Source organism: Simochromis diagramma, unplaced genomic scaffold (assembly GCF_900408965.1).
Source record: "Simochromis diagramma unplaced genomic scaffold, fSimDia1.1 OVJJ01000753.1, whole genome shotgun sequence".
Taxonomy (NCBI): Eukaryota; Metazoa; Chordata; class Actinopteri; order Cichliformes; family Cichlidae; genus Simochromis; species Simochromis diagramma.
The window spans coordinates 23926897-23998456 of NW_024387523.1; the positions used below are offsets into that span (position 1 = coordinate 23926897).

At 41.9% G+C, this 71560-nt stretch overlaps 3 protein-coding genes and 2 long non-coding RNA genes across 5 annotated transcripts; 2 read left to right on the top strand and 3 right to left on the bottom strand.

Moving 5' to 3' along the window:
* Positions 1-14044: 14044 nt before the first annotated feature.
* lpcat1 (lysophosphatidylcholine acyltransferase 1) lies at positions 14045-43341 on the bottom strand. Its single transcript, XM_040020943.1, has 14 exons — positions 43059-43341; positions 37242-37381; positions 26338-26552; positions 25962-26074; positions 25769-25829; positions 22054-22112; positions 20916-20950; positions 20491-20545; positions 20288-20370; positions 20090-20215; positions 19565-19718; positions 17130-17228; positions 16439-16577; positions 14045-15916 (listed from the first exon to the last, which is right to left on the bottom strand). The coding sequence occupies exons 1-14, from the start codon at positions 43143-43145 to the stop codon at positions 15783-15785; spliced, it is 1500 nt and encodes a 499-aa protein (XP_039876877.1). The 5' UTR covers positions 43146-43341; the 3' UTR covers positions 14045-15782.
* LOC120726912 lies at positions 28064-36130 on the top strand. The gene is made up of 2 exons (XR_005694399.1): positions 28064-28517; positions 35698-36130. It is a non-coding gene; the product is annotated as an uncharacterized LOC120726912 (long non-coding RNA).
* LOC120726913 lies at positions 41886-43049 on the bottom strand. The gene is made up of 2 exons (XR_005694400.1): positions 42407-43049; positions 41886-42314 (listed from the first exon to the last, which is right to left on the bottom strand). It is a non-coding gene; the product is annotated as an uncharacterized LOC120726913 (long non-coding RNA).
* A 6119-nt stretch (positions 43342-49460) lies between the features above and the next one.
* On the top strand, positions 49461-52498 carry ndufs6 (NADH:ubiquinone oxidoreductase subunit S6). The gene is made up of 4 exons (XM_040021287.1): positions 49461-49723; positions 50030-50083; positions 50781-50903; positions 52333-52498. The coding sequence occupies exons 1-4, from the start codon at positions 49580-49582 to the stop codon at positions 52399-52401; spliced, it is 390 nt and encodes a 129-aa protein (XP_039877221.1). The 5' UTR covers positions 49461-49579; the 3' UTR covers positions 52402-52498.
* Positions 52499-58882: 6384 nt separating this feature from the next.
* Positions 58883-63487, bottom strand: irx4b (iroquois homeobox 4b). Its single transcript, XM_040020086.1, has 6 exons — positions 62630-63487; positions 62123-62308; positions 61819-61931; positions 61350-61506; positions 61014-61167; positions 58883-60898 (listed from the first exon to the last, which is right to left on the bottom strand). The coding sequence occupies exons 1-6, from the start codon at positions 62672-62674 to the stop codon at positions 60312-60314; spliced, it is 1242 nt and encodes a 413-aa protein (XP_039876020.1). The 5' UTR covers positions 62675-63487; the 3' UTR covers positions 58883-60311.
* Between the last annotated feature and the right edge of the window lie 8073 nt (positions 63488-71560).

A 71560-nucleotide genomic window follows, 5' to 3' on the forward strand; every position in this document is an offset into this window, starting at 1 on the left:
CTATATTGGGTTCATATCCCTGTCGGCTGGCGAGGGCCTTCTGACGGAAGTGTCTAAATTTATGAGTAGCCCGTATGTGTGAGGTGCATGTATGAATAGGCTGCTGTGTGCGTGCGTGCCCGTTTGTGTAACGTGTGTATCCCACATTAAGGCTTTTATATGTAAATACTGTGTATGTGTGTGTGTGTGCTTGCTTGTGGGTTTGTGTGCAAAAAGCAGCTCCATTCATATGTAAATAGGCAGTGTATGCGTGCCTGTATGTGCAGCGGCGACCCATATCATGGCGTAATGAGATCCGCCACTGTTGGTTACCCTCAGACAGTGGTAATTATGGCTGCAGTGAAAAGGAGTGATGCTGAAGGCAGGATGGACGCTTACACACTAACAGATTGAACCACACACAGGGCCTTGGTTCACACACTGACAGCCTGGCTCCAGGCAAAATGACGACCCGTCCCGTTTGGCACCGAGATGGCAATATGACTCGGTTAACCACGTATGATAAATTAGACGTGCGTCCGCTTTCTAATCAGCTTTCCAAAACCTGCATACCTGGTCGAATATTCAATTCCAGCGAGACAGAGGACATTCGCAGACATGTCGTGTCAGTAAAGAGTGGATAAGAGGAGACAGCGTGACGCAAAGAGCTGCCAATAAAAGACAAACAAGCAATACAAAAAAGAGAAAAGGCATTTGTCTTTCATCTGAACTCGTTCAGTTTGAAAGTGCGTCCAGGAACGCCAAATTGAACATTACACCTTTCTAACGGCGAGTGAAGTGCTCTATAGGTTTGGTGAAATGGGCCAAAAAAGCGCATTCTTTGTTGTAATGGGTGAAAACCTGGTTTGTAAAACAATGAACGGAGCATTCCACAAAAAACATCATCGTTTCCATGGAGCTATTATACTCTACAATAAAATGTTAAAAATAATAACAGCAAGAGAGCGCAAACCTGCTCCGAGCAGCTCTCTGGGCAGCATTTACTTTTAAGGGAACAGCATTATATTTTGAATATATTCATGTTGGTTTCTTTCACATCATGACGGACGTTTACTTTGATTACACAAACATTATGTAGAAGTACGTCGTGGACAATATGTGTAGATTTCTAAATAAATGGACGTGAATAACTTGAGCTTATTATTTAATATCATACTGGAGGAAATTTCTGACTGACTGAGCAGCTCTCTCTTTCTCTTGACAGTACTTTGTTAAAAGATGAAACACGTTTTGGGGTCAACTTGAAAGAAAGGCAGATTTGAAAAGTGAGGTCAGAGGTCAAATGTGACACGATATTTGCAAACTATAATGCAGCATTTAGAATCCCCATATACCAGAATCATTTCCTAAATGCTGCAGATATAAACAAAGGCAACATAAATGTAAGCATAATTTTAAAGTAAAAGACATTTTATGAAATTTGACCTTACTTGACCTTAATAATGCGATATTTAGAATCCCCTTATATCTATATGTTGTCAATACAAACAAGACAATACAAACTGATATCATTGTGTTGGTGTTGTTCTTGGATCACCAAGAATGTTGGTTCAGGTTCAACACTGCAAGTGACCAACCACAATATAGTGATGTCATAGTTTTGTGACATGGAAGCACCATCACACCCTGGTCGACTGCAATGGTGATCTTGGAAAAATATTACTATGTTGATCCAAAAACAACAACAAAACAAGGATATCAGGTAGACCATCACCACATATAGTTTCATGCTTTACATTTTAGAATTTGACTGGTTTGGGAGCACTTTAGAATTAGATGGTTCAGATGGGAATTAACTTGGGTGGTGACTATCGTTTTTAAAGGCAATTTACAGGCTATATATTTCCCCTATGCTATATACTACTGCCAACAATCATCAACACACTGTTCAGATTTATGATTTGTCCAGCTTCTAAAAAAAAGAACTCCAGTAAAAACCTAATTCTTAACTAAAGGTTTATTTAATTCAGGATAGCATTAATGCAGGCAAGCTAGAAAGCCAAGCTTAGCAGCAATCCTTGCAGATCAGCTGATCTTTATACCAGATCACATCAGCTCATGCACATGGCTCAGCTGATGTCCTTTCACACATTCAATTGGTAAATGTCATATAGGGTATGCCATTTAAGCTGCTTTAGCATGCTTGCAGTTGCTGCACATCTGCAAACTGCTGACTTAAAGTCTGATCAACTGTTGTTGATGCCTGCTTTGCTCTGCTCTGTGTTGGGTGTTTTCATGGTGGGCTCCCTGCTTCTTTCCTGCATGCACATGGAAGGAGCAGGCAGTCCCACATGGAATCATGCTGCTAGATATAAACTACATCTTCTTTTGACCGCAGTGGGCCTGACTGAAAGAGCTTTTTTTCCAGTTCTCACAACAGCATTATGCTGTAAAAACTTTCAGCAAAAACTCCATAACTCACTTTGTAACATAAAACTATCAATCACTGGTCTTTTCACAAAGAAAGCTTTTCATCTTGCTGTTCTACAAATATAGATGCACATCCATCCAGTGTCATAAAACCCACAGGAAAGGTTTCTGTGTTGTGCTGTAACACTGCAAAGGAAATCCAAAACAAAAGATATATATATATATATATATATATATATATATATATATATATATATATATATATATATATATATATAAATGAAAGTTGTTAAAACTTATCTAACAAACAGCACAAAAAGGAGTTAAAAGAGCATGAACAGCTCTAACAGACATTACATACTGCAACCTCCTTTAGTTAAAGGAGTACACATGTAGTATATGGGTATATTTTACACAGCCAGCATTCTTCTCCTAACCGCACAGACGTGATAGAGCAGATGTTGAATATTGCTGATGCTCAGACCTGTTAATGACTGCAGCTGTGGCCATTCAAAATGCATATGCCCCTGGTCTTTGTGTGGGAGAGGCAGAGATGGGGGGGGTCTGTCCCTGACGCCATGGTTAAAAGTAAATTTGCCTTTCTATTATAACTGTTTATGCTGTGCAGATAAAATCCCAGTTAAAGCAAAATGATTATTTACTGGATACATTTTTAATAATGAAATCAACAATTGGAGATTAAATGTGATGGGTCATCAAAGCTTATAGGAAATAAACCTGAAAACACTTTTCAGTGCAGTCAGCAGTAATGGAAAGAACTCATGATTGATGGTAACACTATAGAGAAAAAGGCGTGCTTCTCAAACAGCCTCACTCAAAGCTCCACAATGTCCCATCTTCCATTTGTAACATTTGTCATCACTGTAAATGTCCTTGTCCATAGAGCCCCGGCTCCGTGCTCCGATGCTGCTGACAGGCTGTTCTACCTGATAGGTGCTACATCCTGTTTACACATTGACAATCACGCTAGGCGAGCCCTGATTTATTCTCTTGGTACTTGCCTTGAACCTTTCAGCCACAGTCTCGCTCTCGTTGCATCTCTCCATCTCGTAATGCTTGTGTTTTGTCCCTGCTTGTCTAAATGCCTAATGGGCTCCATACAGACATGCGGTGTCTTTTATGGCGAGGGTCCCTCGATCAAGTGCACGTTTCCATGGCTCATATATGCAACACAGAGGGGGAAACATAAAGGATGTGGCAATATTCTATGGATGCAACCCATCGGCCATCAATATGTAGCACTCAGAGTAGCACAGGCACATTATCCATTTTCTACAGCTTTTTACTTCCATACTTCTTTAAATGGCAGATATATAAAAGGCTTTTTTTCCCTCCAAATTGCAAAAGCTTGTCAATACAGCTAGCTTAGCGGTCTGGAATCAAAAATAGATCTAATCACTGTAATGTAATGTAAACCGAAAATGAAAAAGCAACGCAAAGTTCTTTAAAAAGCAGCACTGCCTGTGGTGCTCGCTTCTTGGCATGATGTGAATGTAACAGAATCACTGTGACTCAAACAGCAGGGTGCCTGTTCCTTTTTCTAAGAAATACATTTTATTCTTTTTTTAGCAGTTTGCTTCTGACATTTGACGTGTTAAAAACACACACACACACTCACACACACCTTTGGATATAACATAGAGGATGGATGTTCAAAAGTGAGAAATTTGGACCATGAAAACATGAAAAGTGACTCAGAAGAATTTGCTGCATGCATCACTACTTCAACACCTACATCACTTTGTTTTTTTGGGAGCAGCCACTGCATGAAGCCCTCACGAGGCAGAAGAGGAGAGCACGAACTGTGGATGCCAAACAGCCCAAACGAGGAGAAGAGTGTTAAACCTCCACAGGCAGCCCACAGATGTCGTGCCGCTCCTTACACCCAACCGGCATGAGTGGATCGAACTGGCAGCCAATCAAATAAAGCTGCAATGCTGCCTACTTTTATTAAATCCACAGTGCACCATTGACAAAACAATAGATAAAGAGAAATATGACACAAGGAGCGGAGGCATCCCAGCTCTGCAGCAGGCATAAGGTGTTTACACTGGAGATGCTGATTCACTATTTTCAATCAGCAGTAACTATCGAGTGATAGTTTTATTACATTCATAGTCCCCAGAAGACACTGTGCGCTCTATATTGTACAAGTAATTGTTTGATATCTTCTATGTATTTCAACAGCTGCTGTCTGTCTCAGAAGACACTCCCAATTAGCTTGCAGTGTATGCTTTACTTAAGGGAAACCTATGCGAAGAGGTTGCTCCATATTATTAAGCACACCCACTTCTTGTGCAATAGAGAGAGAAAGATCTTCAGAAGATGAAAAGCGTGGAAAAGATCAGTGTCTCACAAGAGGTATGAAAGCTGAAGAGAAGATAACAGGGCCGTGAAAACATTTGCGAGATAAATTTGGTGAGATAAAGGCTAATTAAGGAAAATCAACAGATGATAGTCCTGTGCACAGATGTTAGTTCATTTATCATCCTGGGCGCCAAGATAAAGCAGGAATAATGTAGCTTCACGAGGTTCACTCATTACACAAATGTTGCACCATGAGACTGGTTCGCTCACAGATTTGTAACCATGTATGACTTTTAATAAATGAAAGCCATCTAGACACTCTTGGGATGTCCTTGGATTTCTGTTGAACGCCTCTGTCTCTGACCTACTAAAGAAAGTTTCCATCAAGCAAATTAATCGACAGCTTTAAAAAAAGAAGAGAAAAGAAAAGCAGCAACTTGTTGTTTGAGACTGCTGGTCTCAATCTCAACAACCTCTTCATGCACAATCCCCTAAAGCCTGGTAGCCACTGCTAACCAAAGCTTACAAAGATGTTTTCAGTATTGTGATGCTGTGCTTGGTGTTCCAGGTGGATGGACTTTGACTTGGTAAGTGAGCATAGACTGTATATGTATGCAGCCAACCTCATACATGCTATTTTGACTCCTAATTTTAAAGCCTTAATGCTAATCTCACAGCGTTGGCTTTTTAAAGCTGTAATTGGAAGAAGAGGGTGACGTGCTATCAGCTAATAATGCTAACAAGTTTGGTCATGCACTAGCATTCATTTACAGGCATAAACTTGCTCATTTGTGCTAATTAGCAGGTGTGATCACCAAAACTTGAGCACAGACTTCACAAACATGGGCTGTAAGTCATAATATTTGTCAGGTACATTCACAGAGATGCTCTAAAAGATACCAACGCCTTATTCCTAGTGTTGAGAATCTTGAGCAGTGGGAAAGCTGAGCAGATGGTGAGGCTACTGTCACCTGTGTCATTAAACAAATAAACTTTAGTTTTTGGAACAAAGACAGAATAAAACATGGATGCAACCTCAGGGATGGAAATATGAAGCCAATTCAGAAGTACCTGGAATCTGCATTCTATGTGAAGGTCACCAGATGGCGATAGTTACAGTTAACTTCTATTAGTCCAGTAGAAGGAAGATGGCTTCTGTTTTGACCTCTTTAAACACCTTCCAGGTGAGGTTTTGTGTTCATTTTACATCATAGTGATTAAAAAACTTGAGTCTGTTTTGTAAATCTTGGTTATGCCATATTTCAGAATAGAAGATTATCTGTGGTATGAAACCACAAGGTCTTGAATAATCAGGCCTCATCATATCTTAATGACCTTAAAGTACCATATCGCCCCAATACAGCATTCAGCTCTCAGACTGCAGGCTGACGTATGGCTCCAAAGGAATTTAAAAGCAGAACAAGAAGCAGAGTCTTCAGGTTTCAGGTCCCTCTTCTAGAACCAGCTTCCAGTTTGGATTCAGGAGACAGACACTACCTCTACTTTTAAGATTAGGCTCAAAACTTTTCTTTGTGATCAGGTGAGCCTGAATCTTCCCTTAGTTACGCTGCAGTAGGTGAGGGATCCTGGGAGATTCCAATGATGGATTGAGTATTTCCTCTTCTTCACGCTCTTTTTCACTCTCTGCATTTAATTAATTAATAATTATTATTAATCTCTGGCTCTCTTCCACAGGATGTTTTTGTCCTGTCTTCCTCCCCACTCCTCCCAACTGGTCGTGGCAGATGGACTGAGCCTGGTTCTGCTGGAGGTTTCTTCCTGTTTAAAGGGAGTTTTTCCTTCCGACTGTCGCCAAATCGTTTGGTCATAGGGGCTTGCATTATTGTTATTGGGGTTTTCTCAGTTTTCTTTTTATTATTGTAGCATCTTTACTTTACAACATAAAGCACATTGAGGCAACTACTGTCACAGTAATTGCCTCAATATGTTGCCTTTTTTTTCTGCATTTAAGGCTTCAAAATACACTACCAGTCAAAAGTCTGGACACACCTTCTCATTTAATGGCTTTTCTTTATTTTCATGACTATTTACATTGTAGACTCTCACTGAAGGCATCAAAACTATGAATGAACACATATGGAATTATTTTGTAAACAAAGTGTGAAATAACTCAAAACATGTTTAATATTTTAGATTCCTCAAAATAGTCCCTTCGCTTTGATTACTGCTTTGCACACTCTTGGCGTTCTCTCCATGAGCTTCATGAGGGAGTCATCTGAAATGGTTTTCCAACAGTCTTGAAGGATTTGCCAGAGATGCTGAGCACTTGTTGGCCCCTTTACCATCACTCTGTGCTCCATCTCATCCCAAACCATCTCGACTGGGTTTAGGTCAGGTGACCGTGGAGGCCATCTGGTGCAGCACTCCATCACTCTCCTTCTTGGTTAAATAGACCTTACTCAGCCTGGAGGTGTGTTTGGGGTCATTGTCCTGTTGAAAGATAAGTGGTGGTCCAACTCAGCACAAACTGGATGGGATGGCATGGATGCTGTGGTAGCCATGCTGCTTCAGTGTGCCTTCAATTTTGAATAAATCCCACAACACTGTCAGCAGCAAAGTACCCCCACACCATCACACCTCCTCCTCCATGCTTCACATGGTGGGAACCTTTCATGTAGAGACCATCCATTCACCTTTTCTGCGTTGCACAAAGACACTGCAGTTGGAACCAAAGATCTCAAAGTTGGACTCATCAGACCAAAACACAGATTTCCACTGGTCTAATGTGTTTCTCGACTCAAACAAACTCTTCTGCTTCTTTTCCTTAGTCGTGGTTTCTTAGCAGCTATTTGACCATAAAGGCCTGATTCGCACAGTCTCCTCTGAACAGTTGACATACAGACTACATCTTGAAGGCCAAGGGTTTGCAACACATATTTATATTTATTTATGAAGTTAGAGTTATTCATGCGTTATACATTTCAGAGATTCAGGGAGACTTTATTATTCCCAGAAGGAAATTTAGTTGTCATAGCAGCATACATACAATAGACGTCAAGCACTCATATAAAATGAAGTGTAGGAACAGAGATATTAATAGATAAATAAAGATAAATATATAGCTAATATAAAGATATAGGTATAAATATAAACATAAATATAAAAGGAGACAACTATATGTCATGGCATATAAAAGTAACAGAGTGCAGCGAGGTGTGTTTAATCCTGTTCTGCATGTGTGGATCTGACCCAAGTGGATGAATTCCATCAGACAGTGAGGTTGAAGAAATCTGTTGCTGAATCTGCTCTTCGGATTGTCGAGTGTGTTACGGAGGGGGTGGGAATCATGAGTCATTGCCCATGAACATTTGATAGTTGATGTCTTCAGTAAAAATAGTAGTAAAAATAAAGAAAAACCATTAAATGAGAAGGTGCGTCCAAAAATTTGTGTTGTAGGTCTTCAGAAACCAGTGGGCGAGGCCCATCTTTTATACTGCCCCAAATGGTCATCAGATGAACTGCAGTTATTGACTCTTCTGCACTGGCTTCAATTTTCAGCCCTTGAGGTTTCCACTTAGTGTACCTTGCTCTACCAAGGTCAGGTGGGGGGGCAGAGTGGGGATGTGTGCAGAAATAATGGGGACCAAGATGGTCAGTCCCTTTAGGATCCTCAAGGGTCTCAAAATGACCTCTACGAGGTATGTGGAGTTCTTAACTGACCATTTCCTGAGAAATGAGCCATGTGGAAGGAAATCATTTCCATTCCGGGCAAAGCACCATCCCATGTTACACAGAAAGCCACTGACTCATAGGTTGCTATGGGAATAAATTGCCACTATACTCTGACCTTAAACCTATGAGAACCCGTGGAGACTCCCTAAAACAGAAACTATGAGGGTGGGCAGCAGTAGACCTCAAAACAGCAGGTCTGGGAGGCAGTACTGACAACTGTACATGAACCAAAACGTCCCGGGATATTAGGAGGTGAGACAGACATTCAGAAACAATTAAGAGGAACTAGTCTTGCTAAAAAAAATAATCCTTTCATCTCAGTTTTTAACAACTTAGATATGTTTAAAAATGAGTCAACACTATAATGCTTTTTTCCCTGACAGGCCATTGTGTTTCTTTCTGTCGCTGCCAGCTAAGGCTACGGACTGAACTCTGTGCGAACAATTGAAAATGGGCAAACAATTGTGTAATTACTTGTGACATACTCTGTGTTTACTTTGTATACTTACGACTTCTTTCTTGAGCAGAGGAGCCAAACTGTAAGCTGGTGACGCCTCGGCAGAAAGAAAATTTCACTGGTGATGATTTCATTTATTATTTTTGTCAGTGAACTCCGTGGGCAGATAAGCATGATGAAACCAGCACACGAAGCTGAGTGGCAGAAGCAGCTGACATGTTTGCTCAGATGTGTCACTGCCCCAAAAAACACATTTCACTTTAGCAGTGAATAGTTAAGCAGAATGAGGTCACAACTAAACCCAGCTGAAATGCAGGGTATTTAAATAATGCCAACTGAAGAGGAGCTCAACAGTGAAATCAAAGCCAACACGTAGCTACAAATGCAGCTTCGATTATGAGAGTGGGAAAGACTGACTGACAGCAATAGAGATTATGCTACTTCTACTTGGACCTTAAGACAGAGATAACTATTTTTCAATGGCCTTCAGATGTGGCACATCAGTGGTTCCAAACAATTCTGTTTGATGCACCCCCACAGCTCATCAAGTATTTATCGAGTACATTTAACATGTACTCAATCCTTTTAGCTGCCATTTCGAGTAAGAGACTTTAGTTCAACTGGATTTGTCCAATTGTTTTTGCGCAATGAAAAAGTATTCAAGTGCCTCCTGATTCTTTTTTTTCCTCCAAACTACATTTTCAAGGGTCTACTGTCCAAAAATCCAGAGAAAGACAGAAAATCTATGAAGTACTTTGAACCTCAGCCAACCTTTCCCTTCATTTCGATTAGTTCAGTTTCATTTATATAGCTCGAAATCACAACGACCGTTGCCTCGAGGTGCTTTATATTGTAAGTAGTGCTGTCAGCGTTAATCTCGTTAAAATGACGTTAACACCACAACCGCATTAACGTAGCAAATCTCCGTTAGCGAGTTAGCACGGATCGCCCTGTGCGTGGGGCTGCACGGCGCTAGCACATTAACCAGCTAAACGTGCTAACGCGTTGACAATATCAGAGGAATCACTTGGCGACAGTGGGAAGGACAAACTCCTTTTTAACAGGAAAAAAAACTCCTGCAGAACCAGGCTGATCGCACAGCACGGCTGTCCTTTATATCTGTGTAATGTTAGCAAAGCTGGTGATGCTGAAAAACTCATTACTCCATGAAAACCTGCTCTTGAGAGCACTAACAGGGAGTTTCTCCCATATTAGCTTCTCTTCACTGTCTTCCTTTGAAATCCAGAATTACATTTAAAATCTTTATATACCTTCCTCTCGTGTACAAATGCTGAGTGATTAGACCCCATCTCATCTAACAGCCACTTTAACCTGGACCAAAAAAGAACCCCTATGTTAAGAGGGCCAACTCAGTACAAAGCAGGTTTTTAGCTTGATACCAAAAAAATATATGTTTCCGCCTTCATAGGCAATGTATAGTGGGTGATTTTTTTCCTCCCCCTAATTAACTCACTCATTTGAATGTTGTTAAAGCTTAGAAATTGGGTCATGATCGCATTCAATGCCAGGTGTGCCATTTCCTAAGCTTGACATCTGCTAAACCTGTGTTTGAGATGTTGATGGCTTTTAGTATCTAAGAAATATGATGTATATTATATGTTATTGGCTGAAAGTGCAGTAATTCATTACTCTTATTTAGCAGGTGTCCATGTCTGCACATTGGCCCTGTAAAAGCCCTAACCAAGCTTGCTAGCATTAGACCATAGCTTAGAACTACTGACAATCATCACTTCTGCCTTTAAAAAAAGAAAAACAAACAAACAAACAAAACAAAAAATGCTAACACTGATGTTTAAAAATTAACATGCAATTTTACATCTTTTATGTACAGGCTATGTCCTGAAGCATTTCCCAGCTTTCACATTGGCCTGGGACCTCTGATCGTGCAATGAGCAACTGTCTTTTTCCCCTCTTTCCCTAACCATGTATTTATACACTATTGGACGTCATTAACTTTGTGTTTCCTCTCTATAATTTGCCTTTTGCTCCATTTGTTATCTCTGTATACTTTTTTTCCTTCTTCTCTTTTCCCATTCTCCCATCCAGTGGTGGCACTGGGCTGCCCTCGTTGCACTTGATTTGCCAAAAGGGAGATTTTCCTCCCCACCCACACAGTTTATTCTCACAGATGATTGTTGGAACAGTGGGTTTCTGTCTCTATTTTGAGATAACCATTTCTATGACTCGTATAAAATAACTGGATTTAAGAATGAATGCAGGAAGTCACAAAAATCTAACCTCTTTTCAAATATTTGCAGTCACAACTCCACTGTGTGAAAGACACTGGAGGCTAACAAACCATTAAGGGCAAAAGTTACAGTTTTACTATTTTTATGTCCTCTGAGAGGCACAGAACACACATGTAAGGTAAAAAAAAAAAAAAATCTGTTAAATGTAAAGAAAAAAATCCAAATCATATATATCAGGCATCGGGGGTCCTGTTATATTCCACAAAAAGCAGCAGCACAATATTGTGGGGATGCTTTCCCGCTCCAGGGTTCAGGCAATAATTGAAGGAATCCCACTCTCTAACAGAGAGGTCTGGAGAGGAAAGCATCAGTATGTCAATTGAAGCTCAAGTGCCACTGCAGCATGACAATCATTCTCAAGCATATGAGTGAGTCCACCTGTGAACGGAATGAAAAATAAAAATGGAAACTGGCAGAGAATAAAAAAAAAAAAAATTCAAAGTCTGGACCAGAACCCTGTTAAGATGCTGGGGAAGTGCCTGAGAAGAGGAGTTCACCCTCTGATGAGGCTGCAGTAAAGAACTTCTGAAAGAAGAATTGGATAAAATTTCATCACAGCGACGTCTGAACCACATCAAGATATTGGACGTGGCACTGTTTGCAGATGTTTTCAGAGGTGTGGGTAGCACAGCCAGGTTTGATTGATGATTCTCGTATTGGATAACCGCGTAGCTTCTTTAAATGCAAATACGATTTAAAATTTGTATTTTGTATTCGCTCAGGTTGCCTTTATGTTTCAGATAAAATGTAAAGAGAAACTTAATTTATCTCACATTTATCCATCACTTTATGCAAGTGGATAAATCGTGGCCTGTGATTGGTTTGGTTTGAATAGAGGAGCAGATAAATGCTTGTTTATTCAAATACAGATTCCAGAATCAAAAGATATCTGGGATATAGGAGTAAATTGGGCATTTTGCATCACAAAATCAAGCAATTAAAAAAAAATTAAATTAAATAAAAAAGTCAAGTTCAAGAAAATGTCAGAAATGAATCTGAATCTAAATATCTTCCTTTATCCAGGAGCCCAGTTCATCCATGGTTTGTGTGGAGGAATTTTTAACCTCTGCTCCATTAGCTGTACGTATCGCCAGAATAAGGTACAGCATCCTTCCAAAACTGCATTCATTTTTCACTTCAAAGTTCTAAACACAATATCCCACAATGACAAAGTGGAAAAACTTTTCTTGAAATTCATCAACTTTATTAAAAATAAAACCAAAACATGTACAAAAGTATTCACAGCCTTTTCCATGACACTAAAATTTAACTGGGGTATATCTTGTTTCCAGTGATCATCCGTCATCTGCTTCTACAACTTGAGTGGAGCCCATCTGTGGTAAATCAGTCTATTGGGCATGATTTGGAAAGGCCACCTGCCTACATCAGCTGTAGTTGACAGTGTATGTCAGAGCACCAAACCGTGAAGTCCAAAGAACTCTGGTCTGTAGACCTCCGAGACAGGATTGTATCGAAGCACATCATCCGTAAATGGAAGAAGTTTGGAACGTCTACCTTCTTATTGAAGCAAGTGACCAACCACCCAGTTTTCAGTCTGACAGAACAACAGTGTTGCTCTGGGGAGAGAGGAGAACCTTCCAGAAGGACAAGCACTTCTGCAGCTCTCCAACAATCAGGGTTGCATGGTAGTGGCCAGACTGAAGCCACTCCTCAGTAAAAGGCACATGACAGCCCAGCTGGAGTTTGTCAAAAGGCACCTGAGGGAATCTCAGACCATGAGGAAAAAAAAAAAAAATTACCAATCTGATGAAACAATGATTGAGCTCCTTGGCCTGAATGCAAAGTGTCACGTCTGGAGGAAACCAGGTACCGCTCATCACCTGGCCAATACTGTCCCTACAGTGAAGCATGGTGGTGGCAGCATCGTGCTGGGGGATGTTTTTTGGCAGTGGGACACTAGCTGGGATCAAGGGAAAGATGAATGCAGGAATGTACAGAGACATCCTGCTCCAGAACACTCAGACTGTACCTACAAACATGATATATATTTTTAATTTTTAAATACATTTGCAACAATTTCAAGCAAATGTTTTTCAAATTGTCAATACTTTCAAGATGAACTGTGGACTTTTATTTTATTTATAAGCCTTTGACTCTAAACATTATAGCTGGCAGTAGAGCCATCCACAACCCGAGTCAGAGGACCACGAGGATCATCCACTTTGTCTCTACGACAAAAATAAGTAAATGTTATGTGAGCTGCTTCTTTGGCCCTGCAAAGCAGAGGTACTACAAAGGATCTCCAGTGGATGCGCGGTGATGTTTCCCTAGTCACCTGGATTAAATCCAGGGTTGTGTTTACTGTAGGGGGGATTTTTGCTTGGCCAGGATGAGGGCTGGTGATGGATCCCCAAATACGGTGAACAGATTCCAGCCCTGCTATGTGGTCGGCTGCTGCTGCTGTTGTCTTTCATGGCATATTCCTTTGAGGCAGGAGTATCTGAAGGAGTCTGCAGTGAGGCGCTGCTCAATGAGCAATTTATATGTCCTCAACAAAGCTTCTTCTTTAGACCCCGAAGGCAGGTCTTAATTGTTAGACGTGATATCTCCACTCTCCCTCTCGGCTTTCTTTGACTGTTTTTTCTTCTCTCTCCTCCCACCCACCCTCCCTCCCTGCAGCTATTAGGAATTGGATTTGGAGCAGAACGATCCATTTACTTTCTCTCCTCCGTTTCTATCCCTCTCTCCCTGCTTCCACACCTCCTCTGTAGGTTTCTCTCATCAAAGCCCAGGCTTAATCTGTCTATTTTTACCTCAAGGAATGAAAGCAAGGGATGAGGTAATGCTTTTGCTGTCCATCAGGTGGGCAGTGGTGCATGAGCTCTCTGGTGTACATAGCATACGGAGCTAGTGCCACCACGTGGACCGAGATGAGAAGAGGTCTTACGAAAGCAATAGGATGAGCATGAACAGAACTGCCTTTTCATTAACTCGCTAATAATGATCAAAAGAAAAACACAGAGAACATGACAACAGATAAAGATGGACAAAAATCCACTGATGATAGCTTTAAGGTAAGTGTGACCCACTGCATTGATTCATACAAACACTGTCAGGCAGTTTTAGAGAACTCAAAGCATCTTAAGATACAACTATAAAAGCAGAGCTCCCCCTAGTGGGTAAACACAGTAAGTGACTATGACAAAACAGAAGGTTGTATTTGTAAAATAAAAAGCAGAAAACTTTGATTTCTGCTTTGAATTTTAAAACATAATGGAAACTAGGCATAAGGCATGAAATGTGACCATCACAGATCAACTTTCAAACTGCAGAGAAACAAACCAAAAAAAAAAGAGATAGATGCGTGAAAGCGAAGACGTGTTATTTATCAAGTTTTTAAAGATATGTTCATCCAAATACCGAGCAGTCATCCTTTGCAGTGTTTTACGAACTGTTTAACGCAGAGGTGGAGAAATTGTTTTGCTCATCATATAACTGTAGGTTCATGCACAAACGAAAGTATGAAGGTAGTCGCAGGCAGCAGTCTAACATCTGGGCCCACATTCATTAAGACTCTCGGAGCAGGAAATCAGACAGCTGTCACGCTGGCACCTCTTTAGTCGTGCTTTTGAAAATCAGGAGTGAAAGCACTGAGGGAGTGTTTTAACTTCAGTCTGGGTAAATGCAGACATTTCATCCAGATTTTCACTAATAACTAAAACTCCACATGAAAAATCATCTGAAATGTCATTTAAAGCTGAGAATTGTAAGTATTTTCAATCATGCTCTAATTTGTATATAGTTTTTCTCTTATGAGGAACCTTTTGGATTCTAATCTCTAAGAGCAGTTTTTGAACCCGAGAGTACTCTGAAAACTTTTTTATTGTGGAGGAAAAAAAGAAAAACAGATAATCCTGCTATTTACTAGTGGAACGCATCCAATCCTGCTGTCAGGAGAGCAGGCAAGAGCCGATGCATTGTGGAAGTTTCCATGTTATTTCTGCTGGGGAGAGAATCACTGAAGAGGCCCCTGCAATCTAAACACAGCACAAAAACCCCAGTGGTGAGGCCCAACGAGGAGGAGGAGGAGGAGAACGATGCTGGTGCTACAGCTCAGAAACCACAGCTGTTATCTCTGATTTTGCATAAAGCAGACACCTAAATGAACAAGCTTGTTGTTGAATGTGTGGTGAGATGCAGTAACACCCTCAAAGGTACTTGTACAGTAAGCAACACACAGTCTGGACATTGTAATGCAAATGGTTATGCAAATGTACTGCAATATGCTGGTGACGCGTGAAACTTTAATGGCAGTAATCTGGGAATATAAACACATAAATATGGGCCGAGATGCAAAGTCAACACGACAGCGGGTATTGTGCTAGTGTCCATTAGCCTGAGATAACAACAGTGCTAACCTTCCAATACATAAGGATAAATAAAATCCTCCTTTTTCAATCTGTTCTTTATAAACATATATATAAATATTTGTGGAGCACACAAAATGTATCTTAAAATTATAGTGGGCATTAAAAATAAAGGAAGGCAAAGAAAGAAATAAAAAAATAAAAACATTATCTGGATCAAGAATTCATACTCTTCCTAAAAGTTTTGTCCTTTCTCTACCTGCACTTGAAGGCACCGTTGTGACAGCATTGATGGGGTCTGATAGAGAAGGTAAAAAAGTGGCTTGAGTCTGTGAGTTAGTCGTCTTTGCTGCGGCTCTGGCCGTTGCAGCTCGGAGATCGGCCTGTGCAGAAATCCCGTGGATGGTCTTTAAAGTGGAGGCAGTCCAGAGCAAAGTGTGGAAACTGCTGGATGTAATGAAGAAGATCATCTGGCAGAGATGGAGTGTGAGATTAAAACAAATGTTAACTTTACATTCTTAATAATCAAAACACTAAACTTAAATATAACATGTAATATGTGGCATCTAAACAGCATATGTAATTAGCTCTTTTGTTTAGCAGCATTAGCATAATTACTCTGATCATTCTAGATCATTAGAGATCGGACTGAAAGTGGCTATTTTGTGCAGATGGGTTGTTTTATGGTAAAAATAAAAAGGTTCTTTTATTGGACAAGAAAAGAATGCTCACAGAGGCTTTGACAGTTTCTAGAAAAGGCAGATGGTGGATGTAAAATCTCGTCTAACAGATGGTATTTATTTTCTTCAGTAAAGCCGAGAAGAAATCAAATGTGACGGTGACAGCACAGACGAAGTGGGGGACACACTGACAGATGCTGTCAATCATCTCTAACGTGGGCTCATTAGTACAATGGTCCTATAAATAATTTGACATCTCTGTCAGTGTGTTAAAATGCTTAAAACATGTTACAAACAGAAACAGGGTCTTACCATAAGTGATCTTTCCTGTGTCGGGTCCGAGCGTTAAGCACACACTTGAAAGTCGCACTTCCTTCACTCCTAACATGATTTCCAAGATGCCGGCTAGCTCCTCCTCCAGGATTTCCCCGCTCTCCTCGCTCTCGTACATCTGCGAACCCGGCACGAAGCATTAGCACAATGCTAGGAAACCTACACTGGTACACCTGTTAAACTGGTTAATGAGCACAGGTTAATCATAGCGCACCAACTCCATGCATTTAGGCCTGTAGACACAGTCAAGGGGACCGGCTGGAATCAAACCAGCATGAGAATGAGGAAGAAGGGTGGCTGCTGGCTGCTGGTGCCACTCAGGCTGATCTGAGAATTTCAGATTAGCTTCCAGTCAAACCATCTCAAACTGGTTTCTTGAACTTGACAATGAGTTCTCTGTACTCAAATGGCCTCCACAGTCATCAGATCTCAATCCAATAGAAAACATGTTGTAATGTGGTGGAACAGGAGAGTGACACTGTGGATGTTCAGCTCACAAATCTGCATCATCATGTCACTATGGACCAAAGTGTCTGTGGAATGGTTCCAGCACCCTGTTAAATCTATGCTATAAGGCATCTCTCAGGGTGAAAGCTGATACTAGCAAGGTGTACTTGCTCAGCTGTTGGTCAGTGTATGTTAAACCGGAGTAAGCAGTATAAAAACTTACCTCAAAGGCCAGTTTGAGGGTTTCCATGGACTTTGTGGGTCGACGAACGGTCGACAGAGCGATAACGTAGCGCCTGACGTCTATCTGTCCATCTCCATGCTGGGAACAAAAACACCTCGGTGAACAAAAGGAGCAGGATAAGCCCAACACTTACAGCACAAGTATCCATTGATCTGACCATGTTATCGATTGAAATGGAGGACTGTGGTGTACATATGAAGTCTCTAGTATATTCACCTACTAAGCACTAACCCTGATTTTAACTTTGTGGCGGTGTCATAGCTCCTATATAGACAAGGTTTCAAACTAAACATAGACCACTTTTAGCCCAAGCACTTTAATTATTTAATTTATTTAAATATAACGTGTTTGTTGTGAGGCCATGGTCCTCAGCCGGAAAAGGGTGAAGTGCCCACTCCGGGTCAGGGACGAGACCCTGCCCCAAGTGGAGGAGTTTAAGTATCTCGGGGTCTTGTTCACGAGTGACGGGAGAAGGAAGCCGGAGATCGACAGACTTATTGGTGCGGTGGCCGCAGTGGTGCGGTGGCCGCAGTGATGCGGACGCTGCACCGGTCTGTTGTGGTGATGAGAGAGCTGAGTATAAAAGCGAAGCTCTCAATTTACCGGTCGATCTACGTCCCTACCCTCACCTATGGTCACGAGCTGTGGGTAGTGACCGAAAGAACGAGATCGCGAATACAAGCGGCGGAAATGGGCTTCCTCCGAAGGGTGGCTGGCCTCTCCCTTAGAGATAGGGTGAGAAGTTCAGCCATTCAGCCGCTGCTCCTCCACATCGACAGGAGTCAGTTGAGGTAGTTCAGACATCTGACAAGGATGACTCCTGGGCGCCTCCTGGGTGAGGTGTTCCGGGCATGTCCCGCCAGGAGGCGGCCCCGGGGCAGACCCAGGACACGCTGGAGAGATTATATCTCGCAACTGGCCTGGAAACGCTTTGATATTCCCCCGGACAAGCTGGAGGAGGTGGCTGGGGAGAGAGGGGTTTGGGCTTCTTTGTTTGGGCTGCTGCCCCCCGTGACCCGGCCCCGGATAAGCAGAAGAAGATGGATGGATGGATGGATGGATGGACGTTTGTTGAGAGGTCAGCATAGACAGAATCTACCCAGCTAACTATCAAGCCCAACCAATTAAAGTATTTTATCAATATCAAATTATTTTTATTATTTTAAAGAGGCTATGATGGTATTTGACTGCATTTAGGACTAGATAGCCACACAAAGTTCAGTCTACGTACAAAGACGCCCAATTTTTAAATTTAAAGTGGACTCATTACACTTTTCCAGCTGCATATTTTTATTCCTGAAGAATTTTACTAGAGAAGCTTTGGATGACTCATAGCTCATAATAATCCTTATTTAGCTTATACTGAGCCTGTGAAATAACACTGTTTCGGTTGCCTTTCCCCTTCCTTTAAATTAGCTTCTTTATGGTTGGCTGCTTCTTACAAACAGATGAAGCTGCTGAGCTCACAACTAGCAAGAAAAACATCTATTTGTTGATGCCTGTGGACCATCACAATGCCTAATGTTCATGCCTCCATATTAACGTCAGACTGTAACTGTGTGATTGTTCACACAGTACAGAGAAAACCATCTAGTCTTAATTTAAGGATTCAGCTCATGAAATTGTTTTTTTAATTTTTTTATTTTTTTAAGGAGTTTCTGAAAAATTGTCGCTCCTTTGAGCACCTTGTAAAACCCTCTGTTTATTATTAGATTTATGTATCAGGATGCCACAAAGAAAAGCACTGTTCAAACTGTGGCTCACTATTAAAAATGTATCTTTTACCTTTTTAGGATACATACAGGCAGAGTTAAACCACACAAACCCTGTGTTGTGTTACCGATAAAATGGAATGTTAAAGGCAGCAGATCTGGTTTTAAACTATGCTCATTTTAAATGGTCACAACACTAAAAACAGATTCAATGACAAAAATCTAAAACTCTACAACTAGTTTCTATCAAAAATGCAGGAGAAGAAAACTTTGCAATTTCTTCCAAAAGCCTCCAAACTTCCAAACATTCTCCTCATATCCTAAACATTCCTCTGTGGCCCGTCAGTCCTGCTCAAAATGCCTCGCCGCTTCCCTTCACCCTGCAAACACATTAACTCTGAAGTAAAATTCATTGACTTTACCTTTTTTTATTCTCTGCTATGAGAACTTTATTTTATTTTATTGTGACTTTCGTGAATTTCGAAACAAATTTTAAGAATTTTATCGTTTTTATATTTTGCAGAAAGAAACAAAAGAACAGATTTTTATGTATTTTTCTGTGGAGCTCATTTTATAACTTTGTGTGATTATTTGAGCATAGCTGGATCTTTTTAAAAAAAATTATTTTATCAACTTTTCTTAACATTAAATCCACGTTTATACATTTCCCTTTGCTATATCTTGTGCTTCCTTAATGTTTACCTCATCAAAGAAGCTGTGAACTTCTTTAAGTGTGTCTGTAACAGGGAGGTTGAGGAACTGGGCAAAGTCCTCCAAACCCAGTTTGTCTCCCTGGAGCTTCCTGGCTCTCCTGGCCTGCTCTTCAAGCACCCTGTCTGTTGTTGCTGCTCTCAGTCTGTTAGGACGAAGCAAAAAAAGGAAAAACCTCAAAGAAGCCAGATTAAATAAGAGTAAGTCATACTGGAAACAACACTAAAAAAGACAGTACAAAGTGTGGAGTTTCCTCAGCCTTTTTTAAAACAAATCCAGGGGGAAGGAAAAAAAAAAAAAAAAAAAAAAAAAAAAAAAAAAAGGAGGTCCAACATAGTTATAATTATACTCGTAAATTGAAGTTCATTGGGGTTTTTTATTTTGGCTTTTGGTTTTGGTGTGTGTTTCTGCTCAGCCACCAATAGGTGGCAGTGTTTACACACTTTTCCCAAAGTGTTGACTCAGCACCCATCAACCAAGCAGTTTAACTAGTCGTTCCAGTCTCCCACCACTTACCCTAAACGACATGTTAGCTGGTTGAACTCTAGGAGGCTGCGATAATCATATATGCCCAGAGGGCCGCGCGATAGGCTGATCTCAATGTCATCAAAGGACAGGTCTTTGAGCGGCAGGTCCAACGCCCTACGAGGACAGAGAAAAAGTTTTGAGTCAAGAACATCCAAAGCAAGCGTGCGTTGATCATTGGACACTTACTTGGCCATGAGCTTTCTGACGTTGCTGGCGAACAGTGCGGGGTTTTCTTTCTCCTCGTTCGATGGACTGTAAACAGGCAAGTACTAAAGAGAGAGTTCAACTCAGTCTTGTTGTTGTGACACTGATCATACTGCTCGGCAACATAATAATGAATTGCATGCAATAAGTCAGTTTGCTGACTTCTGTCATACGAAACCGCTCACCTCAATCTCAATGGAGTTATGAGGCTGACACAGAGTGAGCCACAAAATGTGAAACCTGGAAGACAGAACAAAGCTTCATCTACACCCTGATGGAAATAAACAGCTTGTAACTTTAATAACAGAGTGGGAGACTGTGTGTGTTGTTGTTTTGTGTATATTCTATGTAACTCTGGGAATGCGCTGGAGTCGATCACACCCGACGACGATGTTTGCTTTTAACCAGCCCGTTACACATGCACCTCTCTGCTCTGGTCGGCTAAAAAAACAGCACCTGGTCCCTTTTTTGGTGTGTGTTTTTTGCATGCTGTGCTTTTTTTAACGCTCCCTGATGGAACAAAAGTGTCCTGGACACACAGCCTCGCAGACATATTCCCAGCGTATTCCCACAGTGACTGTAAAGGTGTGTGAGAGAAAGAAACACTCACGCTCCGGGACCTTTCCACGTCCATGTAATGGTATCCTGTGGAGAGAGAACCAAACACCCCACGAAGCAGTTTTATACAAATCCACAAACTCTTTATGTATCCATAATCACTGTGAGGCACACTTATTACAGTGAAACATAGCAGAGATCCTAGCCTGTATAGAAAAACCACCTGTTGGTTTGCAGAATATTGTTTTTGAAGCCTCAACTTTGCTTTGTGAAAGCAAAACACCTCACTTTATATTTTATAAGATGGAAATAGTCTAATATATTGTTCAAGGCAAGGGTCATGGCCATCACATTTAAAATTCAGACACAAGGTAGGCTGCGATTCAAAATTGCATTAACCAATAGCGACGCTCCCCTGAAGGAAGGACGACTGAAATAAAGCTGTGGACCCTCCCCTCACCCCCAACCGAGAGAAGAATAAAAAAAAAACAAAAAAACAAAACAAACAAACATAAAACCCCCTTAATTCCACAACACTTCCTGCGTGCTGCTATTCCACACTCAGTCTCATAACGTGAGAGCTGCCAAACATGACCTGACTTGACCTCGCATCGAAGAAGGCGGCCATCACTAAATTAACAAATGCAAAGAGACTGAATGGAAGCACATCTTGTGGTGCGCAGAGAAAAAACAAACTAAGAAGCAGTCACCCTGTCCTTTATTTTCACCTTCTCTGCCTCACTTAACCGTCTTGCGGTGCCACGGTGTCAAAGACGTCAGCGCAGTGAGTACACTGAGCACCACGGGAAACTGTGACAAAGGCTTTCGAGGGAATGAAAAGAAAAACGAGGTAACAGGAGCTGCATGTTTAATGAAAGAGCGGGGAGAGGTGCTGAGAGAGAGACATGACACCTCTGTGTGCATGTGTACATGCGCACGTATGTACGATGCGTGTGTGCGTGAGAGACAAACAAAGGATGAAATATCATCCCACTACAACATGAGCTCATTCAACACAAGAGGAACACACTAATGCGAAGGAAAGAACTCACTGCATCACAGGCGTGTCAGTGTGGGTGTGTATAGTGTACGTGGAGTCACTATAGACGTGACCTACGTCTAAAGCTGCAGGTATGGGAGGAGCCACAGAATAGGATCAAAAGGAAGAGGACAAGATTTATGGTGTATACCAGTTTGTTTGGGTAGCGTAGTATTACTGGCTGCACTGGGAGTCCTGGGATGAAAGCACCTGAGGAAGACAAGAGGAGGAGGAAGGTGATGAGAACAACCTGGTATTTTTGCTAAACGTGATCGATTGTCCCCAAACCCAGCTCAAAGCTTTTATTTGAATCCTACTTCTTTATCTTGTGTCAGGCATGTCATACGTCAAATTTATTTGTTTTTATAGAGTCAAAGTAACTGAGAAATTAGCAGTATTTGATGGAAAATGATGGGGAGGGGGTTTCCAAATAGATTTTATGAGTACAGAAAAAGAATAGCGTTGGACTGCATCAACTGGTTTAGTGAGTGATAAGATCATAACCTCAAAATAACATCGGGAACAGGGACAGAGCGTTTCCATTGAATTCTATTATATCTTGCTGATGATGGGCAGGCTGATAAAAGCTACATACAATATTTATCACTGGACAAAGACCTACTCAAGCTATTCAGTAACTTATGAATGGATTGCAAAGGGTTACAAATATTACACATGAGCATCAGGCTCAGTTTACCAACTTTGTGTGTCTGCTGTTTAATGCTGGCCACAGACCATACAATAGGTTTTTAGAGTTTTGATGGATAAAACATTTGCCTGATGCTGCTGTGAATGAAGCTGCTTATATCACAGCAAAACAGTGAACATGTAGCTCAAGCTGAAAGTCACCAAATCATCAAAACTGTCCTATAATCAGCTGGTGTAGATTTAAAACCGGGTTTTCTTTTTCCAAGATTCAAGAAAATGTTGCTAGAAAAAAAGAAATAGAAATGAGATATCTAATATATAACAAGTTCCTTGTACCCTGTAAATGAAACACAAAAAGCTAACTACACAACAACCTGAAAAAATTACAGTAAGTAAGTAAAAGAAAACCAGACGCATGCATCATGAATCACCTAGCTCAGCGTGTATTTGAATAACAAGCCCTGGAGGCAGGGCGAGGAGGATTTTAATAGTTGTTTAATATCAGCGATGGAAAGGCTGATGGAGAGCTGGCATATTAACTAGAGTGTAAATCAACAAAGAGTCTCCGCCAACAAACACTGATGAGTGGCTGAGACCTGCATTTATAATGAATAAAGTTATAATTAATCGGTTTTCTCGTGAGACTGTGAGAACGTGAAGAGGAGTGAAAGAGATCTGCAGCATCTGAATGATAATGACGGGACTATAGTAAGAGGACAGGCAGACAGATGAGGAAAGAAACGCTCTATTAAGAGACTGAAACGAGAAAAGGACATAACTGCAGTGTGCATTCCCACACAGGTGGCTTAAGCACATTAACACACACACAGTTTATCTGTTGAGCTGGGAGCCAGTGATGAGATGTAACAAGAGGAGACACATCCAGAGAGGACCGGTAACACATCGCACAATGATCTAACCAGACACACACACAGTGAGTGAAAGCGGGACAGAGTGTGACCCACAAGGCTCACTGCGAATGGCCGAATTATGGACTGGAAGCAAGGGGATTAGACAGAGCAGGCAGGGAACAATGGCTGACAACGTCACACACACACACACACACACACACACACACACACACACACACGGGATGTGAGCAGAAAAGCAAGACCATAAAGAGATGAGTGCAACAGTTCTGTGTCCTGAAGCAAGTCACCGAACCTCCAGACTCGCTGTGTCAAAAGAGAAATTCATTTAACCAGACATCTACACCTCGAGTTGGCAGCTATGGAGTCAGCCTCATTCATAAATAATCGTTTACAAGTCCACGCACACTACGTGAAATGTATACTGAACAAAGCAAACAGACCAAGTGTCTCCATTAACAGACACACCCACTACTGAGAACTATAACCAAACAGTCGTCAGGCAACAAAGGCACCAATGAACCTAATTGTCACAAATGTTTTAAAGGGATACATGAAGTTATTCATGTATTTGTTTCATCCTTTTAGAAAAGTAAAACATAAGGTGCGGGGGCCAGAATCAGGCCGGCCAAGACTCCAATCTAGTCCACTAGACAGCTTTAGAAAATGTGAAGGAGCACATAGATTTTGAACTTAGCTGTATTATCACCTCCACCCCCCAGTGCCATCCGTACTACAACATGAGCAATGAACTAATAGATAAACAATTACATGTAAAAAAAAAAAAAAAAAAAAAAACAACCAAACATTGGATTTTAGCAACTATTTGGGGTGTTTTGTTTTTTTATCTACTAAAGTTTACTTTAAAAAAAAAAAAGAAAAGAAAAAAGAAAAGATATTTTTCTGTGAATTAACGACAACTTTCTATTTTGTGATTACACGATAGTCTGCGCAGTGAACTACCTGAACTTTTTCTGAAATTTTACACATTAAATCATGTAGTTTCACCGGTCGGTCCCACTTACGCTCAAAGTCGGCTGTAGGTAAAATGAGTTTACTCGACTACGCTGCTTGCAACTAGTCGGTTAGTCTGTTGTTTGGAAGTTGTGCAAAAGGGGAAGATGGTGTATGTGGCGGGGTCTGTGGTGCCATGCCTGCCATGGTTCATTTAAAGTAGTGCCGAAACCCAGCAGGCGGCATGGCGGAACTGCAGGCGGCGGTGTCACGCTGCCAGCAGGAAGAACTCCCGGACCGGATCGAACGTGGGAGGCAGAGGATTGAAAATCTGGCAGCTCTGATCGGGTTCTGGCCAGCACTGCTGCCACCCCCACCGGCATTCCCCGATAGCGAGGGAGTGGAGGAGGTCCAGACTGTTCTGGCGCCCATCCTGACCACCAGGGTGAGGCCAGGCAGGATGCAGCCAGCCACCGCGCCCATACCCACTCCATGGGTGGGAGCGGCTGCTGCCAGGCAGGGGCCTACACCTGTTCCTGCTCCCCAAAGGAGGGCCTCTGAGCAACCGCCGGGCCCACCACTGACTCACGCACCTGCCCAGCCATAGGTGGAGGACGAGGTGTGTGAGAGATCGGCGCAGCCAGAGATGGAGGTTGAGGCGCCTGCCAAGCTGGAGATGGAGATCGAGGCGCGCGAGGCTCCTGCCAAACCAGAGGTCCACATGCTGTCCGGACCGGCCTCACTTCCACCAGAGACTGGCGCATTGTGTGATCCTGTGCAGCAGCCGCCCGCCAAGCTGCTGGTCCCCAGACCCACCTCGTCACCAGCCCCACTGGATACGTGGGTGGCCACCTGAATGGACACCTCCCGGTAGCTGGGCCGGGGGTGCCGACGGTCAGGGCTGATTCGGCCAGATGGCTCCCCGGCCTCAGTTGGGCGATGCGGGTATGTAGCGGGCGTGGTCTGCAGTGCCGCTACAGGGAAGGCAGACACACCTGAGCGGCATCCGCAATCACACCTCACTGGCTTAAAAGTCTGTGACTGTTTAATGTGGTTGTTGTTGCTGGTGTGTGTTAGGCTGGTGGCTGGAAAGCCGCAGCCTAACACTGCAGTGTTACAGCACCAACAACTGTGGAAATAAACGTAGATGCTAAAATGCAAGCAAACATGAACGGGTCTGCCGTGGTTCATTTACAGTGTAATAATGAGCCTTTTACCATCGAGTGAAAATTTCTGACTTGATGGTGGGTCTAGATGGAAATGAATGAGATTTTATCAAGGTAGTTTGCATGCATGACGAGTTCAGAGCAGTTTTATTGAGAACCAGTAAGAATAAACACACAACAAGACTATCTTTACAGTCAGGCCAAAGCAGGAAGTGGACTGAATACATACCAGCCTTGAATAAGATTAGACCCGACCTGTTGGTGCAGGTCCCCTCCGGGAATATCATGATCTGCAACAGACACAAATCGCTCTTCATTTCTTGTTTGAATTTGCTCTCGCTTTTAATTTATCACCTTTAAATTCCCGGGTGTCAGCTGAGATCAGATCTCTGTGCCCTTATGCGTATATGCATGTAGTTTACCTGAGGCCACTTCCCTCCAGAGCACGCTCTCCGCCTGATTTCCTCGACAGTTTTTCGTCTCGAGTCTTGGTCTGACCGAAACACGAACACTGGCCTGATGTAGCTGATCAAAGCTGGGAGAGGATGATGAAGAAGTGGATTTTGGAAGTAAGCCACAACAAGTGAATTAATGTTCAAAACACTGAATAAAAGAAAACTGATGGAGAGTTGACTTAACAGAATGCACAGTCTTTGTCACACAGAAAGAAAGAAAGAAAGAAAATCTGGAGGGATCTAGAGCTCAGCTAAATCTATTTAGTTACCTGTCTGAATGCATTCTGTTACATTGTGCATATGCTGTACATTAGTATAGGAATTTCAGTAAATGTGCACTTACTGCCCCAGACTGGGATGCTCCTGCTTTCCAGTTTGGTGACTATGGAGCACATGGTCATAGTGACTGGGATGGCATCAAAGTAAGAAGAATGTGGTGCCACAGTGAGGATGGGCGCTTCAGAGGGTTCTACCCGTTGTCCCTTCACTTTGATCCAGTGGAAACCTCCGCAAAACCACATGGCTCGCATGATCGCTCTTAGACACAGGTCTATAAACCTGACGAAGGACACACAGACAGCTGCAATGTTCTATAGATCAGGGGTCGGCAACCCTGATCTATAGATCAGGGTTGCCCTTCGTGTGCCAGCTGACTGATGGCACAACACGCAGTGAATTAATCTGAGAAGGTGCATAAAAAAATAAATATCTACGGTCGGGCCACCAGTGCACATCGCAAATTAGCTCACATAGACACATTAGTTGTGTTGTTTCTTAATGACGGTATCTTAGCTAACAACCCCAACTACCAGATTCAACTTGTAATTGGCTAAAAATCACTTCCCCTACCGGTCAGAGGGACGTTGCTAGCTGGCAGAGTTTTCAAGCGATGTTGAAATTTACACTTCCCGACACTTCACCCAATGCATGAAACTATACATTTTTAGACATAAGTTGTAACGGCCGCCGTTTTCTTTGTGAGCATTTATTACACGGCGTGCTGCGGGGAAAAGCCTGTTCTAACGTTTGACTCTAAGGTTTATTTTTTAGCACATGGCGGCTCTTTTTTTACTTCTCATCCGTAAATAATCTGCTCTTTCACGCGATTCACATGATCTTGAGCTTTATTGTGAAAGGTCTATGTGGAACATAAACAAGCGGACACGCGATGCTGTTACCGTCGTTGTTGCTAACCACAACGCATAAAAACAGGCGCTTGTCCGTCCGTAGTGTGGTTATATTAAATATAAGAGAAAGAGAGAACTTTAAGAAATTAATATAGCCACTACAGTGACCATCAAAACGATGAAAAAAATATTGCCGTAAACAGTTTATTTTGCGACACCACGAAACAAACGATAGCGTAAAATGAAACGATAGATGTTTTTATATCCTCATCCGATATATATATCGTTATATCGAACAGCCCTACACCACGGAAATACATGGATACATTCGAAGACTTTCAGGTGTTTGTGTAACGGAGTTAAAAATACATATGAAAAACATGCACTTACCTGTTCTTAATTATCATTTTAAGTGTGAATTTTATCTTTTTTTTTATTGTATTTTATTTTGAAAACCCAGAAACCGGATCTCACTCTAACGTTTAGAAGCTGCTAAGGCTTCCGCTCCTCACAGCGCGCGTTTGCACTGTGAGGGTAAGTCCTGTAATGAAAGGCTCTGGCATTTTTATGGTTTCTGGTGTGAATGTTGTTACATAAGTTGTACATGTCGATGTATATAGGTTCATATTGATGTTAGAAAGTTTCTGTGTAACAAACAAAGGCGGGTTGCTGTTAAATAGTGTTTCTGCCGTATTTATGCTCTTTGGCAGTTAGTCTTTGTCAGCCCCCTAGTGGTTGCTGCGCATAGCAGGAAATGTGTTTGGATTTACCGTTTTTCTGTGCTTTTTGTGATGTTGTTTTACATTGTAGGAGCTACAATTGCTGGTACCATCAGAAGACACCTGTTGAGTGTGTTTTATGTCTTCTGCAGGTACGTGAGCTTGTTAACAGCCATTTTGTCTGTAAAGCACAAGCAAGTGAAGATGTAATGCACTATTGTTAATTTGACCACTAGAGGGAAATGTTTAGTTGGTGATACTTATGTTATCCTGTTATTCTGTTTTATACGATTGTGAAATGTATTTTATTAGTCATAAGATTTCTTTTGTATACAAGCTCAGTATGACAGAGTGTAAAATGAGAGAAGTTATTATTTTCCACCTTTTCTTTATTAAAAGGTTAATTGTAAGTCTGTTAAGACAGCGCGCGTTTGCACTGTGAGGGAGCTACAATTGCTGGTACCATCAGAAGACACCTGTTGAGTGTGTTTTATGTCTTCTGCAGGAATAAATCGTGAAAAGCCAATCTTTCTGAGCGTCTGTGATTTTTGAAGAGCTGGAAGTGTTACACTGGTGCCGTGACCATTCGGATCTTCAGATCAGCTTGATGCTCATCGCCGTGGCTGCTGTTCTGCTCCCCTGCTGTTCACAAGTTGAATGTGGGTTGTTGTAACCAAGTGAGTTTAGACAAAAAAAAAAAAAACCCAAAAACAAACAAAAAGGTGAGGGATGTGATTGAAATAAGACAAGGGTGAAAGTGTCTGTGTTTTGATATACAACGTGTGGTTATACGCTCAAATTATTTGGACATTATTATTAGAATTTTTTTTTCTTCTTTCCCTCGTTTTGCTGCTATTATACTGTTATTTTTCTTATTTTTATCTTCTTCTTTTTTTTCCCCCTCCCTAACGGAGTGCACATGCAGTTATTATCTTAAGTGTGTGACTTGACAATGGATAAATTTGTCACTCCAGTACTACCTAAGGGTAGAGGTGCCGGACTAGTTCATGCAGTTGACGCCAGTAATGTCACACAGTTTGGTCCTGTGAGCAGTGACACTGGGCTAGGCCAAAGCCCGAGTTTTATTCCCATCGGTAGGGGTATGGGTGATAAGCCCCAGGTTTCCACTCCAATTAGAGACAGTGATGCTGTACACAGTTTTACTGACATGGTTGAGCAAATAGGAGCCCAGATAGGTGAATCCATTGTTACTAAACTGTTGTCAGCTGGCGTTGTGAATCTGACTGGTGACTCTAAGACTCAAACTGAGCAATGTAACAGTACCGCTCGAGATGTACCGCATGTAACTGTCCATGTTAAGCCCAATAGGGAGCTTCAAGTTTTTAGGGGTGATGGCACAGACAGATGTTCGGTTCAGGACTGGATTGACATGGCAACAACCCATCTATGGAAGCAAGAGGTCCCCATTCATGGCCAGGCTGACGAAATTATTAGCCACTTAATGGGGAAGGCCAGAGATGTGGTCAGAGTGGCTCTTCGTAGTGACCCAGGTCTTGATGTCAAACAGAAACCTGATCTGATCTTTGGTGTCCTTCGCCATTATTTCAGTGATTCTTCGTCGTGCCTCCCTCTTGCTGACTTCTATGCAACACTCCCTACCAGAGGTGAAAACCCAGTAGATTATTGGATAAGACTGAACAAGGCTGCTGAACTAGCCATAGAGGGGCTACGCAGACAAGGGCAGACAGCGACCCCTTTAACCCATGAAGTAGCTTGTATGTTTGTGAAACATTGTCCTGACCCCGAGTTGTCTTATGTCTTCAAGTGCAAGCCTGTCCATGAGTGGACTGCTCAAGACGTACAACAAAGGATTGATGATTATCAAAGGGAGGTGAGAGCTAATGGTAGAGCCAGCGGCGCTGCACCGTTGAAGGGCTGTAATTCTACGATCACCGCCGTGCACCCGAACGCCTCACCTGCAGCTGCTGTGCCGGAGGGATGCTCCCGAAGCTTCTCGCCCCCATCCTCAGGTTTTCAGGGGTTGGTGGACTCGTTCCCCTCCACCGCTGCAACACGAGAGCCCCTTATCGAAAGTCCGAGTTTCTCCCCTTTGACTGCAGTGAGTCAAAATCTTCAACAGTCAGAGGAAAGGCTCATGGGTCAGATGGTGGATATGTTTCAGGCCATGATGGAGAGAATGGAGCACCACAACACTCAGACACCAAGGAGAGGGGCGTTTAATCAGTTCTCGCGAAATAGACGGAGGAGGGAGGATGCCTGCAGAGTCTGCAGTGATCCAAGACATACCACAGCATCACACTGCCTATCTGATAAACTGTGCTTTTCATGCTTTGCTCCTGGCCACGTTCGGTTGTCCTGCCCGGCTAGTACGTCTACCCAGATCCAGCCGGAGGGAAACTAGCCGACCTGTATTTGGTGGGAGGCAGTGCAGGTCTTACAGGAAACTCCCAAACTGTCGATACCTGTGATGCGGAGTCAGTGTATGAAGAGGCAAGACAAAAATGCAAAGATTCTGAAGTTATTTTTCAAAACGTTCACAAAGTCGGCAATAGTGACAGTCTTTTCTACACTCCGGTCACTTTTGGTGGGCTTTTGAAAATGGGTGGTATGCTGGACAGTGGATCCATGGCCTGCAGCATGAATGAAGCAGCCGAGGTGACGCTGCGTGAGTCTGGACTGATATCTGATCAAGACGTTATCAAAGTGGATGTGACTCTAGTTGGGTGTGGAGGACTACGTGTGAAGCCTAAGTATGCCCTCAATGTGGAGATGGAGGTGTATGGCTGCAAAATGATAGTTCCCATCCTGGTGGTTCAAGGGCAGCTTGATGACCTGATACTGGGGACGAACGTCATTAAGCACATATTACACCAGTCTAAACGTTGTGAGCCCTACTGGAACACGGTTTCCAGTAATTGCTCTAAGACCAACCTTGAGACTGAAAACTTTCTGTCTATGCTTTCTGGTTTGACCCCGTGGAAAGATTCGGACGTCCCGGACAAAGTGGGCACGGTTAGGTGTAACTCAGCTGTGTCCCTTGAACCGGGTCGCGAATATCTGGTATGGGGAAAACTACCAAAGAACATCAATGTCTCCCCTGGCAGTACAGTGATGACAGAGCCCTCGTCATCCTGCTCAGCACCCAGAGGGATTTTGGTTGCTAGATTGGTTACTCCCTTGTGGGGTGATAGATGGGTCCCATTGAAACTGATCAATGTGTCTGAGCAGCCTGTACATCTGCGACGTAATGCCAAACTAGCAGATGTGTACTCCTGTGTGGCGCTTGAGGACTTTGATGCTTCAGCGCTCCAGGAGACAACTCTGGCTAGCAGCCATCAGTCGGCCATGTCGCCACAAGTCATGCCCACCTCCATGACGGAGAAACTCAAACTTGTTGGGCTTGGTGATGTTGACAGAGTCCTGTGAGACATCGGGACAGTGTAAAGAGAGGATGGCTGACCTGGTTTTGCAGTACGAGGATGTCTTTTCCCGCCATCATCTCGACTGTGGGGAAGCCAAAAACTTTGTGCATCGCATCCGCCTCTCAGATAACAGACCTTTCAGACTTCCCTACAGGCGTGTACCCCCAAGCCAGTACCAGAAGCTGAGACAAGTGTTGACTGAGATGGAGGAGAGGGACATCATCAGGAAATCGACCAGTGAGTATGCATCACCATTGGTGCTCGTGTGGAAGAAGAATGGCGATCTACGCATTTGCAACGATTTCCGGTGGCTCAACAAGAGAACCCTGAAGGATGCCCATCCTCTTCCACATCAAGCAGATTGTCTGGCTGCTTTGGGGGGAAACAGCCTGTTCAGTACCATGGACTTGACATCTGGCTTCTACAACATGACACTGCATGAAGATGACAGGAAATATTCTGCCTTCACCACGCCCATGGGTCTATATGATTATAATTGGCTGCCGCAGGGACTGTGCAACAGCCCTGCTAGCTTCATGCGCATGATGACGAGCATCTTTGGTGACCAGAATTATTTGAGCCTGTTGTGTTACCTGGACGATCTCCTGGTGTTTGCTCCAGACGAGGACACTGCCTTGCAGCGCCTGGAAATGGTGTTTGAGAGGCTGCGCGGGCATAACTTGAAGCTGGCCCCCAGAAAGTGCTTCTTCCTGAGGAAATCCGTGAAGTTCCTCGGTCACATCATCGATCAAAATGGGGTATCAACAGACCCATCCAAAGTCGAAGTTATCGCGAACATGAGGAGCGTGGACCTCATGGACACTGATGGAGTGACTCCTTCCCAACGAAAGGTCAGATCATTTTTGGGGATGATTAATTACTACCAACACTTTGTCCCCATGTACTCTGCTGTTGCCAGACCTCTGTTTGAGCTCCTGAGAGGTGCTGTGAAGAAGGGCAAGGGAACAACTAAGGTGAGGCGGCCATGCAGGAAGTTGAGTGCTTCGGATTGGACATCCAGAGAAGAGGAGGCTTTTGAGAAGCTCAAGAGCTTGATGTTAAATACAGTCGTTTTGGCTCACCCAGACTTCTCTCGCCCCTTCTTGCTTTCGACAGACGCATCACTGGATGGCATTGGAGCAGTGTTGGCTCAAATCCAGGACGGTGGAACTAAGCCCAGACCGATTGCTTTTGCCAGCAAATCCCTGTCTCAGTCTCAAAGAAACTATCCAGCACACAGGTTGGAGTTTCTGGCGTTAAAGTGGTCGGTCTGCGACAAGTTCAGTCATTGGCTCAAAGGTCACAAGTTCACCGTCTAGACTGATAACAACCCCTTGACCCACATTTTAACCAAGCCAAAGCTGGACTGTTGTGAACAACGTTGGGTGGCTAAACTTGCAAGCTATGACTTTGACATTAAATATGTCCCAGGCCGTCAGAACATTGTGGCAGATGCCCTGAGCAGATTGTCACTTACATTATCCTTCACAAAAGGCAGACTGCTGGCTGAGAGATATGCAGACTTCCTTGATGAGGCGAAAGATGTTTCACATGCATCAATCTAGAGGGCGTTTCGGTCGTCCACCGACACCCAAGGCATGCAGAGTCTGAATCCCCTGGTTCTGGCTGAAGATGCTGTCACAGCTGTTTTGCAGTCACATGTCGAGTGGGATGTCGGCCCAAGAGGGAGAGCAATAGAGGCTTTACATCACCTGCCACAGTTGGTGTCCCCCGGTCTGGAGGCCTTACCTGCCTATTCAGAGAGAGAACTTAGGGATGCACAGCTGCAGGATGCAGTGCTTTCCCGCGTCGTCTTCTACGTTGAGAGACACAGGAGACCCTCGAGGAGAGAGCGGGTAGGGGACCCAGTCCTTGTCAAAAGATACCTGAGCCACTGGGAGAAGCTGGTCCTCAACAACGGTGTGTTGTACAGAGTCTCCAGAGACCAGATATCAGGTAACAGACGACTGCAGTTCGTGGTTCCTGACTCGGTGAAGGCTGAGGTCCTCCGAGGGATCCATGATGATGCCGGTCACCAGGGCCAGTTCAGGAGTTTAGACCTGGCTAGAAAGAGATTTTTCTGGTTGAACCTTGGGCGTGACGTGCGAGACCATGTACGGGGATGCCAGCGCTGTGTGGTCAGTAAGACTATCGAACCAGACGGGCGTGCTCCTTTGGTCAGCGTGTCCTCGTCCAGACCGTTGGAGTTGGTCTGCATCGACTTTTGGTCGGCTGAGGCCTCACACAACAAGTCCGTCGACGTCTTGGTCATCACAGACCACTTCACTGGCTGGGCGCAGGCCTTCCCATGCAAGGACCAGTCGGCTAAACAGGTTGCAAGGCTTCTCTGGGACAGGTACTTCTGTGTATTCGGGTTTCCGGAAAGGATACACAGCGACCAGGGTGCTAATTTTGAGAGCCAATTGATAAGTGAGCTCCTCAGAGTCTCTGGTGTAAAGAAGACACACACGACACCTTACCACCCGATGGGGAACGGCAGTGTGGAGCGCTTCAACCGGACTCTGGGTGGAATGATTCGTGCCCTACCACCAGACTTGAAAGTGGACTGGCCACGTCGCCTACAGACTCTGACGTTCATGTACAACTGCACCGCACATGAGACAACTGGATTTGCACCCTTTTACCTAATGTTTGGTCGCACGCCCCGGTTGCCTGTTGACATTCTGTTCCGCTCTGTCCTGAGCGATCCAGCTGTTACCTGTTATGACAGGTATGTGGTTTCCCTCAGGGAAGATGTGAAGGAAGCAATGGTCATTGCACGCGCCCGAGCTACGCAGGAGAAGCGTCGTCACTCGCAACTCTATAACAGGAGAGTGAAGGGTTCCAGGATTGAGGTTGGTGACAGAGTCCTGGTTGCTAACAGGAAAGAGAGGGGAAAGAAGAAGGTTGCTGATCGGTGGGAGTCAACGGTCTACACCGTGATCGATGTGAACCATGATACTCACACTTTCAAGATCCGTGATTCTGTTTCCGGACGAGAGAGAGTGGTCCACCGGAATCTGCTGTTGGTGGCGAATTTCCTGCCCCTGGAGGATGATGCTGGAACCTCGGATCACGTCTCCTCTACGTGGGATGTAAACACGGCGCCTGAAGATGATGATGGGGCTGCGTCTGGGGAGGGGGATTTGAATGCCCCTGCTGTGAGCTGTGTTGGTGCTCATGGTAACCGCTCACCCAATGCCATGGGTGGGACAGCTGACCTGGAGGTTATCTCTGAACCTTTGGACCCTGGAGAGAGGACAGTTGCATGGGTGTCGCAGTTGACGGAGTCCAGCCGGTCTCAGGGAGATGTTACTGATGTTTCAAGCGTGGATTCAGTCTTGCCAGCCGCATCGGCCTTGTCTGTTGAAGTGGACTTTGACCAAACCGGTTCTAGCATGGCGTCCCAGGAGGTCAATATTGCTACGAGCTGTGGGGAGGGTGTACAAGTATGCTCTACTACACCTGACGTAGTGGTGGATGTAGTTGCTCCTGCCATTGCTGCTCAGTCCCCAATGGTTGACTATAGCCAAACCGGGAATGGTTCCCAGATCAGAACCAGACTTGGGCGACTTGTCAAACCTGTGAATAGACTGATCCAGACAATGTCAAATCAAGTCGTGGTTCGTGACAGGTTTGATGTGAAGTCAGTTTGTAAGTCCTTGATCCCGTCCTTCTCTAACTAAATGTTCTGTTTATATGCCTACCTGAATGATGGGATTTGTACTTGCTGTTATGTACTCTACATTTTTGCTTTTGTTTTTGTTTTTTTCCTTTCTGTTGAGCCATGGTACACACCTTGTAAGGGGTTATTAGTAGGGTGTATTTTGGGCACCCTGCTGCCAGTTGCTGGGTTGGGAGTTTGGCGCTGCTCCCATCCCACTTCATCCTTAGGGATACGTTTAGTTGGTGTCTGTGATTTTTGACCTCTGGCTGGTTGGTGCATACTAGTGTGGGTACCTGAGGCTCAAATTTGATAAAATTCAGTGGGGGTGAGTGTAACGGAGTTAAAAATACATATGAAAAACATGCACTTACCTGTTCTTAATTATCATTTTAAGTGTGAATTTTATCTTTTTTTTTTTTTTATTGTATTTTATTTTGAAAACCCAGAAACCGGATCTCACTCTAACGTTTAGAAGCTGCTAAGGCTTCCGCTCCTCACAGCGCGCGTTTGCACTGTGAGGGTAAGTCCTGTAATGAAAGGCTCTGGCATTTTTATGGTTTCTGGTGTGAATGTTGTTACATAAGTTGTACATGTCGATGTATATAGGTTCATATTGATGTTAGAAAGTTTCTGTGTAACAAACAAAGGCGGGTTGCTGTTAAATAGTGTTTCTGCCGTATTTATGCTCTTTGGCAGTTAGTCTTTGTCAGCCCCCTAGTGGTTGCTGCGCATAGCAGGAAATGTGTTTGGATTCTGTGCTTTTTGTGATGTTGTTTTACATTGTAGGAGCTACAATTGCTGGTACCATCAGAAGACACCTGTTGAGTGTGTTTTATGTCTTCTGCAGGTACGTGAGCTTGTTAACAGCCATTTTGTCTGTAAAGCACAAGCAAGTGAAGATGTAATGCGCTATTGTTAATTTGACCACTAGAGGGAAATGTTTAGTTGGTGATACTTATGTTATCCTGTTATTCTGTTTTATACGATTGTGAAATGTATTTTATTAGTCATAAGATTTCTTTTGTATACAAGCTCAGTATGACAGTGTAAAATGAGAGAAGTTATTATTTTCCACCTTTTCTTTATTAAAAGGTTAATTGTAAGTCTGTTAAGACAGCGCGCGTTTGCACTGTGAGGGAGCTACAATTGCTGGTACCATCAGAAGACACCTGTTGAGTGTGTTTTATGTCTTCTGCAGGAATAAATCGTGAAAAGCCAATCTTTCTGAGCGTCTGTGATTTTTGAAGAGCTGGAAGTGTTACATTTGGACCAATGTTTTCTTTTCTGATCAAACCAGAAAGCTTTAATGAGCAGCTGGATTTGTCTTGCATTTACTGGCTGGACACAGAGGAAACTGAAATGCAGCTGATTGAACTGAAAAGCTCGACTCTGTGGGGGTCAAAGTTTGCAGAACTACGGACGCAGCTGGAATCCACAGCTGTGCGTGTTCACAGAGCTTTCATTCTCACCTGCTGGACGTCACTACCTGACAAGTTTTACTGTCTTAAGAACACTGCAGAGGCCTTATTGACAGTATTTGGCTCCACACGAGTGTCCTCAGGTAGCCTCTGAATGCTGGACACTCGGAGACCTGTGTCTCTGAGTGGGAGACCAGAGATCACATTAACATGTGTGTCTCTGTATTAACAAACATGCCGTGTTGGCCCAGTTTATTTTTCTTATCAGTGTTGTGAGGAGACCATAAATAGCATTGCGTTTTCTGTTGTATAGTTCCTTTGCTGTTGGTGTTCTTGTTATTGATTAAAAAGTGTTTGTTTGGGGGTTTTTTTTTCAAAATAGCTGATTTGCCAACATCTGCGAACAAATATAATTCTATAAAGTTGTTCTGTATAGTGTGTAACTGTTGATATAGAGCGTTATTAAATTTATTGCTAATGCAATGGTTGATATGGCACTCATCATCAGACCCCTGCTATAAAACATATTTATCTTCAGAATGTGAGTGAGTGGCTAAATCTGTTCATGTTTTTAGCAACAATTTTTATTAATCCACAGTCTTTTTCATTAATGTTGTGTTTTCTGTGTTTTAAATACAACAATGGGCTCAATATTTTATTTTTTAGAGGTTGTCAGTAACGAAGAACCTGTAAAAATGACAGAGTGCTGCATTCTAATTATTCACACAACTAACATTTGTATAAAAGCATACCAGCATGCTGATGTTATACTGAGCAGATAGTGGGCAACGGTCAGCATCTCAATTTATAATTATATATTGCAATACAATTTACAGGATGCTGAGATTTTCACACATTTCTGTCTAATCCCATAAGTCTTAGTAGCACATGGGTGCTTTCACACAAACCCACCTCCTCCACCACGACTGAGGCTCGATCGCAAACTCCGAACGTCCCAGAGAAGCCGTGAAGGCGAAGGGCCACGCCAGCAGCATGAGGAAAGAGACCAGCAGCAGCCGCACCGGAAAAACTGTAACTGACATGAGTCCTATCTGCAGGGACAAAACACACAGAGACACAAACAGTTACACTTCTGCTGCACTTCAACAACCTGCTGTTTACTGTAACATCCCTGCTGTGTTTTAGCCAACTGTCAAAAAAACAATAATTAGCATAGCATACATTCCTATACAGCTGAGAAACATGCTATTACATTTTACAGTGTCAACACTCCATCTGTGCCTTTAGCAGAACACAAAACCACATAATTAACACTAACTGTGCTTGTCTAATCGCGCTTTAAAGGCCCAACACAAATCAGCGGTTTGCACTATCAATGCCGATTACCTAAAGTAAGAATAAAGGGAGGATATAGGCTTAATTGTGTTTGCATCTAAACAATGTTTATTTCAATATATTAACAGCAAATCATCCTAAAATATACTCTTATTCACACACAGCCCTTTCTACTGCTGGTGTCGTTTGAAACCAGACTCTATGTAAAAGATCCCATTATTTATGTGTTTTTGGGTGTGGCAAGCCTGTGACTCGCAATTTGCTACTGAATGAGTATACACGGCATCCTCAGGTTCTCAGTCAGATCCAGCGTTTGCTTATTACATCTTTGTTCCTACAAAAAACCTCAACTCCAACATTGCTAATATCAAAGCTTTAAAGAACAGCAGTCCCCAAATCAACCGACTGAACCATGCTGACTAAAGCCATCTTCTACTTGCAGTGAAGACAGAAGAATCATTCGGTATACAGGAGACTTCATGGTCGACTCAATGATGACAATGTGTCTAGATCGTGTGCTTTAAATCACCCCTCTGCCGCTGTGCTTGACAGTTGGTGTGAGGTATTAGGTGTGCTGATATGCTGTGTTTGATCTAAACCAATTGGTCTCATCTGTACAAGGACAAGGTTCCAGAAGTCTTGTGGTTTGTCCAGTTGCATCTTTACAAACCTGAGATGTGCTGACATGTTTTTTTTTTTTTAAACATGCTAACTGAGGCCTGTAGCCTGAGCACTCAACAGTCTGGTGTTTGAATGCGGTGGGATGTCCACTCCTGGAAAGGTTGTGCCGCACATCCTTTTTCTGACAAAACCCCTGAAAATTCTGTTTGTTCACCAGAGTTCATGACTACACATCAAATCTCTGGGATTACTCATGAATTACCTTAAATAAGCCTCAGATCTGACAGTTGCTACTTCTATTGCCTAATGTTATGACCATAAAGGATTCTGTTAGTGTTTCTGTTTAGTAAAGGTCACTCGTGGTGACTGGATGACTCTCATTGGGTTTAGCCAACAAAAGTTCACGTGTGTTGGGTTTAGTTCGCAATAATTTTCCATAAATACGAAGGTAAAAAGGATAAAACTACAGGATGATAAGGATATAAATTGAGTTGACTGACCTGTCATGACTTTTCTCTTACTGTGTAATGACAAAGATTTGGCAAAGTCATGGCCTTAAGGGCAAATTCAAACTGTGTAACATTTAAAAGCTCCTTCTTTTGCTCGTATGACCTCTATTTGATCCCTTCATTCTACACATTTATTGCGCTCCCCCTCTCATTGAGCTCCAAGCCTGCCTTACAGTGATCTACAATCATGCTTCTCGCGTATCCATCCATCAGTCTCTCACTCTCTATTCCAAGTCGCTCAGCTGTACCTTCATTTATCTTGCTGTTCTCCCTTTTATAGTTTTCCTCCTACTTTGCACTGGTGTGTTTTTTTGTCACCCCTCAAGGGAGTCATATGTAACCTCCCCCTCCCCTCCTGCTCCATCTTTCTCTTCTTCCCTGTGTAGTTGTCTATCTGCAGGAACCCAGGTGCACTCTTCAGGGCTGCATTAATAAATAAACAGCAATGGGGGTGATTTATAATGCTCGAACGCCTCTCTCCACCCATCCGAGCTTGTGCGTCACCATCAGAGCTTAACAAGTCCATCTGAGAGGATCTGCTGACATTTTCTCAAGAGGTGGCATAAGAAAACGCAGGGGCGGGGCAGAGGGGTGCAATTTCCAGTGTTTTAGGAGAACGCCGGCTGATCCTTGGCTAAAGATTTGAAATTTGCAGTAGAAATGCACTTCAAGAGCACTGAGCTCACTTACAGCACGCAGAATAAAAGTGACTACAGATCAACAGATGTAGATTTTTTTTTTTTTATTGTACAATTTGTTCAATATTGAACGTTTTAATCCTTCACCCACTAAAAAATGTATAAACAACTCAGATTAAAGCAGTCACTGAATTTCTTTGTCATGTCATAGTAACTGATGAGGTTGCTCTGTTGTACCTAATGCTAAAGAGATTCTAGGAATCTACAGTCTTGACACACATACGTGTACATCCCTATGTATAGTTGCGTTAACACTTTCAGGAGACATTTAAGGAATGTAGTGACTCAGTCTATCTTACTTCTCACTACTTTCACTTTCTACACACATAAAGACACAAAGCAAAACATCTGGCACGTACCTTAAATGTGACAAAAAAAAAAAAAAAAAAAAAAAAAAAAAAAAAAAAAAACCACACAGGGGTCTGGCCAGGCAGCAGAAAGTTAGCTAGAAGTGATGGAACAGTATTCTCCCATAGGTGTTCACTTAGGTTAAGATCTGGTGAATGTGAAGGCTATAGCATATGATTCATGTCATTTCCATATTCATTAAACCAGGCAGTGACCTCTTATGCCCTATAGATCGGGGAAATGTCATCAAGATTGAACTGTTTTATTATTTCTGACCTAAAGTCCCTCGACCCCTGGCTCCATAGATGCACAGCTACAATATTTATTTCTGCTTGACATGTGGCAAAACGTGTCATTTGTAGGTGAAAACACAGAATTTGTAGTTATTGGCTCCCCTTTGTACAAAGAAATATTAAAAATTATTCTGAGACCATGTTCTACAGGTTGTGCTGCACGAATTGACATGCAGAGCTGCAGATGTGCACATTTTGTCTGTACCTCACAGCGTCACACTTTTAAAAGTTTCACTACTAGTGGTTGTTAGCAAGTATCTGCAGACCGGTCAGTGTCTTCGATGCAGACTAGTGGCATCTGCAGCAATCTGATAGTCCCTAAATCAATCACAAGCAAGTTTTTGGTCTAGCACCCTCTTTGTGACCAACTTCACACAATAGCCAGAAACCCCAAGACACCACTTGAGGGGAATATGCAGTCTCAGGGCTCGGCCTCTGGGCCTGTGTGATTGAGGCCATAGGAGTGACAGATACTGGGATATCATGATGGGTGTTTCAATTTTTAGAGGTTCAACAAACCACCTATTTCAGAAAAAATAATCCTCATATAAATGGTAAACTTGATGACGATTACAACGGATCAAAATCCACTAAAATATTTTAACACTTCCGCTGACAAACCATTTTCCCAAGATGCATTACTCCCCTGTGTATTGTGGCTCGCTACAGTTTTAACCCGTTAGGAAGGTAATTGCTCTTGGCTAATTGTTTTCATTGAGGCAGTGAATGCGTACCCAGGAAGCACTTAACCTGTCCTACCATTTGTCATATTTCGGCTACCCGTGCAGCAGGAACTGAAGCCAGGCAGTAGCAGATCAAAGCCAAAAGAAACACAACTTTATACACACACGCACTGTTAAAGCCGTGTCTGGTATTAATCCCCCATCCATTCGCCAGACATCGCAGCTCTGTTTAATGTCACAGGCATTTTGTTTGTGAGCTTGAGAGCTGGCAGCTGTTGGCCATTCAGTAATGCGTGACTCAGCTGGAATGAGCTTCATTTGCTGACCTGGTTGGTTTACGGTGCTGTGATCATGTTTGCTGGGAAGTTAGAAAAGACATTCCAGGAAGAGCAGCACCAATCTACTGCCTATAGCAAACAGATTCATAAGCATTAAGCAACCATGCAGCCATATCTCTAGAAACAAAAGCACTGAGGAAGTTGCGTTTTGTCGCTTTCCTTGTTTTCCTTCAGGCAAAACGTGTGTTTGTTTACACGAGCATATAAACCCTTCACAGGTTCTGCAAGTGGAAAAGCGTCCCTCTGGAAGCAGAGCAGCAGGAGGTGTGAACCAGACACAGACACACACATGGTCAAGTTTACCTTCGATGACCTGCTGCGGTCATATGGCACAGACACGCTTCCAACTTAAAGCACACGCCGACTGAAAAACTGACACACTCAGGCACTAATAAGAGGGGACGGTGGAGTTAAAAGCTTTCAGCAAGCCAATGTCAAGTGGTTGATAATAAACACACACAGGCCTTTTTTTTTTTCAGTCATCTTATCTCGGTGGTTTTGTTAATGGTTAGGCAGCAGTGAACCAATTTTCAGACCGTTGTATGTTTCGTTGAGCATGAAAGCAGACACCTCTGGGCCCTGGAGCTATGGGAGAGGTAACCTGAGGGGGTCGATCAGGGCTCTCTTCATGTTTTCACATATACCTTTAACTAGATAACATGATTTTCAGTTGATCAGTAACTTGTGTTTAGGACACTGGCATGCTGTCAGCAGACCCTAAATCACTTAGGTCAGAAAATCTGCTGAACCGCTTGATTAATGAGGAATCATTTCAGCCATACTGCTCTCCTCCAGCAGCGAGCCAACTGATGCAGGAATGAAGCCACAGCTGTCCTGTCTTTTCTACATTTCCATGCTTTAGAGCACATGCCTTATTTAAACTGTACTTTTCCCATCTTTGCTTTTCTTACTGCTGTGCAGGCTTTCACCACTCCGGCAGCCTAATGAGGACTATCTGAGTACACATTAAATTTGTTTGGCTGTCAGCTTGTTTAGCCGTCGGCTAAAACTCAAGCGTAAACACAGCCCAACTGTGTGTGCACTCAGTGAAAGGAAGCAGCTGGAAATGCAGAACTGTGGCCTAACAGAAGTGAAGTGTATGTTGGGCTGATTAGCATGTGTCACTGTGCCAGCTAATCAGGTCAATATGATAGTGCACAGGGTTTCGGTCTTGCAAGGTCTTCCCATCCACAGTAGGCCTGTCATTAAACAAAACATTAAATAAACAAACAATGCAAATGTCTGATATGCAAAAGACGGTCAATTAAGATTCAAGACTGGCTTTACACACCCATCCAGGAAAATGTGAGGAAAGTGGCTGACTCCACAATGAACCCACAAAGCTTCAGATAACACCAACAATGCAGGAAATGGGTCTGCATGGCAGGTGCTGCTGTGTGGGTAAGACTGAACAGGTGCTGCTGTTTATCTCTGAGAAAATAGAGTTCATTCAAACGTTTTTAAAAAAAAGACAAAAAAGGAGCTCTTACTCTTGCATGATTTTCCTCAACACTGAATGAATTCACAGCATGTTTTTAAATCCGCTATGACACAACTTTTGCTTTTTAAAGGGGCACAGAAACTAGATTTGTCACCGCACGGTTTTTGTCCTTTTAACCTGTTTGTCGTCATTTCAGCTGAGTGTCGGACCTGAACCAGGAAACAACTTTTTTCCTAGACAGCCACACAGCATTATCACACTGCTGTCGGTTATTGAAACCCTATCCGTGTTCTGTGTTTTCCTCGTCCGTTTTTATTCCAGTCAACATTAACGAATAAGAGTCATGAAAAAACAGCGTCATTAAAGCGTCGGTAAAGTTTAGGAAAGTAGGAAAGTCACTAAACAAGCAGCACATTGTGGTACGAGGACGGAGGAATATGTCTATCTAACATCATCTTAGACAAACACAGTTTATAACTTGTTATTATCTTTACTGTCTTACCTTTATTTTTTCTGTCATGGTCAATTTGAGCTCGTGCACGAAGGGGTTTTTACCCCCTCCTGAAGGGCGACTGTTTGAAGGCTTCATGGTGAACGACCTAACCCGCAAATAATAAAAGAAAAATGGTGCCTCAGTGTGTCCTGTTACTCTTTCGCTGATATTATTCTGCTGGAGAAGTCTTCCCCCTCAGTCTGTCACTCTGTCACGGACACCGATGATGCTGACTGGGTGGAGAGGTGTGCCGCTCACCTCATGCTTCAGATCAAGCCAGCTAGATGAAACCGGAAGAAGCGACTGTGTTTGTGTTCCCGTTGTAGGTTTCAAAATAAAACGAACTCAATTCCTCCTCATTGTAATGACGCTAAAGTGAACAAAAAAAATTCATAAAACTGAACTGAGGTGAACACCATGCTATTTACCGCACATGAAAAAAATCATTGCTTTTTTTTTAGTCTTTTAAGCTGGAAGCTCACATCGAGCTTGTTATTTAAACCATCGTGTTGAAGCTTTTACTTTGAAAGCAACGACAGTGCAGGGCAATCAAATTTGACACATCTGCCTTCTTATAATCGGTCATCTATAACAGAAGACTCTGAGTTGGGCCAAAAAACGTCCGGTGATTGCAAAAATAATATATAAATATTTAAACTGTAGTAAATAGGCCTATAATCTGCTAAGCATATCTCACATGAATGAAAACAGTATTTTTCTTTAAACCAGTCTCACATTTAAAAAAAAACGTGAGCTCTCGTTAAGAGGACAGCATAAATTGCAACAAATATGACGAAATAGTTCTATAAAGATATTTAACTTAAAGGACTGAATTGATTATAACGTAGAAACAAACACAAAGAGTCATAAATATACTTGCAAAAACATGTAATTTCTTTATTTCATATATAACACTTTCATAAGGCTCCTTACCAATATAACGAGAGATATTGCACGTTACCTCTACTAAAACTAATACACCAACATGATTTGATTAGAGGAGTATTGAGAATCAAAGCCACTGCTTCTTTGAGGCCCACCAACATGTTCGCCAGATTACAGCAATCGAGCGGCTGTTACTTCAATAAAGAACTAAGAAATGAGTAGTATGATCTAGATGAAGTGATGTGCAAGTGATTGTAGCATATTAATTTATTTGGTCAGTTATCAAAATCAAATTGATAATCATAATCACAGTAGCGAAAGAAATCCAAGATCATCCTTTTCTAAGAACCTGAACCTGCTGTGGGGACGTTTGAAACCGTCACTTGCTGATGCTCGCACACCGCACGGTCTCACTAGCTGTGGAAGGCGCCTCTGAGATGCTTCGGGTGATTTGCCTTCAATGAAGTCCAGTAGGCGTTTGAAGTCCTGTTTCCTCTGTCTCTATTTGATCCACCCATCCATTTCTGCTGTCATTTATTTTCTACATGCCAGCAAATGCCCGTGTAAACAGACTCTGTTGATCTTCAAAGCCACAGATGGCTGATTTACATTGTATCCTGTGGCTGACGCTTTGCATTAAGACTCGTTTATTGACCCACAGCAATCACTAGCTGAGTCTGCCAGGTGAACTCAGACTTACCTATTTGACAACCTTCCACAGCTCACACAGAAACAAAGGAAACATTTAATCTGTGTTTCTTTGACCAAATGCTTCAGTGGAAAGCCATTGGATGGTCCCAAACACTGGATCAAATCTTCCTGCCGTGCTTTTGCGACATTAGAAGTGTTCAAATAATATATGTGCATGTACACACGTTTTCCGAATCCCTGATCCTCCATCAGCAAATATTAACCTTTAGTTTATTCGAGCAAAGCCAGCGTACACTCAGTGTTTGTTGCCAAACATCTTTCAACCAGTTTGGTTTCTTCGGCACTTGGGACTGAGTATTGCAGTCAGTCAGAGCGTTTCTCTGCATGGCCCTTTTTCTGGCCTTTAGTAAACATACAGTGGCTGAGAATTTGCCCAAAGTTTTGAATGTGACTGGTTTTAAAAGTGACAGGGAGTTTGAAAAGCGACCGTCCATGATGCACACTTTGGCTCCCTCTTGTGGAAGAATGATGGAACTCAGCCTGATGTTGTTAGAAACTTCAGTTCCACCAAAGGTGCTCTGTTGGTTGAGATCTGGTGACTGTGGAAGCTGTTTGAGTACATTGAACTCACTGTTCTAGAAACCAGTTTGACATGATTTGAGCTTTGTAACATGGTGTGTTATGCTGCTGGAAGCAACCATAAAGGTCATAAGAGGAGCGACGTTGCAGTAGATTGGTCATAATCTACCAGGATTGATCAAAATGCAAGAAAAAAAGGCATGAACATTTGCATAATGACAGATTTTTTTTAAATACTTTTCCATTTAAAAACAAGACAAACAGTTTTGATTGAAAATCAAAGTCTCCATCTTCTTCCTGTTATTGGCCGCCATAAAAAAAAAAAAAGTGCCTTAAATATTGCATATTTGTCCAAACAAATACATGAAATATCTACATCTTGCTCACACACAGCACTCCGACCTCTGGACAGCCCTCACAGCTGAATAACCAGCATTGTTTGGCAGAGATTTTGAACACTTGCAGTTTGTCAGATGCACTGTTTTATATTTTATGTGTAAAGGCTGGGATGTGTGTAACGGATTTTAGTCCTTTGAAACATTTGTATTTGTCTTTTGGGGGGTGCTAAATGTCAGTAAGTGTAACCATAAATGGGTTTTCAATGCCCCTGTAGGTGTTAACTGGTTAATTCTATTGCATTTAAAAAGTAAATGATGATTTTAAATTGTATTCATAAAAATAAACCATGTTATCAGTAAGTGTATGCTGTGCAGTGTTCATTTTGTGTTTTTGTTTTAGATATTTTTTAAAAGAAGACGGTGGTGGAAGTTTTGGTCAGTTCATTTGGGTCCTGATTTTAAAGAGCATAGAAAAACCTAGTGCACAAATCTTCCCGTTTTTTTTTTTTTTCTTTTTGTTTGTATTTTTAATGATTTTTACATAATGCACTGCACTAGGTGGGTTGTGGTATTTATACTTAAGAGTCCAAGAAAACATCTCTTTACACCTTCACTGCCAGCCAGAACCAGGGTGGAGCCATAGTTTTATTTTGTTTATGTTGAATTCTGACCCCACTATCCAAATGTTGCAGAAGAAATGGAGACTAACCAGACTTGGCAACATTTCAACACAATCTTCTGTTGTCTCATTTTCATGATTTTATGTGAACTGTAGTCTCAGTTTTCTGTTCTTAGATGAGGAATGGCACTTGATGTGGGCTTCTGCTGCTGTAGCCCATCTAGCTCAAGGTCAGACTTTACTGTGTATTTAAAAATGCTCTCCTGTACGGGTGTTTTATCCTACTATTAGAGGTCTGACCCTCTCTGTTGACCTCTGGCATCAGCAAAGCATTTTCACCCTGCTGCTCACTGGATATTTTGTCTTTTTTCATTCTCTGTGAACCCTAGTAAGGGAAATTGCTAGTGGACCGCAGTTTCTGAAATACCCGTCTGGGACCAACAACCAGGTCATCTTGACAATCTCTACATCACTACTTGCCGCTATCTGATTTTCTGACCATCTACAGCTGAATCACTCTACCTAATAAAGTGGCCATTGAGTATGTATGTATCTATCTATAGTACTGCGCAAATGTCTTGAGCAAACCCTCATTGATTTATATTTTCTTTGGAAAAAAATGGGAAATAGGTTCAAAAATAAATGTAAATACAGTATATAAGGCAATATCATTGTTCAATTCTCACAAGCTTTAAAATCAATACTTGGCATGACCACATTTATTCTTCAACACAGCCTGAACTCTTTTAGGTCAGCTTTCTTGTCATGCCTTTATTTAGTCATTAGGAATATTTCTCCAGGGTTCTTGAAGGACATTTAAAGCTCTGGATGTTGGCTACGTTTCGTTCTGTTCATCCATCAGGATGATCCCACGCTGCTTCAGACCTTGTTGATGCAAAAATACTTTTCTGCTCCTGTAAAACTTTGTTATCGTTGGCATTTTTTAATAGACTCAAGATGAGTTGAGTCAAGTTGAGACATAATTACTTCTCATTTCTTCAGTTGAGTCACTTACCCTAAAGAAGTGAGAAGTAATTATGTCTTTTGAGACAGGCTGCTAGTAACAAAGTGCCTAAAGACACAGTTTACAGTTTCTTTGCTAAGTTGTCTGCTATAGAAGCAACACTTGTGCATTTTTAATGGTTGAATGATTGATAGGTCGGTGTTAAGTGTTTAAACAAATAAAATAATAATTCACCTGAAAATGGTCAGGTACAAGAACTGGACTGAAAAAAAGTGAAAAACAAGGCCACTGTCTAAAGAAAAACTTTTGAAAGACCTTCAGAAAGTCTGATAACTATTGCTCAAGATCACATTTTCTTTTTAAATGACAAAAAAAACAAACAAAACAAACAACCCCCCCAAAAAACCCACCTGGCTTTAGAATCAAAACATGCAGAAACACAGGGTGGCTCAAGAATTTTGCTCAGTATGCGTAAAAAAAAAAAAAAAAAAAAAAGTGTCTTTTTTGTTGTTAGGAGAGGAACTGTAGAGAGGTGAGAAGACTTCAAAGTATTTTTCAGCCAAACAATTTATTACTTCAGCACAGTTTTCGTAAATATCCACGCCTTGGGTGCAGTCACCCCCACGCTCGTACAACACTTCAGCCCTGCCTCTGCTTGTGTCTTGGATTTGTCTTGCAGAACACAAACAAACGTCCCCTCCTTATAACAAAGAAGCAGTCCTTGCAGCGCCTCTTCAGCGCAGTTTTGGTTTTCATTCCTGCAGAGAGCTGAACGCAGGGAACATGCCGACACTGTCCCAACAGAGAGGTTTCACGCCGAGCCGGGAAGCCAGAAGAAGGGAGCTGGATGGAGCTGATGCTGGCCGATGATGGGAGAAATGCACGAGAACCGCCGGTGAGCATAAAGAGAGATCTGTGAACAAAGGCTGCCGGTGAGGACAAGGTCAGACGCCAGTGGCTCATCTGGGCCACTTGCCTAGCTAAGGAGGTAGCCAGATGCTTCAGCAGAAGGGGGGCCATGGCAGAAAAGCTGCAAAGAGAATTCCAAAAAAGGATATTTTTTAGTTCCTCATGTTGTGATGCAGAGCTAAAAAGATTACTTAATTTTTTCACTAGGCAAGTATTAGCCATTCATCAAGCAAAAACTATTGAAAATGTGACAGTTACTGAAACTCCACGTTCTTAATTGGGTGGATTCACCATCTGTTTAAAATAAGTGCATCAAAATCTTTTGGTCAGGTGAAACAGGGCATCCAGAGAGGTCATCTTAGTCTGGGAAGGTGACATTTCATTGGGAATCAAACTGCCACACAAAATCACAAAACATTCATTCATACGGACCTATCCTGGGGTCCTTAGTTTCTCATCTGTCTAAAACATCCTGTTTTGGCTCCCTCGCCCCTCCCTTTGAGCCCGCACTCTTCTAATTGGCTGCCCCTCACAAACCTAAAGTTTTAACAGGAGGCGGAGCTGCGTGCCTGACATGACCACATTTGGAATACCTGTCCTTACTGACATCATACAATGTTTAGAGTAGAAAAAAAAGTATCAAATTTGAGTTTTTTGGTCAGAGTAAATTCTTGCACATATGCCGACTTCTTTACTTGAAACCTCGGCCTTTATAACACAAGCATCATCCATTGCAACACGACATAAATGAAAGGAAATAACAAAAAGCACAATACACCGCCTTAAATAACGTTCTAATACTATTTGAGATGAACAAACTAGCCTGGGCTAACAAAGGTAATCATATTAACATGTTTTTTAAAATACAGTCAGCAACATATTGCAGAATAAGCACTACTCATGAGGCCTAGTACGTAACACATTAACCAGCTACACATCCAATTTAATAAAATCTTCCATGGGCCTTTAAAAAAAAATTATATATTTATAGGCTACTACCTTCCTTGTACAAAAAAACTCGGTACATGTAAAAATTACCACCCGGTGTCCACACAGCAGAACTATGTAACGGCCAAGGAGACGAGCATGTCAGAGCTGACCTGCTAGCACTAGACCGAATAAGCATTCACACAGTCTTGCGCAGAAAACATTACAAAGTCAAACAACACAAACAAACCTTTCAGAAATCACTAGAAAGTTGAATTCATGAATTCATTTATGCCCCTGTAAATACGTGTTAATCGCCACAACAAGAACCACACTGCTTTCTTGCTTCAAGTACATACAACAGCTTCCGGTGTATAGAAGGATAGTGAGGCCCTTATTTTTGCCTTTCAGGCAGTTTCCTCTCGCTAGTTTTGTGGGAGAACACTTCCCTTTCTCCATACTAACAGTCTCGGATTCCGTCTTTTTAAATTTGAACTATTTTACATTTTATAATATATGTCAAAATAAATAAAGGCACCTTGCTGAGGCTTGCCGCCGGTAAAGTTTGTTTGAGCCTGAAAAGCCAAACTCGGGGCGAAATTAACCTCGGTATTAACGTCCTTTGCGAGGCAGTCTGGGAAAGCAGGTTGTTGTAAACATGGCGGCCACAGTGGGCAGAGTTCTGTCCTTCAGTAAAAATGTTAAGCTGCTTGTTTCGCCTTTGAAGCTTTCTGTAGTACCTGCTCACCGTTATAGTGTAGATGTTTCCACTACCGGCGAGCCCATCACTCACACCGGACAGGTGAGCTGAAAACTACCTCTCTGTTACTGTTATTTTACCCGATGGAGCAACGTTAGCTAACCTTAGCATAGTGTTACTGACGCCTGCAGCTCCAAATTACTCTGCTTATAAGATGTTTGATATTTGAATGCTGGTCACTGATTATATTGCATACACAATATGCAATATAATGCAATAAATCTAAATGTTTCATTTAGTTCCGCTCTTAAAACAGTTCTCATATTAGGACCACAATGTTAAATCACAGATAAACAAAATAACAGGATGCCTGTAAACTGCTGCGTGTAACTTGTGTTTTTCTCCTAGGTGTATGATGAGCATGATTACAGGAAAGCCAGATTTGTTGGCAAACAGAAAGAGGTAAGAAATAAGCACTTAACAATTTATTCATTTATGTATTTATTGGCTAAGCTTAGTGTAACCCCTGCTAACTGGGTTTAGGGCCTAGGTCTTTCAGATCCAAGGCCAAAACTGTGTGAATAACTTAACCAAATCAAGAATTGAGAATTGTAGTCTCAAAGAAGACAAGCACTGGAATCCTGAATAGACTGTGAGGTTGCAGACCAAGAAAAACTTCAGTTTTTCAGAAGATACAACTTTAAACCAGACTGAAGTATGCTAAAGACAACCTGGAGAAAGATTAATGCTTACTGGAAGCACGTCCTTAGGTCAGATGTGGGTCGTCGCTTTGTCTTCCAACATGACAACGAGTCAGAACATATGTTGCTCCTGGTGAAGAACTGCCCCCAAAATACCAAAGTGAACGTTATTAACTGGCCTGCACAAAGCCCTGATTTGAATCCCACTGAAGACAGAGGTCAATGCCAGTTTTTGTTTTTTGCGAAATAATTGTTTCTGTGTGCAAAGTAAATTAATGTAAGCATCCAAACTAAAACTACGATGTTTGGAAAAGCTGTTTTAAGTAGCACTTGGAAAATACTTAAAAAAAAACAACGAAAACATGCACATCAGTGCAGAGTCCCCATACCACACCTAGCGACTTCCTCACCGAGTTTTGGAAAGTACTTACACAATTGCTTTGTATTGTTGTTTAAAGGTGAATAAGAACTTTGCCATCAACCTGGTGGCAGAGGAGCCAGTGTCTGACATCGAAGCCAGAGTGGTATCTTGCGATGGGGGCGGAGGAGCGCTGGGACACCCCAAAGTCTACATCAACTTGGTAAGACCCTGCAGACACCATTAAGATAAAACTATTTCAAGTGCTTGGTATTCATATTGCTGGAATAGGCATCAGATGGCATGAATCTCCTAAACCTAGCAGCTTTGTGCAGTGAGGGATCTCAGAAAACACAAAGGTGCTGTTGCACTGATGAAGCTGGCAGCATGATGGTTAGCACCATCGCCTCACAGCAAGAAGCTCCTAGCTCTGAATCCTCCTTTCTGTGTAGAGTTTGCCTGATGCCTCTGTGCCGCCTCTCACCCTCGGACAGCTAAGACAGCCTCCAGGCCAACCAAAACCATGAACTAGATAAGAAAAAGAAAATAGACAGATGGAACGATGAAGTTTATTTAGCACTGAGGTTGAGTGATGACTCCAAAAGACTGTCAAACCCCGTTTCCCAAAATGTTGGGACGCTGTATAAAATGTAAATGAAATTCAGTTCAATATTTGGTTTAATATTTGATTCATGATGGTATACAAACCTGGGAAAAATATGATTTTATCTGAAAATAAAATTGATCAATTTCATTTTTCATGTTTTTTCTTTCTTTCTTTCTTTTTTTTTTTTTTTTTTTTTTTTTGGAACAAAGTTGAAACAGGCCAAACAAAAGACTTGAAAGTTGCGTAAGAACCAGAAACCATTATCTCACAATGGCTTTTACCTGATTGGCCATTTCTGTAGGCACAGGACGAGGCCATAAACTAATAGTGAAGATGGCTCCGTCTCTGGAAACAAAAATAAGCTACCGATGCTATCCAGACTTGTAAGCAGGACAAAGTGTACATGTATTCTAGCAGCATGGCTTTCTGAGTCTTTCTTCCACTTACCCATTTCCTGGTTGGGGGGGCTGAATCCTATCCCAGCTGCTACAAGTAGAGCGGCGGGTACGCCCTGAACAGGTTACCAGTCTGTTGCAGGGGTCACACAAAGAGGCTGACAACCATTAGTGCTCACACACACACCTATGGCCAATTTAAAATCACCAGTTAACCTAACCCCACTAACATGCCGCATGGATTGAACGAAAAAAAACAAAGTAGGGCTCTTGAGCTGAAATCTTGTTTCAAGCAAGGATTTCAAAACTAGAACAGCTGCTCTCTTCACTTACCGAATGTGTACAGTAGTGTGTTAAATAGGGTTTGAAAAATATGAAGATACTTTTTTTTTTTTTTGCTTTGCAGAACATACAAATGATTTATAATGTCCCCACCTTTTACCAACAGTGTGGCATCATTGTTAAAATGGATAAACTCAGCTAATTCTATGATTTCATTAGGCAAACAGTAGGTTGGAGTAGAACAGTAGGAGAGATTATAGCCTGACTCTGCACATATAATCTGTAAAATTTTATTTAGTGTTGTTTTAATCTAAGATCATTTGATGTAATGTTCCCAAACTGTAAACGCTCTTGTTTTTTGTCTTCAGGATAAAGACACAAAAGTGGGAACGTGCGGCTACTGTGGACTGCAGTTCAAGCAGAAGCATCATCACTGAAACATTTCCTCTTTGCTTCTCTGTGTAAATCGCCATATTGCTCAATAAATTATATCTTGTCTGAGAGTTCATTCTTTGTAATTAAGCATCCTGGAAATAAAGACAAAGACTGCACTACACAAAGTTTTGTAGACAGTCAAATGTGTACAGGCAGTTTCTAATTATTGCTCTTGTAGATTTGAAGGCGAAGCTCTGAATAAGTTGCTGCTCTTACTGTAGATTCCCCGATGCTGCTGTACGTTTGGTTAATAGGGTGCAGTTCCACCCTGTGACAGCCAGAGGTCAGCAGAGTCCTGCATATGTGTTTATTCTGAGGCTGGAGACACAGACTGAAGGGCTTTCTTTCAGGAAATAAGACAAGTTTTACATTTTCTTCTTTGGACACAGCAAAGTTAATTTTTTTCTAATATAATGTATTGAAAGGTGATGCAAACTTGTAATTAAAATCAATGAAAACACAAGTAGTGCACCAAAGTGTTATCTGCTTTAAAGTTATGATTATTTCTTTAGTACATGAAAGAGATGATAGATAGACTTTTGTCAGTTGTTTACAATGAAGAGCGCTGAAAGGACCTTAACATTCCTCCATCGGCTCCCGACGATCCGCACTGGAAGGTCTTGCTCTGCCAGGATACTGTTGGGTGGGGGTGGAGGGGCAGTCTGATAGGACACAGCAGCGCGGAACAATACATGTTTGAAGAAGATCATATATATATTTCATCAGGCTTATTCTCCATAGACCTCTGCATGCCAAATTGGCCTGCGCTTGGCTCGGGCTCCAGACAGCACTACCCTGTTCTGTCCCCAGTGATGCAGGCAGTGGAACTGCATTTTCCACACCACGGAGCTCAGGTTGGGAAGAGTTGTCAGGCTGATATAATTGGCCCTGGTGACTCCTGGAAGTGAGGCTTACGCTGTAGTTAACCTCATCTATAGTCAAGACCACAGTGGATGATTGAAGGGGAGAGAGGTGCACTGTTAAAATGAGGCAGGCGAGCCGGGTCAGTGTCAGAGAGCTGACTGGTTGGTCTTGCGGTTGGTAAGTCTGAGTGGTTCAGAGGCGGTGGTTGGATGGGTTGGAGGCATTGCCGGGGGCAAGATCTTCAGATGAAACTGAGCGTGTGAATCGCACAGTGTTTTAGTCCTGGGTTTGACTGCACTGCTTCATTATTCAGCGCCTTTAAATGCGCTGCTCCAGCATAATGTAATATTCTTCAGCATCATACATATATATATATATATCAAGGAACTCCAGATTGCAAAGGTGGATTTAACCAATTTGCAGACTGGCTCATTCATGGGTGCCGTTTCCAACTGTCAAATCAGCGCGGGATTGAACGCTACATCCACTTACCTATTTTCCTTCTCCATAATATTAGATCATAATTGGAAATAAAACCCTTAAGCATATTATGACCTACAGTGTCGGGTCAGACCATGCAGACAAAGATAAGCTCAAATGAGACTGTAATCACACTGAAAATGTCCCCACCACCGAGCCTCACAGTAGATAATGGAGTTAAATGCCACAAAATTCCTTAGCACGGCGTCCTTCCACAACAATCACTCACTCCACACAAAACATCCTCCTCATCGCTGTAATTGCCCTATTAAAATATTTCTCCTTGAAGATGTGTCACATTACAGACCCCGCGGCTCATTAAGGAGCTCCCTGCAGCCAATTATCTAAGCCTCCATGTCTGGAAGCCAGTGTGACCAAAAGGGGCTCAGAGGCAGATCTGGGAGCAGCCTGTCCTCCTCAAATCTACACCTACTATATGAGAGTCAAAACAGAAAACTGACCTTTGGTCATTGTCTCGGGGCGACTCCACTCAGCTCCACTTTAGAGTCAGGTGACAGAGCGTCTGACCTTTACCATGGAAATAATGACTTGTTCTTGTGCCAGGAGCTCAGAGGGTTACCGCAGGGAGCGAGACACCTCTGGCGACATGTGACAGTTTTTGGAGGAGAGAGTTTGCACTCAGCACTTTGATAGCCCCGGAAAACCAAAGTGTGTGTGACAAGACACAAGCGACTTAGAAGTGTGTGTATATCTATGCCTGCGTGTGTGTGTTTGAGTGCGCACCAGAGACATAGTGTTGAAAGGAAATAGGTGTCAGACAAGAGGTGCAGAGAGGAGTAATTTAAAGTTGTCAATACTTCCTGTGCAGACATTCCACCTGAAATTTTAAAAATAAAAGTGATTGTGAAAAAAGGGTCTGATTGTGAAGGGAAGAAGAAAAGCAACAGAATCTGAACAAACAACACATGTTGATGAAATTCGGGCAAAACATTTGCAGCTTACTTTCCAAGGTCACAAAAAAAGCCCTTCGCACATGTCTCTGTGTCAACTATCCCTCGAGACACAAAGAGCCCAAAAAACTCCCGGTGCTGTGAGACAGACAGGTAAACAGAGAGTCTAACATTCCCCGACCTGTGCAGCAACACACTGAGTCTTAATCACATTATATGGCCCAGGGAGCAGGCCTGCGTGTCAGACTGGCTGTTGAGTCGTTCGACTGTGTCGACGGCAGACATAGGAGAGGTGAGACAAGTGGAGGGACAGAGGGAGGGAGAAGACGGAGGAGGGAATATGGAGAATGGGGGAATAAGTTGGGGAAGGAGGTAAGAGGAGACACGACATAGCTGGAGCAGTTAAAAGAGAAACGTGAAAAAAACAGGCTGTTAAAAAAGGGATACAAGAGAAATGGAAAAGATTCATGCTCAAAACAGAAACTGCATTTCTAGTTTTAACATTTTTGACTGGGATTTCACTCAGTGTTAAGTTTACACACGATATCCTCCCCAAAAGCATTTATTTGAAAAAACTTTTGGTCTGATTTGATACTTTAACCATTAAAAGAAGTCTTCATCTTCAGTCATTCTTCTGACTAAAATGTCATTTCATTTTTGTAATAATTTAGGTGTTTAAATTCTTTTCATTACCATAAAATTAAAAAAGATTAAATCTAAAGCTGATTTATGTGGTTTTGCTGGTGAGAGTTGCGCCACATGGGTTACAAAACAGGGAGCTGGTTGTACCGTTTCGCAAAAAAGTGATCCCGTTATCCCCTTCTGACTGGATCACTTACAAACTAGTCCCACCTTTCTACACAACTTCATTGGTTCTCATTGGATCTCATTTCTCCAGAATATCTTCATTTAATTTTTAATCGCTGTTGCAAGTTTCAACATCTTTAAATCATAGTTTTTGGCCTTGTACCTTAGTTTTTAGTTAGTTATAAAATTGCTTTTATCAGAAAAAAAAGGTTGTTGATGAAAACTGTGACTTAAAATTATTGGTCAACAAAATGAGCACTGGTTAACAGCAAACTTGTTGAAGGTCATGCTGACCTAGCTGAGATTTTTAAAATGTCAACTTCGCATTCATTGATAACCTTTAGTTAGCTTTAGCTAACAACAATACAAATGTTTTGCCCAAATTTCATTAACATGTATTGTTTGTTCATATTCTATAAGTGAAGTTTTTTTCCTCTTTTTTATTTAAATGAAGCTAACATGGAAGTGTAAATAACTGCAGTTCTTTGGAAAGCCACTTGAGGCTGGCTTAAAAATTAAATTAGTCCAATAGACAGCATAAAAGATTGATGTAGCTACCTTGCTGATGCAGCTACCTTGCTGATGCAGCTACCTTGCTTTCCTTTTGGAACCTCAAAAAGTGCGTTTTTTTCTTTTTTCTCTTTTTCTGACTGAAGCCGTTCCCTCATTGACAAGTTGTTAGCCAAAGAAGTTTCAGTTTCATATCACAAATAATCCTCCATTTTTTTAAAAACATAGTATGAGTAAGATGTTGTCTGATTGTTACTCGGGTGACTCGGGAGTGACATCATTCCTGAGTTAGTGTGTCAGAGCGGGCACAAAAACCCTTTTTACTTCTTAGCAAGGTAGACCAATTCAAGCATCACTAGCAAAGACAATAATATGTTTTTGAGGGTGGGGGTTAAAAAGACTGCTGCAGCACATTCATGGATAGAGCCAAGTCAATGCTCTGCCTGTGGCACAAGTCACAGATCCACAACAGATTAAAGGTTCAACAGTTTTACTACTGTTTGCATCCGCTGCCTCCGTTTAGGAATGTAAACTTTAGGTTGGTGGGGCTGCTCCACCTTTCCAAACTGGAAATCCCATATCATTGAATGTTCCAGATGAAAATTTTTACTTGGCACTTGGAACTCAATCTGGAACACATCAACAGAGCTGTTTGTCCGCTAATCAGAAGGTCATTGGCTGAATCCCTGAATCCTCTAGTTTGGATCCTGATGCATTTTTCGGGAGTAAATGTTAGAAAGTGCTTTGGAATATATAAAAGCACCATATGAGTATGTTTGTCACTGTGTGAATGAGAGTTGCCCTAGAAAGCCTGACTGTTCAACTGAGTAGAAAGGTGCTATAAGTGGTGAGTGCTATATGGTGGTAAGTACCATTCCATTTACCATTTGCAGAATGTTAATTTTTACTTTTTACTTTTATTAAATCTGACCAAAAAAGAGTGAGCCCATAAGCTCAGCAGGAAAGTGTTTACCGAGGTCAAGGCTGAAAGCTTTTTTCCCATAGATTCTGTAGGACCATTGCTATCAGAGAGAAAGCAGATTTAAGGCACTTCTGCATTGGCTTCGTTTTCCTAACTTGGAAGATACATCAGTGTTATATGGTGTCTGTAGTCAGTCCTCATAGACTCCTTTTTTAAAATGTTCAGATATACCACATTAAAACTTTGCTTACATGTACAAAAAACAGTTTGTTCTCTATAGCTAATTCTTTTTCTAATAGCTAATTTGTTCTTTCTGGCCATTGTATGGGGGATGAATTTACACAGTTCAGTCCTCTAACCCACAGGTGTCGAACTCCAGGCCTTGAGGTCCACTGTACTGCCCTTGTAGCTTCTTACTGGCAAAGCACACCTGATCTACATATTCAGCAGCTGGTAGGGCAGGGATATCTCAAAAACAAGCAGGATGTTGGTCCTTGAGGACTGGAGTATGACACCCCTGCTCTAACCTGTTTTATGCTTAAAGTTGTATCTTATCAGTTGTAACTGCATCTGAGTGATAGTTGTTTTTTCTTCAGCATTTAGTCATCGTAAGACACACTATGTTTGTTGTTCAGTCTCTCCAGTTCCTCATTCAGTTTGAAAGCTGTTTTCTGCTAGCCAAAATCAGACTGCCATCCAATATGCTAGCACTGAATTACCGTAGTACCTTGCTAACCAAGCTAATGTTAGCTAATAGCTCTCCAGAGCTACTCTATCATCCAAATGTGGGTTAAAATGTATTTAAATTAAAAGAAAACCCCCCCAAACAATTAGAAAAAGAAATAAACTGGATTGTAACACCAAAATTACCAAAGGCTTAAAAAAGGCAGTCCAGAAACCAAAGTATGATGGCTTCAAGTCTTTTTTTTTTTGTACTAAGGCTATGCTAATGTAATCAACAGATTGTTCACTTTCCAAGAGCTGGACTATTTGAAATGTTTTCCAGCTCTTTGATTTTGGTTTTTAAGATTATAGCTCTAACCTACTATTTTGGTTCTACTTTGAGTAACAAAGAAAAAAAATGAGCAAATTGTAGTGAGGCAGACTTGCAACCAGCTAGTGAGTACAGTGGAGTGTTTATCAGCAAAATAGATGAATCATTTTCTTAGCAGTTATTTTAGACCACAATAGGAAATGAGTAATGCGCTCAGTTTCTGGTGGCCGTAAATTTCCACTGAGTGCTAATGTTGCACAGTGATTGAATGTGTAAGTAAGCAACCTTTAGCCATGTCAGTTTTAAGTGTACATGTCAGTACTGTGGTCACAGCTTCATGCTGCTGACCCTTAATTGACAATAAATGTGTTGTTGCTTGTCTGAATTTTACAATAAGTATGTATATTATTCATGAAATTATATAATGAAAACACAGGCACAAACACTGTATTAAAAACAATTCCCAATTAATATAAAGGAAAGCTGGACGTTTTCCTAACCAAAGCTAAGTCACGTTGACACAACTTGATAAAATGCATACTCCTCTCCCCGTACTCCCCGTTCTCTCTACCAGAGGAAAAACGTTTTTTCTCAAACAGCTAAGGGTGAGAGCAAGTATACCCTTATATCTCTTTCCCCACTTAGCACAAATCCAACCTCTTATCTGGCTGTCATTCCGCGTCCTTCACAACACAAGTACTTCTTCTTTTGAAGTCAAATCTGCCTCAAGATTGTTTTTAAGCCAGAAACAAAATTGTACCTGTTCTGGTTCATTAAATTTGGATTGAAAAATGTAAACATTTGAGCGAAAATATGAAAGATATATCTGCAGCCTACCAAAATAAGATCCCAGTCGCCAGCAAGCAGGAGAAAGAAAACTTTCCAGAAATAAAAAGTCAGATGTCATTATTTATCATCTTAGATCTTACTTATTTATGAAGCAGAAACAGAATGAAATTCTCGGTTGAATTCATCCTGAATTATTTAATTTGAAATGGTTAATTCCATACAAAGCCCAGGCAGATCCCTCCTCTGTTCTGATAAATACTTTATCACTGCTCCTAAATCGAAAACAGGATGAGCAGAAATATTGTTGGGGGGGTGAAGGAAAAAGACAACAGCTCTTCACTGTTTCTTGTTGTGCTTTATTTGTGAAATTTGTGGAGGTTCCTTTAATAATTAAAGTTGATGAAAACGCATTTTTTCTTTAAAAAAAAAAGTTATTTAGGCTAATGATAACTGCCTGATTTCTGTTTATTATAGCAATCTTTTCTATTTATTGCCTGCATGAAAAAGAAATCACCAGAGGGGATAAAGACGTGACACTTAGTTAAAATTACTTAAGAGCTTTTATGAAGCATTTTGCTTGTGGTGGATTTTCTTGCAGTCCCAGGTTGACAAAGTCAAAAGCCGCCTAATGAAAAGGGACGCATCGCTGATTGCAGCTATATCTGGAGCCGAGGTGGAAGTGGCATCGATTTAACAATTTAGCAGCACCCTCCTCTGTGTGTTTCCATTAGTCACGGCTGAATACCACTCACATTCCCCCTTTCTTTCCTTCAAAACACACACAAATACCCTGTCTGTGGCACACTCACACACACGTATCCAAAACTGCTGAGGTATATTCCCTTTCCCCTGAACTGGATTTATATCAGCTAACGTGATTCTACTATTGGTTCCAGACAGCGGGCAGCTAATGTAAGGGCACAGTCGGAGAACTTTGCCATGCTAAGGAACACGCCTTTTATTTCTGTGACTGTGTGCATGTGCAGGCTATAGTGCAAGTGTACAACACTGTATTTTTTCATGTGTGTGCATCATACAGCCTTGGAGCAGAGAAGTGTGCAGTGACAGTTGATCGTTGATGTAGTTTGCAACAGTCTGTAACTTGTAAGAGAGCATTGGGGATATCAAATTGCCACATTAGGATCATACACCAATAACTGACCGTTCACTAAATTCCTTCAATAAAATAAACTATTTTCCAATCATAGCTTAGCAACTGTGACTATGCAGAGCGGGTCTGCCGGGCTTTGGATTTCCTGAAGCAGTGTGCATGGATCTTTAGTAAAAGGAATGTCTTTTTTAAACCATTCTCTGAACGAGGAAAAACAGTGCAACGGGGGATGACACTGCTTTCACTTAAGCTTGTTAGCATGGCTCAGTCTGGATTGTGAGCTGGTAAAGATACTAAGATTTTACTCTAAGCATGACATTTTTACCCACTGTCTTCAAGCCCGCAAAAACAGTTGTTGAACTAGAACTGGCGGTCCTGCCTTAAAACAAAATGGAAACTTCAACAGGCAAACAGGGAGTGGCTCTTAGTGAACGGTCAGCTGATCAAGTCACACAGTCAAAATATCGACTTTCACTTTAAGTCGAGTTTAAGTCAGTCTCTTCCAACGATGGCTTGTTGATGGACTACAAAGCTGAAGCAGACTGCCCAATTTCAAAGGACTGTCCAGGTGTTCTGCTCTCTATCGTAGCTTCGTTTAGGCCTTTCCACACCTCAGCCGGTTTGGGCTGTTGGAAAGGAGGGCCGTGGAAAACGCCATCCACCCATTCTCTGAGTGTGGCGACTGGAGATTCCTGTTGCCTTTCTGTCTTGGTGAGTGCCATGTTGGTCGGATACCCGGGTGACGAGGAAGTACCGGTTGATGACAGCATACACGGCGGGTACTCGGACTGCAAGCTGGCATCCAAAGACACAGCCGTGTGAGCGATGGACCAGATTTTGGGTTTGGCGTCTGTGCTTCGAAGGTCTGCATTAAGATAGAAGGAGCTGCTTTGGTGCTGGACCGGTGTGAGTTTGGGGCAGTCAGGGGACAGTCTCTCTTTTCTGTGCAGTGTATCTGGGTTGTGTGCGAGATGCACGTGGGGTAGCTCTGTGTTTGGGTTCACTTCATTGTCCTCAGGTAGAAACTGTGGCTTTGGATCACAATCAGAAGCATCAGACTCCAGCAGATCGAAGTCCTCAAGATCACTCTGCAGGTCTGCGCACTGTTGCTCTGAGAAAAAAAACAAACGACACCGACAGTTAAGAGTCTGTGCATAACAGTCAAAGCTCGGAAAACGATGAAACAAAGCAAACTTTGCTGGCAGACTGATTTAGGACTTGCATACCAGGAAGCTCCTTGTCACTTTTAAGTGGCTTCTCAGCTTCATCACTGTCATCTTCACAGCCTCGGTCATCTGAGCTTTTACAAGCCCGCGGTGACCACGTCACCTTGTTCTCCTTTTTCAATCTCCTGCGTGCATTTGCAAACCATGTAGACACCTGGGGGAAGGAAGGAGAAATCAGAAGTGAACTTAAAGTTAGAAAAGGAGGAGAAGGAAAGTCGAAATGTGGGAAAATGTACTATTTGTATGGAATTAGGAAAAGGTGAAAATCAGACACATTATCATGCAACAGAACCCAAAAATTTCCCGATAAACATCAAATATTTTACAAGAACCCACTTGCGTAAGCGTCATTCTGGTGATGATGGCAAGCATTATTTTCTCCCCCTTAGTGGGGTAGGGGTTCTTCTGGTGCTCCTGCAGCCAAGCCTTAAGGGTGCTGGTGGTCTCTCGGGTGGCGTTTTTACGACGCGAAGCGCCGTCTGAGCAGGAATAACTGAGCCAGATGATGAGAATCAAATAAACAGTTAGCTCATACCAAAAGTAAGTGAAAAACAGAGGGAAAGAAAACTCGATATTCGTAAGAATGTGGTATTATAAATTACAATTAAATTTGAGTAAATTACAATAAGACACTATAAATATAATAAATCTTATTATAGTATAACACTGACTCCATAAACCTGCTACAGACAAGTTTTTCCCATCATTCTGAAGTAAATGAGAATGCTGACACAGATATTTTACAGTTATCATGTTAAAAATATGTTTTAATTTAAGAGCAGTGAAAACATTCCTGTTCACTTACCCATATCTGTCATAAGGATATTGTCCAAATGTGTATTCATAAGGATAATAGGCAGGAGTCTGAGATGTCCCCACATGCACAGATGCAGCTCCTTCTTTGTGATCTAGTGGCCCCTGAAAATATTGAAGAAATGAATGCCTAATCAAGGTTAAACAAACTTTTATTTATTTATGTGTTTTCAGAAATGTTCCTGCACAAGAGACAATCTTTACACGTTTTTACCATAAGGGCAAAACGAATAAGAAAAAAAAACCCACTTTGAAATCCGAGAATTAAAGAGTTAGAAGTGAAGTGTGACACTCACTCTGGAATAGAGAGCGGCGTCCGTAGCGCAGGTGTTGTAATAGCTCTGGCTCTTAGGATAAGGGCCGCTGTAGACTCCGATGCCTGCTCCTGGGGTGAGCTGGTGGCCCGGTGAGCGCAGCACCGGGTGGGACGGGGGGGTTCCCGGCTCCAAGCAACCGGCCAGGGAGCCTGAAGTCATCAGAAACTAAGGAAAAATGTATGAAACGAACTCACTGATATCCATAAAGGAAAGGGAATCTGGTGTGTATAGAAACCCTGTTATGTACACTGGCGCTTAAATGTCTCCTTACTTTCACAAAGGAGCAAATGTTTAATCTCAGTTATTTTCTCAAAAGCAAAACAAAAGCTGGAATAAAACAGCACCGACGTGCTGATTTTGTCACATTTTCTCCATAGTGGACTTGTTGATGGACTATTTTTTGACCAGTTAAAATCAATTTATCCTCCTTATTTAGCTCAGGCCATCATCAATAACATCAACGACAAAACAATATACTACCCGTACCTGTGGCGTGGTGGAGTAGGAGTATCCCAGCTGAGAGTAAGCCATGGTTCAAATGTGACCAAAGAGGAAATAAGTGGAGTGCAGATGTGGAGCGACTTCCAGCAGCATCCGTACCAAACGCAGATTTTAAAAAATTATTTTAAATTATTTTGCCCTGACACTAGTTCAGAGATACTTTCCGGTCAACTTTCCAGCTTTTTTTTGTTTTTAATTGGGATTTCATCTACCATCTCGTCCAAAAGTGGACACGCGGACATTTACGCAGCGCTTTCATTTTACGCACAAGCGCTGACGGACTTTTAAAGTAACTTCTCGGCTTCACCCGCAGTTTCCACCTCATCCACCAGACTGCTCCTGCTCTTTAAAGTGTCCCTGCTCTCTTACAATCCAACGCCAGTTTGTGTGTGTGATCAAACCACGCATCTCTCCGTGATGCGCTCTTTGGTTTTTAAGGCGCGTCTGTCTGACGTCAGCCTGGACTCCGCGCGAGTGTGTGTGTGTATGTGTGTGTGTAACTCGGTGTTCATATCAAGATGAAGAAACTCACTCCTAATTAATTCCCTCCCAGTTTCCTTTCGCCTCTTATCCAAGAGAACAGCTCTGCGCAGCGATGCTCCCGAGAGTCCCCAGGCGTAAAGAGAGTTGTGATCAATTCTCCTCTCTCTCAATAAACACAGGCGCACAGCTGCACACGTCCACGCACGCATTTACACTGGCACACATGGCCAGAGGGGGTGGGATCGGGAACGTGATGCGTTGACACCACATTGACACGCGATGATTGATGACTACAACCTGATATTAGCATAATCGTTTTGCCCTGTTGTTTAGATAACTTGTCACCACGGAGAAATCTCGCTGTCACCCACATATTCATGAGTGGGGGAATTTCAGGTCTCCTCCAAGCAAATTAATCAAAGAATAAACATTCCATGCATTCCCTTGAGTAAGCACCTTTAGTGGCTGAATGGGTTGTCATGTTTTTAATAACAAACTCTTAAGCTGCCCCGACGAAGTGGAAACGTTTTTTTCCCCTTCCTCTCTCTTTCTCTCAACCCACTTTAAGGTTTTCATCATAGGGGAGGAGGAAAAGGGCAGGTGTGAAAGGGCTGTGAGGATAACAGAGAGGCTTATTGTACCAAAATATTTGGGTACACATTTGTGGCACACCGGCAGAACAGAACTTTTGTGATATATAAGAAAGAAAAGGAGGACAGATATTAGGGACTGTATGCAAATTATTAGGATAGGAGAAGGGGCAGAAAGTGTGGTGACTTTGTTTTCTGTTTTCTTCTTTTGTTTCTTTAAAAGAAAATGTTGCAAATGATCATGCAGTGATATGAGACAGGTAGACATTTGATGTTGAATCTACCTTTAATAAATGCAACCAGTATAACCATCTCTGCAACTTTAGGACTTTACAGACATCACACATATAACATCTTCTTATGTAATTGATAAATACATTTTTATTTTAAAAATTGCAGAACCTGACTAATTTATAGGCAAGCAGATATTATTGGACATTTGCCAATCGACTGGTATCTGCATTTGTATCAGCCGATAAATTAAAATTAAAAACGTAAAGAAGAGATGGAAGAAACACCCTTCAGCCGTGTTAGGAATGATGATGTTGAATATTCCGGCCACCAGATGACCTCTTCATCTTCCCTGTTAGCAACACGTATTTGGAACGCCTTAATCACAACAACCATCTGACCTGGTGAGTGAGTAAATGGATAACTGCACATAACAAATATTAGGGTTTATTAGGTTTATGTTTTGTGTGTCTGAAAGAAAAGAAAAATGTAATGGTGATTATATAGGATCATCAGCAACATCATCAACAAAATATAAATATATTTGCTGACATATCGGAACACTCAATTTTAAAATCACCAAATAATAGTATCAGTACCAGCCTGAAAAAATATCACTCTACCCTCCTCACATAGTCCTATATAAGAGGATAATCTTTACACAACCTTTCCAGGGATTTGTGTCCACTCCCATTCTTGAACCAGGGATCTCTGGTGTGTTAGACAACTGTGCTAATCCATTTATCATCACATGAACGCTCAAGATTTTCACTGTAATGTACAAATTCACAAACTGGTCAGGAAAGTGTTTGTGAAGGCTACATAACAAGATAGCTAGGTGTCACTTTCACATAGATGAATTTTGTGGTGACAGGTGTCGCCCCCTTCTGGCCATCAGAAAGAGTACAACGTAAAAGCAACTGCATTGGTTTTCAGACACAGAACTTATGTTCATTTTTTAAATACAGATTTTTACTTCTACCCACATTAACTGCTTTTAGCCAGACTGAAAATTTATAGCGACATTTTCAAGCTAGGAGATTGACATTCTCTAAAAAAAAATGATTCAATATATCACCTTGCTTAAACTGGGTCTAGAGATCATAGCAACAATAACAGAAGCAGCTTTTCATACAAAGTTATGTCTCATTTTTACTTCCTTGTGGACGTACACATGCAGCTTTATGGTTTGCTTGGAGCTACTTTGAAGATTTGTTCTATGCATGCTGAAAATGATATCTTAGTAAATCAGGGTGAAAAATGTTGCATCAAGAGGGTCGCAGATTCAGATACAGATAGCAAGAAATGTCAGCCTAAATCTAAGAAGAAGAAGAAATTGGATTCCCTTTAAAACATATTTGTTGTGCATATTGGTTGTATATGAACATATTTTCTGAATGTCAAGATCTTTAGTGCCGATCTCAGGTTTTTCACCTTTTTTGTTTCTTTTCCCACAGTCTCTAACACTGGGAGAAAGGAGAGGTTTTAAAAAAACAAAAACTTTCCGTGCAAAAATCCAACTTGAAAAAATGGATGTGGAGAAGAGGAAAAGCCAGAGGAGGCAAACTTGGAGAGCTAAAGAAATCGTTAATAGTCAGGGGATCTGAAATGGAGCGAGGGGATGTGGAGGGGTAAAAGGACAAAATATTCCCAGTGCACCCAGAGTAAGGCTGGAACAACAGAGCTGCATCACCAGAAAGCATCTCAGTCCCCACAAGGGAGAAAGCATCTGTGTACCGGCTCTTGATTGACATTCCATTTGTCCCATGAAAGGTGCTCATATACTGAACACGGACTAACTGTCTCGCCCTCATCTGTGCTCAAAGCTCGGAAATGAAGTTATCTCCCTGCTCTGGCGTTGCACGTCTTCACACAAAACATACGTCACTCAAGGAAAATGGCAATTTGTTTATCCGCTGACAATGAACACGGGTGTGTTTAATGTTTGTTTGGGATGGTACACGAGGAAATAACTTGTACGTTTATTTGAATGAAGAGACTCTGCAGAGCCTGAATTAAACTTTCAAAGCTCTGTACCAGAGTATTCCACAAATAATGATTATAAAGCATGAACTGCACATAGATAGATAGACACAACAGATTCTGTTATTTCAAACACCTACTTATATATTAATATATGGTCTGTTTATAAATTCATGGCATTCCTGCGGTATACATTTCTTAAGGCTCTGCGTTCGTTAGACCGTGATTATATCTTTCTGATCTCGTTCCCCTCACATCAATCATTCATTCAAGATGCTCCGCAGGAAAAAAAAAGAAAGGAAACATTCTTATTTCCTCCCTCCTGCATGCAGCTCTAGCTATTATGCAGTAGGTGGGGCATGGGGGTTAATGATAGAAGCATGTTAATGTGAGAGGAGGAGGGCTAAGTACAGCACAAAGTGTTTGCAGTGGAGGGCCAAACAACTACAATCACAACTTCTTTCAATCACAGCGCGTCCCATTTGAACATTTTCCACCTTAAAGTATGAAATCTATGCAATTTTAATCGCTGTTTAACATGTAGATGCTTTTTGAGCCTTCGACTTGGTTTTAGCTCTTAGTGGTTGGTGCTGAAGGTCCCAGAATGAAATCAGAATCCCTCTAATCCATTTTTTTACACCACAGTGAAAACTAAAATAATTAGTTTGCAGGGTCATGAAAATGCATGTAAATGCCACACCAATTTTCATCATTAATTTTCTGTGTTTATCTCAAAATATTCTTTTAATATATATATTTTTTCCTCTTTGTTTATGTGAATTTCTGCATCACAAACAAATTACTGATCCCAACCGTTTTTGTGTTTCTTTTACTTCAATGAAATGACAATAACGAAGTTACATGGTGTAGACATTACATGCAAAAATGTGCCAGTTGCCACCTGCAGCTATAATTTCATCATATCCTTTAAGTACATCCTGCAAGTAAACACACACTTTTTATAATCAAGGATTTTTACCAAAAATCAAAGATGTGACAGAAATGCAGACTTTAATCATTTTAAGTATAAATCTATTGAGTTTCCATATTTTTAATACATGGATCCTTTGCAGCCAATGAATGCCTAAACGCTAGAACTGATGGTCGTCACAACAAACTGTGTTTCCTCCCATGAGATGCTCTGTCAGAGTATTTGTTGTTTGTGGAGCTCTCTGCCTTCCGTTTTTTATTTAATAACTGAAAAGCTGCTCTGTTTGGTATCAGGTGACTGACTTGCCTTCAGAAACACTCGGGTTGCTTTCGCGGTATCCGTTTGGACTGTGGAGTGCTGTTTAATCCGTTTTGCCGTATTTGGCAGAATCTGAAGAGAGAATATTGCCCTGGTGTAATTACCTTTTTGTGTTATCAACAGTTAATGCACAATAGTTTTAGCAACCAATCGAATTGTTTTAATCAGCTCCAGGTTACATGAAAATGCTGTATATGAGTCTTTATAGTGTACATCTACATGTCAGTCATGCTTGCATGGCCAAACAATGAGAGTAAGTGACCACATGAACAATTTGCTACGTAAACATGCTAAGTAGCTAGTTTGAAATGTACTTGTAGGCACATTTTTACCACTGGGCTGTGGACAGAGCAAGGTTAGCTGTTTCCCCATTTTATAGATTCTAGTGTTTTTGTTAGGCTAAGCTCACCAGCTTAATTGTTTTAGTTAATAGGCTAACATTTAAGGGAAAAAAACAACTCATTGAATGTTAGGCTGTTTATTTTAACGCCTTTTTCACAAGTTTGACAGAAAAATTGAATGTTTCTTTACATCAGTGACTTTTACAGAAAGGCAAGCAGAGATAATGACTTAAACATACCTTTTTAATGATTTTGCACTGCCTGTCTTTTATTTTTTTTTCTTCACCTTGCTGCACTACTTGGCTTATTTACAATTAACTAACAATGGCAAGTGCTAAGGAAAAAAATCATTGAGTAAAAGTAACTACAAAACACAATGAAAGAATTCACACGAGCAGTGTGTTATTATACATCATGTGATTTTTTAATGAGCTCAGAAAAAGGTATGTGTGTGCAATTGTGTGTGCATGTGTGTGTGCATGTGTGTGTGTGTGTTAGATTTTACTGGGCAAATGCTGCTGCCTTGCTTGCCCTGACAGAAGGCCACTGCTGCTTTACATACTGTTTGTATCATATGGAATGTTTTATCTGAACCACTTTTAAAAAAGGAAAACTTGAGATACTGTAAGGTTAAGTAAAACATAATAAAAATAAAATAAATTTTCCTGTTAGACTTCTTTGTCTCACAGTGTTAAACCAGCAAGACCAATGAAAACCAGGGTAAAATGAGGTAACGTTTCCACCTCACATTCATGCTACTGCTCTTTGAGAAAAAAGCAGGAATGTTCAGGGAGGAAGAAGAGGACAGAAGAGGATAAGCAATAAATGGATCATGAGGAAAGAAAATATCCCTTTCTTTTCCACCACAAGACACGGTCTACAGAGGGTGCCTCTTGTTAAGCACGATGGCACCAACCAAGTACAAGTGCAAGCCAGGCTCGATCTGATCCACAAACAAGGCTGCCAACACCAAGTAACCTGTCTGACCACTGAGTAGCAGCCATGCTATCTCTGCGTGCTGCTTCTCTGCTCCTGTCTAATAAGAGCCTCATGGAAGATCTGGAGCTGCTGAACTCTGAGTGGGATACTATAAATGCCCTGGCCTTCCTCATCAATGATGTAAGACAGAGGAACAGAGACAAGCTAACCCTCTTAGCCAATGTGCAGCATGTGTGTGTGTGTGTGTGTGTGTGTGTGTGTGTGTGTGTGTGTGTGTGTGTGTGTGTGTGTGTGTGTGTGAGAGAGAGAGAGAGAGAGAAAGCGAGAGAGTCTAAGAGGTAGACACGGACAGACACAGGCAGAGAGCGAGACAGGTTTAGGCTACAGGAAGCTCTTAAGAGTGTGTACAGTTTGCGTTGAGTCCTGGGAGGCCAGCCGTATTCCTCCCTATCACTTCCACTTCATTACTTCGGGAGCGGACATACATTATTCAACTCCGCAAGCCTCAGTCCACAGGGACCGATAGAGCCTTTAACAAACACTTTAACCTGCCTTAACTCGCCCATTGATCCTGTATTTATTTGTCCATTATCTCTCGTGGACTGCTTTGGTTTGTCTTCATTTATATCTCCCTACTGGTCTCAAAACAATTACTCAACCTATATGTGACCGACAGTATCATCTGAAATAAGCTTTGTATTTTCTAAAGACGGGCTTTACTCTCTCATTATTATTATTTGGTATTACCACAGATCTCACAGTCTTTATCAAAATTGTGCAAAAATCAAATATTTCAGTTTAAATATTTCGGTTCTCTTTCTTTCTTTTGAAGGAAAGCTATTTCATGTGATTTTTTTATCCAGCTGTGTGTTAGGTTGGTTCAAACCAAAGTGGGATAAACTTGAATAATTAAAATATTAGAAGCATTTTTGAGCTGCTACACAGAACCTGGGATATTGGTTATTATTTCAATGGTAAACAAGATAACCGAGGCTAAATTTCAGAATGAATCAGAACATCACAGAGTAATCAGTCTGCACCGATGTGTCCACCTTAGAATCACGGATGAGGGGGAATACCATGATAATAGATTCACTATTTCACATTTTCCCTGGTGTTTCGGCTTCTGCAGTTCCACAGCTTAGACCTCAGCTGCCATCCTCTGGCAGTCTAGAGAATTACACCCTTATGACAATGCTGGTGGTGCCTGTGTGTGTGTATTTGCTTGTGTGCGGTGGTGTAAGCCTGAGGGTGCAGCAGGCTCGGTTTGCACTTGTTATTGACCAGGGTGAGGAGGTCAGCCACAACTGTGTGAGTGACTAAAGATGACACAGTAGATCTACTTGTCTGAATGCTGTTCACTTGGGTGTGGTTGCAGATTTCATGTTACATCCATGGATGGACCTCCCAAGAAATTTGACCACCAGCAGCGTCTACCCCAGCTGAGCTCACACCAGTTTTTTATTATTATTATTTTTTGTCCAATTAGCATATCATGCTATTAAAGTGCAGGAGGCCAAACAATTGATACAGTAAGGATAACATTAAAAAATAGTCTTCTTCAGCAATGACACTATCTTAAGTTTTTATCCACATATCAAACAGAAATGTGGGTTAAGGTAGACAAAAGATATTAACTAAGGCATCAATCTTCATTTCCACTGATCATCTATTTCCCAGCAAATGCTGCTAACTGTCTGATCTCTGCATTCCACATCTAGAGACCTCAGCAGCTCCCGTGAGAGCCTTACTGTGTGCCATGACTGATCACGTGTCATCAAACGCATTTCACTAGTATAAATCCACACCAAATGCCTCAAAAACCTATGCAATGCAGCCAACAGAGAAGTCGCATGTGATAGCAGTCGATTAAGTGCTTCTTTCTGGAGCGCTGACACTCCCCGGAGAGGAGCTGGGCAATAATTTCCTCAGATTGCCCCTATGGGAACAAGGCTGCTGGTTTTCTATGTCCACTCCAATCACATCTCTAATGGAGAGGCGGGTAAGCATCTGTGACAGTGGGAAACCAGATCTGTACTCCCCCAGTGTGTGTGTGTGTGTGTCTCTTGCAGATAAACAGTTGGCAGGTTTCCCCTTTCCCTGTGCATGTGCGTGAACACACACACACACACACATCTGAGGAGGGGAAATGCAAGCTGGACAGGGTTAATACACTCCATTAAGCTCTATTACCCTAAACGACTTGGGCAAATGAATGAGGACTCACATTACTCTGCAACTGTTTGTGTGCGTTTTTGTGTGTGTGTGGTAGAATGATACAGTGTATGTACATGCACGTGCATGCATCTCAAGTGTAATTAATCTGCGAAGATATGTGACCCATGAGCCATCTATCATTATTCACAAAGTAAAGACAGCGGGGGGGAGGGGGGCTTCACCCTGTCTTAGTGTATCTTACCATATACCATGATATCATTCTATTATGAATTTAAATGTATTTTTAAGCTATTTTTTTAAATATGTTGTTTAAAAATCTTTCGATACCTCCAAGATACCTCCTTTAGAGGTAATGGAAAGCTTTTCTATGCGTTTCCTTGGCAGTGCCGCAGTTTGAGGTAAAACATGCTAACATGTTCACAGTGACAATGCTAACAATGCTAACAATGCTAACGTCAATATCTTCAGTCATTTTATTTTACTTTATAACAGGTAACTTGTCTAAAAGCAGTGTGAACAAATATGACTGATATATGTTGCATTCAGTGCACCAACTACACTTGCTATGTTTCTTGTGTTATGTTCGAGGGTTAGTTAGGGTTGTGGCAAGGGAGCAACCAGAATGTAGCTTTTCTTGGCTAAAGCATTTGACTTGAAAGTCAAATGCTGCTAGCATTAGTCAGCTAACCTTAATTAGCCATAAAATGTGTTGATAAGCTGAGGCTGCTGTGTAGTGCTGTAGTCATTGAAAGGGATGTAAGTCACAGTAGATTATATTAAATCACTGGTTTTTCATGTTTAATTCCCATGGTAATAACACCTCTAATGCTAATGTTTGCCAGGTAAATATTTTACAGATTAGCGTGTTAGTAGCTTTCATGAGTTTTTGTTTCTCTTTGATGCCAAGAGCTCCATTGGGAAA

Excerpts from the sequence above, each read along its gene's own strand:
- irx4b (XM_040020086.1), bottom strand. The coding sequence starts at position 62,674 with ATGGCTTACTCTCAGCTGGGATACTCCTACTCCACCACGCCACAG. Across the intron at positions 61,932-62,122 it reads ACGCCGCTCTCTATTCCAGA|GGGCCACTAGATCACAAAGA; the intron begins GTGAGTGTCACA and ends CAATATTTTCAG. Across the intron at positions 60,899-61,013 it reads AAGTGACAAGGAGCTTCCTG|AGCAACAGTGCGCAGACCTG; the intron begins GTATGCAAGTCC and ends TTTTTTTCTCAG.
- ndufs6 (XM_040021287.1), top strand. The coding sequence starts at position 49,580 with ATGGCGGCCACAGTGGGCAGAGTTCTGTCCTTCAGTAAAAATGTTAAG. Across the intron at positions 50,084-50,780 it reads TTGTTGGCAAACAGAAAGAG|GTGAATAAGAACTTTGCCAT; the intron begins GTAAGAAATAAG and ends TGTTGTTTAAAG. Across the intron at positions 50,904-52,332 it reads CCAAAGTCTACATCAACTTG|GATAAAGACACAAAAGTGGG; the intron begins GTAAGACCCTGC and ends TTTTGTCTTCAG.
- lpcat1 (XM_040020943.1), bottom strand. The coding sequence starts at position 43,145 with ATGAAGCCTTCAAACAGTCGCCCTTCAGGAGGGGGTAAAAACCCCTTC. Across the intron at positions 26,553-37,241 it reads CCTCAGTCGTGGTGGAGGAG|GTTTATAGACCTGTGTCTAA; the intron begins GTGGGTTTGTGT and ends GTCCTTCGTCAG. Across the intron at positions 25,830-25,961 it reads CTGGAGGGAAGTGGCCTCAG|ATCATGATATTCCCGGAGGG; the intron begins GTAAACTACATG and ends TGTCTGTTGCAG.